General features: G+C 46.2%; 3 protein-coding genes across 4 annotated transcripts; 2 read left to right on the top strand and 1 right to left on the bottom strand.

Annotated features, from left to right (window-relative positions):
• Positions 1-6,449: 6,449 nt before the first annotated feature.
• On the top strand, positions 6,450-15,786 carry Snrnp27 (small nuclear ribonucleoprotein U4/U6.U5 subunit 27). 2 transcript variants are annotated; one of them, XR_004771072.1, is made up of 7 exons: positions 6,450-6,747; positions 8,297-8,417; positions 9,514-9,626; positions 10,029-10,108; positions 10,519-10,679; positions 14,569-14,633; positions 15,409-15,786. XR_004771072.1 is itself a non-coding variant. In XM_027428629.2 (6 exons), exons 1-6 carry the CDS (start codon positions 6,465-6,467, stop codon positions 15,461-15,463), a joined length of 717 nt encoding a protein of 238 aa, XP_027284430.1. In that variant the 5' UTR covers positions 6,450-6,464; the 3' UTR covers positions 15,464-15,786. The 2 variants fall into 2 exon arrangements, 1 of the variants encoding a protein (XP_027284430.1); XM_027428629.2 differs by lacking the exon at positions 10,519-10,679.
• Positions 15,787-22,700: 6,914 nt separating this feature from the next.
• Mxd1 (MAX dimerization protein 1) lies at positions 22,701-42,977 on the top strand. Its single transcript, XM_027428604.2, has 6 exons — positions 22,701-22,967; positions 23,270-23,369; positions 28,914-28,943; positions 38,647-38,761; positions 40,299-40,458; positions 40,856-42,977. The coding sequence occupies exons 1-6, from the start codon at positions 22,895-22,897 to the stop codon at positions 41,056-41,058; spliced, it is 681 nt and encodes a 226-aa protein (XP_027284405.1). The 5' UTR covers positions 22,701-22,894; the 3' UTR covers positions 41,059-42,977.
• A 20,628-nt stretch (positions 42,978-63,605) lies between these two features.
• Asprv1 (aspartic peptidase retroviral like 1) lies at positions 63,606-64,893 on the bottom strand. Its single transcript, XM_027428535.2, is given in 2 exon segments — positions 63,606-64,692; positions 64,695-64,893. Coding segments are annotated over 2 exon segments (1,065 nt in total). The 5' UTR covers positions 64,797-64,893; the 3' UTR covers positions 63,606-63,729.
• Between the last annotated feature and the right edge of the window lie 2,134 nt (positions 64,894-67,027).

Raw genomic sequence — 67,027 nt, 5'->3', positions numbered from 1 at the left:
GCAGGCTTAGCTGTGGGTCTTCGGGGAGCTAGCAGCTTCAGATTTGACTGCTTGATTTTTATTTATTTATTTTTGGTTTGTTTTTGTTTTGTTTTGTTTTGTTTTTCCAGACAGGGTTTCTCTGTGTAGCATTGACTATCCTGGAACTAACTCACTCAGTAGACCAGGCTGGCCTCTGAACTGGCTGAAAACCTGCCTCTGCTTCCTGAGTGCTGGGATCAAAGGTATGTGCCACCACTGCTAGGTATTGGCTGTTTTTAAACAAACAAATGAACGAACAAAAAACATAGAAAACAAAAAGGCTGAGTTCTCAATCAGGCAGCAGACAGGCTGAGCTCCCAAGGATCCTAAATGCCTGCTTCTACCTGCTTCTAGTTTTGAATTACTGATGTGCCCGCCTCCCCCCCCCCCCCCCGAATATGTTGATAGGGTCACAAATTATCTTTGTTTTTTCAAAATTTAACTACTTGGAATGTCTTCTCCCTCCTAGAATGGTAATGTGAAGATTTCTAAAGCAATGGTTGGGCTGGTGACAGCCTACACTTGTGAGCTGTTCACCTGGCTTAATTTTCCCTTCCACTATTTGTTTTCTTTCAGCAGTGTAAGAAATCCATATATATATGAAAATAGCCCAGCAGTGATTGTGCACGCCTTTAATCCCAGTGCTCGGGAGGCAGAGTCAGGCAAATCTCTGTGTGTTCAAGGCCAGCCTGGTCTACAGAGCGAGTGCCAGGACAGCCAGGACTACACAGAGAAATCTTGTCTTAAAACACAAAACAAACAGAGCATATACCTGTAATCCTAGCACACGGGAGGCTGAGGCAGGAGGATCACAAGATTGTAGACAGCCTGGGCTGCATTGCAAGACCCTGCTTTAAAACAAAAAACTATTATACTCCAATATATCCTTATTAATCTTGGGAAGTAAAGTGTGACTATATCAACAAGGATGACTACCTACTTCCTCTCGCTGGCCAGGTTCTCAGTTTATAAAGTGTGAGCAGTTTCAGGTGATGATTGGAGACCACCTTGTGTGGAGGCTTTGTACTTGCCAGCTCTTGCCATACATACAGCCTCTACCAAGTTCTGTTTGTAAGTTGTGTTTTCTATTGACTGTTAGGACTAGAAAACTAGCCACCTTTAATAATTTCTTTGGTTCTTTAATCAGTAAAGAAGAGAATATATTGTAGTTTCATTCTGAATCATTACAGAGGCACAGGGACACACACACACACACACACACACACACACACACACACACACACACACACACACACACCCTATCTTTTCTATGGATCTGACTGTTACCTTTGCAAGATGGGTAAACTTAAGTGAAAACTGCACTAGTCACCAACTTTTGGGGTTAGATTTTCTTTAGAGAGGCTCTCACTGTGTAGTCCACACTGGCCTCAAACTCAAGATCTTTCTGCCTCAGCTTCTCCAATGTCACTACCTCCCAAGTGTAGAGGTCACAGGCTCACCTTACCCTGCCCAGTGCTCACTGGAAATTTATTTCCTCATGCAGTGAGGTTGGTAAGTGTGATGTGTAAGCGGTGATTAAGCCCCAGCGCGGTTGTTTCTAGAATGGTGTCCTACCTTCTGCTTTGTTGCTCTCACCACATGATGCACTCTGCACCTCGATACTAGACTCCACTGCCTCCAGAGCGACAAGGAAGAAATTGCTTTTCATGGTAAATTACCAGTCTCTGGTATTATACTCAACAGACTAGGACAACCACCTAGATAAGTCCTTGCCTCCAATGCGTTGTTCTTTTTCAATCAGTCCCGGTATTATTACCCCAAAGTGTTCTCTGAAGAAACCCAAATCAACTTCTTAAATTTGTATCAATAAATCAAAATTCATACCAATACAAAGTATTCATTTCTATCATACTCCCCTTTTTTTCTTTAGAAGAAGATTGACTGTGACCATTAACTATTTGTTATCAGCACTCAAACTCTTGCTTCTTTAAATTGCTTTTGCTAGGCATTTTATCATAGCAGCAGCAGCAGCAACAACAACAATGAAAAATAACTAATACAGACATGAGCTGAGCAAGCATCAGTTCCTCCCAGATAGGGCACTGACAACAGACCAAAGATTCTCCCGGAGTCTAACTTAGTGAACCCCTGTGGTGGGATATTTGTACACTGTGTGAAGATGTTCTGCTGCCACTGGTGTAATAAAAAGCTGAAAGGCCAATAGAGAGGCAGAAGGTATAGGCAGGGTTTCCAGGAGAGAGAGGAAGAGGAGGAGGAGGCATCTAGGCACACAGGAGACACAGAGGAAACAGGAGGTGCAAGATGGAAGAAAGGTAATGCCACATGATAGAACATAGATTAATATAAATGGGTTAAGTTACCAGAGCTAGTTAGGAACTAGCCTAAGCTATAGGCTGAGATTGTATAATTAATGAGAAGTCTCCATGTCATTATTTGGGAGCTGGCTGACAGGACTGAAAAAGCTGGTTACAAACCACAGTGGGTTTACTGGGGTTAATTGCAGGAACATGAAAGCTCTGCAAACCTAGAGTTCCCAGCAAGCTCACAGCCATACCCAGGAGACTACGGAGGATTCCCTCCAATTCAAAGACAACCTGAGCTACATACTAAGTGCCAAGTCAGCTCAGTTTACAGAGTGCAGACAGACAGAATATACCCAGTTGAAAAATCACAACACATTGCAATTCAACATCATATCTGCTGATAAGATTGGATCTGCTGGGGGGGGGGCACTCCTTTAATCCGAGCACTCGGGAGGCAGAGGCAGGCGGATCTACAAGAGCTAGTTCCAGGACAGCCTCCAAAGCCACAGAAAAACCCTGTCTCAAAAAACAAACAAAAAGATTGGATCTGCTTTCCTGGTAGAGCCAAAACTGCAACCCAACAAGGAGAGGAAGGAGCCGGACCATACAAACAGCAAGCAGTGGTTCTTGGGGCAGCAGCCAGGACTCAGAGGCCTCACCAGACAGGCAGTGTTAGAGCCTCACCTTGGACTTCCCAAATTCTGTTATAAGCCACCTTACCACAGCTGGACAGACTAAGGGAATTCCAAAGATAGCCTGTGTTACCATCTAAAGGTACCATGCCTTTGCATTTCGTGTTTAAATCTAAGCTGTTGTGAGTTAGAGGGCAGTGGTCAAGGTTTGAGTCAAGAGTCACCAAATTTTGGTGACTTGTGAAATACTTTTTCTACATTTTATTAATATGGTTGTATTTTTCTTTACCCTGTTATTCGGATTTTTTTTTTTTTAAATTTGGGTTTGTTTGGGTTTTTTTGTTTTTTTTGTTTTTTTTTTTTAGATAGAAAAAGATAAATGCATGCAGCTCACTAGAATTCCTATCCTGCTCAGTTATTTTATAGGGTTCCCTGCTGTGCTAATGGGTTTGGTTTCCTGACCCTTTTGTAGTAAATTACCACAGACCATTGGCCTAAAACAACAGAAATGTGTTCTCTCCACAGTTGAAGAGGCCAGAAGTCTAGAACTTGATTTGGTGCCTGAGACCAGGGTGTCAGCAGAGCTTTGCGCCCTCTGCAGCTCTCCATGAAGAATCCACTCCCTGCCTCTTGCAGCTTCTGTCACTGTCATTCTGGTGTCAGTGCCCCTGGCACTAATGTCTCAGAACCTGCTCCCATATCATCCTTCCTCTGTCCTTCTGTAGATCTTCAAGAAGGCACTTAGGACCCTCCTGGGTCACTGAGGGCAGCCACCTGACCTGCACATCGGTTACACACAAGGCAACATCCACAGGCTCTGAAGATGAGGACCAGGCTTCTTTGCTGGTCTATTTACTGAGTAAGCTGTCCTTCTCAGAATTCTGTCCCCATGGGTTCTGATACACTGTGCTCCAGTAGTATTTTCATACTTGACGACTGTAATTTGGTGTCCTTGAAGACTGTTCGTCTTCTGTGTTAGTTCACACACCCCTTGGGGCTGTCCTTGATCTCAGGACAATCTCCTGGATTCCTGTAAATCATAAATCCCTCACCTCTGTCTTTATTTCTGACCTTTTCCTCAAATCTTGGGTTCCATCTGTATTTAGCCAAATTCCTACCCCAAATATCTATTTAGATCATAATCATACTTTTCTTTCTTTTTTGTGATGGTGTGTGTGTGTGTGTGTGTGTGTGTGTGTGTGTGTGTGTGTGTGTTTGAAACAGAATCTTCCATATCCCATGTATCTTTGGTTGACCTCAAATTTGGTGTGTAGACCAGGCTGGCTGGAACTCAGAGACCCACTTATTTCTGATTCCATATTGCTGGTATGGAAAGCATTTGCCACTACACCTGGCTTGTGTTCATCGTACTTAAATAGTATACTAACAAAATAGGGTTTGGGTTTTCCTACAAGCTAAAGTACAATCAGGTTCTCAGACTGGAGTAAGTGTACACAGAAAGAGCACTGAATTGATAGGGTGGCACTGAGGGGCAGGAAGAGTATCCCCTGTTACTCCTTGGCAAATGAGCCCTCAAATAATAAAGGAAGCACCCTTTCATTGCCTTCTCTGTGTCTTCCATATGGACACCATCATGTTATGAAGGTTGCAAACAGATCAGCCCTTATTTCTCAATAAGCATATGCTCAACTGGTGAGATGGCTAAGCAGGTAAAAGTGCTTGGCGCCACGCCTGTATGCACATATGTGTGTATATATGTGTGAGAGAACTTGTATCCACACTATAGTGCCTAGCACATAGCACAGCAGGCAATCCTAACTCTTAGAACTGGGATTCCAGGAATATCAGATTAGGCTGGATGGCCCTTTATCCTCATAACACACTGGACACCACCTTCTCCTACCACATGATGAAACGCTCATCATCGGCTTCCATAACTGAGATCGCAAGCCTCTTGAGGTAGAGACCACACCATTCATCTTCTCACTCTAATGCTGAGATAGTACATTGGCCAACATTTAGCAGGCATTCAAAAAAATTTATTAAACCAATTTCTGTCATACTTCCCAGCCATTTCTGAAAGCCAGAAGAGATTTCTTGAAGTGTTTTTGAAGAGTTCTAGCAGGCCCAAACACAGTAAACATGGTGCCAATCCTGACTAAAAGACAATTAGATTGCATTCCTAAAGCTAGCCCCAAGGACCAACAATCAAAACTCATTATTTGACTAACACGTCCAATCAGGATTTACCAACTGGCCCTAGCACAGACTACCTCCTTTTTCTCCTTAAAAGCTCAATCTGCAGAAACACCTGCAACTGTTTCTTAGCTGTTCCTGCCCCCACTTCCCTTCCCCCACCCACTCCCCAACCCATTCCCCCCCACTCCCCCCCACCCCCAGGTAATGAATCTCCTTTGCGCTGAGAATTTGGTGTCTGGGTGTGTCCTGTATGGACTCTGGATCACCTGGAACCACCGTGTTGCTTTTCTCTTACACCCCTAATGCACACACAGTCTTTGGCTTCCTCCAATTGCCCTCTCTTCATTGTGGACAGTGATTTCAAGTGTTTATCCAAGAATATCCCTAAATTTTCCTTCTCAAAGACCAAGATTCCCACTCCTTTGAACCCTCTCTTCCAGACCTTGACACATTTGTGCCATAATCTCAAGACTATGGGAATCAGGTGGCAATAGTAGTTTAGTTGGGAACAGGTATTAAATACATAAAAATTATTTTTTTTTTACATGACTAGTGGGCCAAATGTTTGCAAACTAAACCTAGCCTATCCCCAGCTTTTAACTCTGGCAAGACTAGCAAAAAAGCACTCGTTCTGTCAGCAGAGGCTCCATTTAGCACATTCGTGATTTACTGCAACACACTCCATCTTTTGAGAGCAAAGGAACCTTTTTCCTGTTTTTGTGCATCATAAAGCCTTTTGTTTTGAAGGTTATAGCAGTTTTTGGAGAATTCTTTGAGGGAACAGAACAGAACATAGAGCCTTTTTACTTTAAAAGGGCCGTGGCTAGTGCTAAAGAGATGGCAGAGTGCAGGGACATAAGAGCATTTGCTGCTCATGTTCTGGGCACCTACTGTCAGGAGGCTCTTAACGGCCAGTTCCAAGGGACACAAGCCCTCTTCTAGCCTCTGGGGACACCCACGTACATATAAAAATAAAACAATAAAACTCCCTGAAACTGCCATAGTAGTTTAGGACACAAATCTCAATGTTGTCATCTGAGAAAACATAAAACTGACTTGCGACCTTTGGTGTATTCGTTTCCTGTGAGGGTTACAAGTAAAAACCAGAAACGGATTGCTCATGCCGTCTAGAATTCGTTGTGGCGCACGCCTTTAAACCCAACACTCGGGAGGCAAAAGACAGGTGTATCTCTGAAGCCAGCCTGGTATATATACATAGCAAGTTCCAAGGCAACGAGGTGACAGTGGAACCTGTCTCAAAATACACAACAAAAAAGAATTGGTGTGGCCGATAGAGAAACGTATGGAGACACGCTGGGAGGGAACTTGAGCTGGGTGGAAGGATACTCAGCAAGGTGAGTTCTCCATGAGGACAAAGGTGGAAACTGCGACCAAAAAACAAAACAAAACAAAAAAGAACTTGAAGAAACGGAAACGACTGTCAGTTCCTCCTGGAGTTGCATCCGGGGCGGGACTTTGCGCCATCGACTTGCTGGGGCAGCCGGAACCCTCGCAACACAGCCCTGTAGGTTTCCAGGCGGCGCTCAGAAGCAACTTCCGGCTGCTCCGGAAGTTGTGGAGTTGTTTCCGGGGCGGTCGGAGGAGTGGATCTCTGATGGGTCGTAGCCGTAGCCGCTCCCCGCGGAGGGGTGAGTCCAGAATGGGTCTAGCGGCTCGGGGCGGTGACAGGCACTACTACCTGCGTCCTCAGCCCAGTGGGACCGAGAGAGTGCGGGACAGGGCCTGGCGGGTGTCTGCGGTGCTCAGCCCCGGCCCTCAAATTAGAGTTCCCCGGTCCTTCGCCTAGCCTCTGGGTGACCGTGCTTAAATCAACCCACCTTTCTTTTAGTTCAGTTCCCTTAGTCATCGTGGGTTACTTTTGTTTGTTTTGTTTGTTTGTTTGCTTTTCGAGACAGGATTTCTCTGTGGCTTTGGAGGCTGACCTGGAACCTTGTAGACCAGGCTGGTCTCGAACTCATTGAGATCCGCCTGCCTCTGCCTCCCGAGTGCTGGGATTAAAGGCGTGCACCACCAACGCCTGGCCATCCTGGGTAACCTTGACGAGTTGATATGAGAATTGGCGTCACCCTTCATAACATTCAGGATGAGATTGCCCTGGCTCACAAATGCTTACTAAATGTTAGTGCCCTGCCCAGGTCATTAGTCGGAAGTGTTTAGAATTTGATACCGCTGTAGCCTAATGTCTTCTGTACCCCAGCCCCGGGTACAGAAGTGTAGAAAACTCAGAGAGTTTCTGTACCCTTTGCCATGTTAAGGGATTAGAATTGGAATCTGTAGATGTTTAGAACAAAGCTCATCGTCAACTGGTGAATCTCGATTTTCTTACTAGACGATCGGGACCTCAAGCAAATTGAGCCCTTGAGTGCTGTAAATTTACAATAGACAGTGGATTTCCTTTTGGGGGAAAGTAACGATTTTGTAGCATTGTCCTTTACTTTGACCAATATGCTACTTAGTACAAGAAATGGCAGGTTGAACCCTCATACACACCATATTTTCAAAACACAAAACTTTGTATTAAAAATATTCATCAGATAATATAATTGAATATTAAGTTATTGTTACTTTAAACATCCCACCTTGCCTGACTTTAAAGTAAATTAGGTGAAATTATGTGTTGAAGTGTTAGTAGTTTGGATATATTGGGACAAAAACTGTTAATATGATTTTTGGTCTGTTTTTACTGTGTGTAACTCAGTGCCTCTTACATGCAAAGCAAGTGCTCTATTCCTGAGCAACACCCCTACCTTTTTTTTTTTTTTCCCATACAGGACCTTATGTAGCACAGGTTGGTCTTCAACCATGATCTTTCTGCCTCCACTTCCCCAGTCCTGGTGTGACAAGTGTGTTTTACTATGCCCAGGAATTACTTTTTGTTTGTTGGTTTTTTATGACAGAGTTTCTCTGTTGTATAGCTGTGGCTACTCTGGAACTGACATTGAACTCACAGAGATCTGCCTGCCAGTTCCTTCTGAATACTGGGCCATCGTGCCCAGCTGACGACGACTTCTTCTTCTTCTTCTTCTTCTTCTTCTTCTTCTTCTTCTTCTTCTTCTTCTTCTTCTTCTTCTTCTTCTTTATTTTTGATTGTGATATTAGAAGTAGCTTGCATTATTATTTCAATAGGACAACTCTAGGTGTTTAAAATAACTCCAGCTATTTTGGTGTTTATATTAGAGCGTAGGCGATCCCGGTCCACATCCCGGGATCGAGAAAGAAGGCGCCGAGAAAGGTCCAGGTCCCGGGAGAGGGATAGGAGAAGGAGCCGCTCAAGATCCCCACACCGAAGACGCTCCAGGTGAGTGTAGAGAACAAACCAGAAGCTTCGGTACAAAGCTGCAGAGAATAAAGAGCCTGGAAGATAGCCTTAACTTTGCTCTTATAACTTAGTTGGGGACTTCTGGTTTCATGAAATAACAGAGTTTAATCACACATTCTAAAGCTAACATTACTCTTGGCAAATGGTTTAATTATACTGCTTAAGAGAGTAGTCTTTAAAAGATGTTTATCTTGCTAGGCAGCCATGGCGCACACCTTTAATCCCAGCACTCAGGCGACAGAGGTAGGTGGATCTCTGTGAGTTTGAGATCAGCCTGGTTTACAAGAGATAGTTCTAGGACAGCCTCTAAAGCCACAGAGAAACCCTGTCTTGAAAAACCAAAAAAAAAAAAAAAAAATTATCTTACTTTTATTTCCTATGTATGGGTTTTTTGCCTTCTTGTGTGTTCAGTTCCCCTGAAGCAAGTTCCAGATAGTTGTGAGCTATAGGGTAGGTGCTGAAAGCCATCTATCTCCTCTGGAAGAGCAGCTAGGGTTCTTAACCACTGAGCCATCTCTCCAGCCCAAGAGAGTTGTCTTGAAGAGCAACGAAGAATAATGAATGGAAACTATGCAGCATGGTGCATGGTAAAGAGTAAGAAATTTGAATATGTAATCAAGAACAAGTGACCTTAGCGCGGTGGTAGAAATGGACTCTTCAAATAGTTGCTTAGAAACAATTTTTTTTTTCCATTGTGTTTGAAGGGGGTGTGTGGGTGGGCCTGTGGATATCAGAGGACAACTTGCAAGTCACTTTCCTCCATCCACTGCTTGGGTCCTTGGAGTCAGCATAGGTTGTCAAGCACTGTTAACTCCAGAACCATCTCACCAGTCCCATTATAGACTCTAGTCCCACTCAGAAACTTTGAAGGTAGATTATCTATCTCCCAAAACTTTTCTAACCTTGGTTGTTTTTCTTTCAACCCTCAGAGCCCAGACAGAGTCTCCCTGCATCTGCTCTGCAGAGTGGACTCAGGTTTCTGTGGTCCGGCTTCAGCTGTCAGGGGCTCATGGGTAACTTCAGACCCACAGAATCACCTGGTCTGTTTCTAAAACATTTACTTGATAAATACCAGGTCTCCGAGGCGACATAGATCCACATCTCCTTCCCCTTCTCGACTGAAAGAAAGAAGAGACGAGGAGAAGAAAGAAACTAAAGAAACAAAGAGCAAAGAACGTCAGATTACTGGTAATGATGCTGGATAAACAGACTTGTTTACATAGTTTCAGTCATGTGAAAAGTATAAATTTGGCTGGGCAGTGCTGATGCATACCTTTAATCCCAGCACTTGGGAAGCAGAGGCAGGTAGATCTCTTGACTTTGAGGCCAGCCTGGTCTACAGAGTGAGTTCCAGGACAGCCAGGGATACATAGTGAAATCCTGTCTCCAATAAAAAAAAAAAAAAAATGAACATGTAAATATTAACCTCTTATAGGGTTCATTTTGTGAATTTTTCTTGATAGATTTACCTTTTATTTGTTCAAAGTGAAATGTCTGCAAATCTGTTGCTACTCTTTCCCTTTGTACATATGTATATATCTGTGCATCCACATATATAATAAGACTTCAAAAACTCATTTATTTTTGCAGAGGAAGATTTGGAGGGTAAAACAGAGGAAGAAATAGAAATGATGAAATTAATGGGATTTGCCTCCTTTGACTCCACAAAAGTAAGTAAAAGATGGAACCAGTTGCATGTTCTAGGTTGTTTGTCCCTTACACCTGTCATCGCTTTCCAGAGTCTTTTGCTGTCACTAACACCTTCCACAGTCACACCCTATCTTGTTGTAGACAGTTTTTGAGAGGGTTGAACACACACAGGAAGTGCTAAAGTCCAGTACGTTCAGGGAATCTGCAGCCCAGAGGATGTCGATTTTTAAGGGCAGGCAGTGGTGAGGCAGAGAAGGAGCAAACTTGAAGTAGAGTGCTGTTCAAGTGAGTATGAGGCAGGTACAGTGCAGTGCAGTGACCAGTAACTGCTAGTGACTGTCTGGGGCAAAATCAGAGGGTGGTTGTGCCCTTAGCCATGTTGGGGGATTAGAACCTATAGATGTTTTACATTTTTACTCTTTTTCACCAGGGTTTCACTGTGTAGCACAGGCTGGCCTTAAACTTGAAATCCTCCAGATCCTCCTGCCTTAGTCACCTGAGTGCTGGGATTAAGAAGCAAGGATTTTAGTCCACAATCACAGGGAAGATATCACTTAGCCCAAGCTGGCCTCAATCTTGTTACCTAGCCAAGTAAGTAAGACCTTGAACTTCTGACTCTCTTTCCTCTACATCCCAAGTGATGAGATTTATAGACAGGCACCACAATGCCCAATTTGTGTGGGTTGATAGACATCTGAGCTGGTTCTGTTTCCTGGCTACTGTGAATAGTGTAGCCACAGACATAGATGCATTAGTATCTCAGTGATGGGAGGAACTTAGAATTTATTGCCCAGGAGTGGCATATTTTTAGTTGTTTGAGAAGCCTCCATACAGGATTCCGTATTACCTACCAGTTTACACTCCCACTAGTAGTGAGGAAAGGTTCCTTTTGCCCATATTCTTGGCAGTATTGGTTGTTGTTTGTTTTATTTATTTTTTAATCAATTTGTTTTGTTTTGTTTTGTTTTGTTTTGTTTGAATGTTTATAAGTGTCTTGACTATGGGTGTGTACTTGTACTACAAGCATACCTGGTTCCTGAAGATGCTAAAAGTACATGTCAGATCCCCTGGACTGTTGGTATCTGCCATGTTGGTGCTGGGAACTAAACGTGGATCCTCTGGAAGAGCAGTAAATGCTCTTAACTGCTAATTCAACTCCCAGTCCCTGTCATTTGGTTTTTGATAATAGTTATTCTGACTAGGGTAAGATGAAGTAGTTTTAATTTACATTTCTCTGATAATTAGAGATAAATGTTTATTGGCCATTTGTGTTTTTCCTCTTGGGAATTGTCTTCAGTTCATTAGTTCATTTATTGACTGACAAGGTTTTTTCCTTTCATGTTTGGTGTTAACTGTTGCAGTCCTGTGTATACTGTTGATGTGAGTACCCTGCTTCATGTGTAGCTGTATGGATTCGTGTTTCTCCGCTCTGTAGACTTTCTCCTCAGCCTGCTGATAGCTTCCTCTACCGCAGAGCTTTCTAACATGTATCCCCATCTGCCAGTGTCTTGAATTATTTTCTGTGCTGCTAGACTCCTTTTTGGACTTCTCTTCCTGTAACTGTATCTTGAAACATTTTCCTCTCTACGCACTTGTTCTTGCAGTGGTTGTGTAAACCCCATTTTGGAATTTAACACTATTAAGGTCTCAGCTTTTTGTCTTTGAATATCCCAAATCCTCTTATCTGTGTTAGTATTGTTGATTGAGACAGTCATGGCACTAGTGCTTCAACCTCCCTAGTGCTAGAAATCTGGGTGTGCAGTATCTTCTTTCTTTTATTCAGAGTATTTTATAATATGGATTATTAATCATTATTAATGTGCATCTAACAAATAACAGTACCTACAGAATGAATTAATTATAGTTTCTTGTTTTTAGAATAGTAGCAAAGAGCTTGGTTTTTGGTCTTTTTATTGCCTGGTTCATATTTGTAATTCCTGAGGATTTTAAAGGTCTCAAGACACTGGCTTACTGTAATTAGAAAAGGTTTGCTTGTAAAGGAGACATTAAGTAAGTACTCTTAGATGCTACAAAGTGCAGTGTAGCATAATATGAGAGCAGCTGGGGTCAGGGCTCTTCTCTGGTCTGCGTGATAGGTCATTTATGCACCACTGAGCCACAGACCAGCCATACATAGTTATTTTCTAATGACCCCACATAGTTGTTAATTTAGTTTATGTGCAATTGGCTTCTTATCTATCAGTTTAATTCTCTTGGCTCATTCACTTTCCTTTCTATTAAACATTCATAGTTTCCTTGTTTTTACTAATGGATAATTTTCTCATACATGTAATGTATGAGAATAAAGCTAGTAATATGCAGCTCTCTGAAAGCTTGCAAACAATGAGTAAGCCTCTGGAGATTGGACTCAGTGAGAAGGTCAGCATAGTGTTCATTTGCAAGGCTAATCTTTCCAGACCCTGTCTACTGCCTGTTCCTGGGAGCTCAAGTGATAACACCCTCAATAGTTGGATCCTCCCTGGAAATTTAAATAAAAATGGAAGTAGAAAATTAAGTCCAAATTGGGGCTTAGGAGATGGCTCAGTTGACAAAATGCAGACTCTGCAAGTATAAGGACTTGAGTTTGGATTCCCAGAACCTACGAGAGAAAAGCCAGTTTCAGTGGTGCACATCTGTAACCTCCCAAGTGGGATGAGAACAAACAAATGGATAGATAGATAGATGCCTGGATCTTTTTGGCCAGCCACAGTAGCTGAACTCATTAGTTCCTAAGAGAGGTCCTATCTCAAGTAAGGTGAAGGACTGGTGAGATGGCTCAGTGGTATGTGTGCTTGTGAACAACATGCACAATAAAAGTAAGTGTAAAAAATTTTAAAGGCCAGGTATAGTGGTGCACGCTTTTAATCCCAGCACTACAGAGGCAGAGGCAGGTGGATCTCTGTGAGTTAGAGGCCAGCCTGGTCTACAGAGTTCCAGGGCAGCCAAGACTGTTACACAGAGAAACTCTGTCTCAAAAAACCAAAACAAAAAAAAAATTTTTTTAAAAGGTTGAGAGCACTTCAAGAAGACACCTAACATAGGCCTCTGGCCTCTACGTGAATGCACAAACACATATTTCCATGTATACCCACATGAACATGCACACACACACACAATACCACACACAAAAAGGAGGAAAGAAAACTGATCGAAAATATTTGTCTTAGCTCCATTTCTAATGTGTGGACTCACCTGTACACACCTTCAGTGGTAGGATCCTTGGTTTTACACTGATGCACTGTGCAGTGATGTTCCACACCAGTAAGCCATATTCCTAATAGAAGAGGGTTGAAATTGTTCCAGCGTGTTTTGTTGCAGTGGTTAGTGACTTTCATCGAGCTGTCCTTTTTCTAGACTTCTGAAAGTACAGTAGCCTAGGCCCTGAGAGCTGCAGCCTCCAGCCAGATGAGGTGGCACATGCCTATAATCCTTAGCACTTGAATAGAGGAATCAAAAAGTTCAGGTCATCCTCATTTACATATTGAGACTGGCCTGGGCAGCCGGAGTCCATCTCTAAACTAACAGACAATAAAAAGCATCCTGTGGTTTCAGGAGAATGAGCACAGTATCGAAGGGTAACACACATGGTGCCTCAGGGAAGGCACAGATGGCATTGTTACTATTCAGGAATTAGAAAAGACAGTGGTGCTGTCAGCAGCTGGGTCATTTGAATTAGGCTTGACCAGTGGACAGCTCCCAGATAGCTAAAGGCTGGATGGGGGCAGGGAAGGCGATTCAGACACGAGGAATGGACCACAGTGAGAAGTGAAATGTACATTTGGAAAAGCCAATAGCACCAGCTCAGCTTGTACCTGCTCCAAGTTCCAGTTCCTGATGTAAATGTCAGAGAGTCAGTCTTCTGAGCAAGAGATGGAAATTGAACATGTAGAAAATTGTCCCAGCTTGATTTGAGAATATTACGAGCCAAGTATGTGAATATGAGAACTTTTATCTCATTTCAAAAGATTATTTTTTTTTCATTTTAATGTTTATGTGCATTGGATCCCCTAGAACTATAGTTATAGACAGTTGTGAGCTGCCATGTGGGTACTGGGAATTGAACCTGGGTCTTTTGGAAGAGCAGCCAGTGTTCTTAACCACTTCGCCATCTCTCTAGCCCCTCAAAAGATTCTTTGAAGGAAGTTAGAATCTGCTTCTGTTTTCCAGCATGCCTGGTACATCACGTGAAAACTGAATGCTTATTGTTTTTGTTTGTTTTGTGGTGCTGAGGATTGTGCATGCTAGGCAGGTGCACTACCACTAAGTATATCCCAGGCCCCACGTGTCTGGTGTTTTGATTCCTGTATTGATGCTTAGATGTGAGCAGAGTTGTAACACTTGAGAGTTCATGGGTTGTCCTCTAGGGCTCTCTGTTCTTCATTGGACCTTTCCCTTGAATGGTTCTTGTCTATCAAAATGTCCTGCAGGACTCCCCCTCTGTGATCCAGGTTTTTAATATGGCCTGTGTGTTTCTCTGCAGGGGAAGAAGGTGGATGGCTCTGTAAATGCCTATGCCATAAATGTGTCTCAGAAGAGGAAGTACAGGTATGCATGGCCCCTGTGCCGTGTTTGCACTTGACTTCAAATTAGTTTCATATTTGGAAGAGAATTTTGTTACAGGTTAATTGTGTATGTTTAGGAAATATTGAAATTTTCTATACTGTTTGCAGTATGTGTGCTTGCTTGCTCACTTGGGGTGGGGGGTGGGGGGGTGGTAAGGTGTGGTGTGTGTGTGTGTGTCCCCATTTTTTGAGATACAGTTAAAGAAAACCATGACCTAATACTTGGGCCTCCACCGCCCAAATGTTGGGATTGCAAGCTTGTGACACCAACACTGGGCCCTGTGAAATATACTGTCTTTGTTGTTTAGATTCCGATGTATTAAATTTCCTTCTCGTGTACATGTAAGCAAGTAGCTCTGCCGTTATTGCCTTGAGACGAGTTCTCTGAACCAGAAGCTCATAGTTCTGGCTAGTGGGTTGGTGAGCTCCCTCTGTTCTCCCACTGCTGGCGTTATAGACACACACAGCCATGCCTAGCTTTTTTCATTTCTCATGCTTGGAAGTCAAATGCTGTTATCCACTAAACTGTCCCTCAGCCCTGCTTTTGAGAACAGGGTCCCTATGTATCCCAGGCTGAGCTTGAACTTGCAATCCTTGTACCTCCACCCTTACAGTACTGATGACTATAGGCGCAAACCATCACACCCAGTTGAAACATTTTAAAAGGTGTTGTTAGTTTGAATTCTTCAAGTATGTTTTTATGTTTTTAAAATAACAGTCCCAAATTTTTAAAAAATATATTTCTCTTTTTATCATAGGCAGTACATGAATCGAAAAGGCGGATTCAACAGACCTCTGGATTTTATTGCATGAGACTTGAGGTGTTGGAGGATTTCCTCCCCCTTCATCTGGGTCAGAGAGTATTTTATATTTTGTATTTAATACACCTCAAAACAGGATCTTGGTTCTTCCTTCTTATAAAGTAAGAAAGTCTTATTTATGACACCCAGTGTACTTACTTTCATCAGGAGGTAGGTGACACTTTTTAAGGCGGTGTCCCTGCGGTGGGTGCAGCCCATTTGTCTTATTCCTTTGAACCTGTGTGTGCTTTCTTCTTGGATGCTTTTTAGTTCTTAAAAACTTAAAGTAACTTAGATGTGAGTTTCTCCAATAAAACAGTATTTCTACCCATTTTATACTTGCTTGACAAATATGTTTATTACTAGATTAAAGAGTCTCCCTAGACATTTTCTTTTTCCACACAAAATTTCTTTTGTTTTTGGGACAAGGTCTTGTTATATAATCCAGGCTAGCCTTGGAATTGGGATGGCCCCTCTGCATCCATATCTTTGTCGCTGGGATTATAGATATGTCACCATGCCAGCTTAGATTTAGCTATCTTGACTTTTGATGGTTTAAAAACCAGAAGAAGGAAAAAGGATAGTTTTGGATTTTTGTATATTCTTCATTTCTCCCCAAAATGTCATTTACTGTGTTCCCTCAGTAACAAAAAGCAACAAGTTTGCTATAAAAATACGTAGGAGAACCAGACAGCAAAAAACCAAAACTCCCCTGCAATCTACTCCAGAAACATCTGTTGTGTGTCATTTCATGCTCCTATGGAAATGTATTTCTTCACCCATGAAATAATATGTAAAATGTGCATATAGAGGCTGGGTGGTGGTGGCGAGCGCCTTTAATCCCAGCACTCAGGAGGCAGACGCAGGCAGATCTCAGTGAGTTCGAGACCTGGTCTGTAAGAGCTAGTTCCAGGACAGCCTCCAAAGTGACACAGAGAAACCCTGTCTCGAAAAACAAACAAAAAAGTACATATAGCCCTCTCCAACCCTTGCCCCATTTGCTGTGAATATTTTTACGCTCATATTGTTTAGCGATAACAGCATCCTGTGGCTTTTTAGTTGTACCATAATTGATCAGCTTTTTTTGATACCTTGAGAAAAATATCTAGTAGCAGGTTGCATGTCCACTTAGAGACAACTCGTAAGTGCATAAGCATGTGTTTATATGTGTCTGCTTCAAATGGAAATTGGCTTGTCTCTGCTTTTAGCAAAGTCTTCATTTGACAGCTCATGAAAAGTCCTCTGTTTTATTGCAGATGAACTGTGGTTATTCCAACCCCTATAATGTTAACATTCAGACTATTTCTAATCTTTTGCAGTTGAAACAGTTCTGCAATTCTGCTTGTGTCTCATGATTTTGTGTTTCTTTGGCTGTATCTTTAGTGTCTTTATTAATTTTTTGGTTAGCATATAGAGTAATGAGTCTTGGGCATTTTCATGGTATATTTCATTCTGCTTTTTTTTGTGGGATTCCTAGGCTTTTAATATATTCATAAAATCAAAAAAAGAGAAATGGGTTAATTTAAATTATAAGTGCTAGTTGGCCTAAGCTAGGGCCAAGCTTTTTTTTTTAATTTTTTTTATTTAGAGAATACTTTATTAGTTTTTGTAATCAAACCCACATAGATAAGACCTTACATATTTAATACAGTGTGTTACCTCTGTACAAATGGAAAAAATTAAGTTCAACATTTCTATACTAATATGGCTGTTAATTTCTGTACAATGCCAACTCAATACGGTAAACTGGGATACTTTTTTCCAAAGTTGACAGCACAGCTAAATTCATTCTGCTTTTTAAAATTCACTCTCCCCATGTCTGGCTCTTCCTGCTGGTTTCTTTCCTTCCCCAAGTAGACCTCCCTCTGCTATCATGTGATGCATATTCCAGTGCCTTCTTTTCTTTCTTCCACTTTCTCAAGAGCTCTTCCTCCCCTTTTGAGGTCCATTTTATACATTCATGACCTCAGACACATGTATGTAAACATGTACTTACATTTAAATCTAGATTTCACGTATAAGAAAAAACGTGGTATTTGTATTAGTCTATCTTATTTCACTATGCATCTTGATCTCCATTTCCATTTTGTTAGATTTCTAAATTTGGGAGGGAAGTATGGTCAGGGCCTTTTCCTGCTGTCTTCCAGGGGCACACTTTGTTGTAAGATCTTCTGTTTCCAAATATCTGTGTGTTGGCATGCCCAGGACTTTGTCCTTTGACCCTGTACCTGTACTCCATGTGGCTTTAAATGTCTGCCACATGGCCTTGGGTATGTATGTATGCCAGGTTGGACCTCCACTAAGCTGAAACCTTGCTTGTGCCTATAGCATCAGGCACCTTGCAGATGAAGCTGAACTGAGGCCTTGCTTCCCTGCTGCACTCTTCCCTGAGACTCCTCTATTTTAGTTAATAGTCATTTCATTCATTCCTTCATTCACACACGTTTTGGGGTCATCCTTGTGCCCTGTATATGATTGAATGGAAAATCCCTTTGAAATGTGTTTGGCCACTGCTTACCACCAACACCAATCCAGGCCCACACTCTTGCCTGGAGTACTGCAGTAGCTCCAGACAGGTCCCCTCTTTCTGCTCTTGCTGCCTCTTTACTCTCCACCCTACAGCAAAAATCCTGCAGGCTCCTCCTGGTTTTGGTAATTTTTTTTTTTTTTAAGATTTTATTTATAGCCGGGCAGTGGTGGCGCATGCCTTTAATCCCAGCACTCAGGAGGCAGAGGCAGGCGGATCTCTGTGAGAGTGAGACCAGCCTGGTCCACAAGAGCTAGTTCCAGGACAGCCTCCAAAGCCACAGAAAAACCCTGTCTCGAAAAACCAAAAAAAAAAAAAAAAAGATTTTATTTATTATGTATACAGCATTCTGCTTCCATGTATATCTGCAGGCCAGAAGAGGGCACCAGATCTCATAACGGATGGTTGTGAGCCACCATGTGGTTGCTGGGAATTGAACTCAGGACCTCTGGAAGAGCAGTCAGTGCTCTTAACCTCTGAGCCATCTCTCCAGCCCTTTGGTGATTATTAAAATAAAGTCCATTTTACTGCAGTCTCAGGCTCCTATGTGATCTGTACCCCCACCATAGCTCACTTCACTTGGCCACATCTGCTTTGCTCATTGCTCTTCTCTGAAGCCAGCCATGTGCCTGCCTAGTCTTCCCACTTTCTTTTTCTTCCTCTGGAGTGTTCCCTCTCCTAGATGTGTTCATGTCCCTTCTCTGTTGGAATAAGATTCATAGACCATGAAACATACTCTTTTAAAGTTAACAGTAGTTTCAGCATGTTCGGTTCGGCAGGCATCCAACTTCACATATAGTCTTTCATCGTCCCTCAAAGAAACCTTGAATTCCCTTAATACTCTGTCAGCTCTTAATGCTTCCACAACTCACCAGCGTGTGCCATGTCTAGATATGCGCCTGTTGTGGGTGTTTCGTATAAATGGAACCTCATATGGTTTTGTCTGGCTGCTTTTGATTGGCATCATCCACACCATGGCCTGTATTAGTGTCACCTTCCTTTTTACAGCTAATACTTCATTCTGAGGTCATACCATGTTTTTGTTTATAATTCAGCAACAGAAGATGGGCATTTAGGTTGCCTTTACTTTTTTGCATAGTATTCCATGGACACTAGTATACTTTTGTATGAACACATTGATATTTTATTTATTTTTTGAGACAGGGTCTTTCTCTATGTAGGCCTGGCAGTCCTAGAACTGGAACTCAGAGAGATCTGCCTGCCTCTGCCTCCCCAGTGTTGGAATTAAAGGCAGGTACCGCTGCACCCACTACAATAAACACATTTTTATTCTCAATTCCCTGGCCTGTCTATGTAGAAGTAAAATTACTGAGTCATATAGTGACTTGTTTAAGTATTTTCATTCCCTTGCAGAGTAGGAGGGTGCTACCCCTGCTCTCCAAGCTTGCCTCTACTTATCTTCACAGCACTTAGTACAAGCTAATTCCCTCTGCTTTCACCAACTGGCCCTTCCATTCTGAGAAATGGGCCTTGCCTTGTTTGCTGACATGGCCCCAGTCCCTTGGAGTGCCTGGTTCCTCTTGAATTGGAAAGTGGTGCTGTCAGCTTTCACACTGAGCAACCTCTGATGTTTGTTTAAACCATATAGTATTTGGTTTTGGAAAGTATTTAAGACATTAACTTAAGTAGGACTGATTCCCTTTTTTAAAGTTACTGGTTTTTAAATTGTATTTATGTATATATTCCTGCTTGTCTGTTTGTGCACCACATGCATGCAGAGACCAGAAGAGGTCATCAGATGAACTAGAATGGAGTTACAGGTGGTTGTGAGCCACCAGATGTTGGTGCTGGGAGCCCAACCCAGATCCTGTGCAAGAGCAGCAGGTGCTCTTAGCCACCGAGCCTGCTCTTCAGCCCTGCATTCCTTTCTCATAGAAGTCACTGTTGCCTGCCCCAGTCCTGAGTTCTGGAATTACAGATGTGCTATGTCATAACCTGCTTGCTTGCTCACTTTCTCTCTCTCTCTCTCTCCTCCTCCCTTCCTTCCTTCCTTTCTTTTTTTTTAAACAAATAACATGTAGAGATAATTTTACAACTGAATTAACATGGAACCCTGTAGAGCTTTCTGTGCCTTTGTAAATTTCACCCTCCTTTAGAGGACCCCCTCCCCTCCGCTGCCCTCCTCTGTGTGCTGTGCAATATGGATTACATATGGCTGTCTATACATGCGTGTGTGTGTGTGTGTGTGTGTGTGTGTGTGTGTGTTTCTGTTTTAGAAGCTTTGAAGATTCTCATGTCATGATGAGGGAAGCCATGACATTGAAGTGTTCAAAGAGACTGCAAAGAAGAGGTTGATACTAAAGCAGCAATGTCCTGTTTGGATATTTGCTACTTCAAAAAATGAAAATAATTTCTCAAAAGCTTAGAAGATAAAATTCATCTCATAGTGGTTTTGTAAACTTGGTTGTGAAGAAGGTTTTAATTCCCACAGCCTTAGGCCTTTCAGACATTTTGAGGGCTGTGGGCATCAAGTTCTGAGGTGCTTACCAGAGCAGCCTCTTGGTCAGATGTGACAGTATGAGATGAGCTCAGCATTGGCAGCAACCTTGCACCCAGCTGGGACCGTGGGAAGAAAAGCCCCTAGACAGTAGGGACTAAAAGACTAGACAAAGGTTGTCTGATAACCATGCCATATGTTTTTATATTTCTCCATTTTAATTACTCAGTTCTTAGTTTTATCTTGCATGTTACAAAGCGTCTTCCTTATGTTATCACATGTAGCTTTTTTTATTAAAATTCTTGCCATAAAGCTGGGACTCAAGCATTTTAAAACTCTCATATGTTTGGGAGGCAAGGCTTTGTCTACCTGTCAGTTCCTGCTTATATAGCCACAGAGGCTGTGGGTTTGGGGTTGTAGGGGAAGTACTTAAAGCTGGAGCACCCTTTGTTGTCCACTTACTGCTTCGCTGCCAGCAGATGGCACCAGATGGCCTGGTCTTCTGGATGTCAAGTCCTAGTTAGTGTCATTAATCCTTTTCTTCCATCACCAGGAAGGAAATTGCTGTATTCCTTAGTCTTACTCTCTGGTGTTTATGTAATTGGGTATTTTTGTTTGGAGTTGAATTTAGACTTGTCGGTGCTTAAATTACTTGCTTTATTTGCCCTTTCTGGCTTGGGTTTCAAACCCTGACCACCCTTTTAAAAAGAAATGTGTGGCTTTTCATTTGGAGTAATTGTAGGGGAAGAATTATGATCCTGAAATAGGACTGGGTTGAAACAAATTGTTGAGATCAAAGGAGAAAGACTGAAAAGATGTCAGATATTCTGTGAAACTTGGGAGGAACCAAAAAAGTGCAAAACCCAAGATGTTAAAATGGCCAAAACAGACTATTTTTAGGAATATTAAATTGGTTAATTTAATAGTTGCTTACATTACCTTCGTCTTTAAATTTTAACAAACAGCATACAATTTTAAAATGTTCCAAATTGTTCTTTACCACATTCTCATTTTTAAGTTCTGTGCCTTCATGGAAAACTGCGTTTAGTGTGTGTGTCTGCAGCATATAGTCCTTGATTGGATCCTTGCACATACCAGGCGATGTGGTGTGTTACCCACAGTTTGAATTGTGTTCTGTGACTGTCTGCAATCCTGTATCTGCCGTGGGTTTTTTGTTTGTTTGTTTGTTTTTTGTTTTTGTACAACTGCAAATCAGACGGTTGCGGGGCCACTTGTGAGTGAGATGGCAGGGGTTCAGGTCTTTCTGCAAGCTAAGGAAGAACAGGAAAAGTTATTTGTCTCTGAGCCTCTTTCTTCTTGTGCAAAATGTAGGCAAGCATGAAAACCCCTCGGGTTGTCCTGAGGGATGGAAACCGTGTAGGTAGGTTACCTGACCTGTATGTACAAAGAAAGCTAACTGCATACTGACAGCACTAATAGGTTTTATTTAAAAATCCCCTGCTCGTTTCATTTTTCAGACTTCTTACCCTGTTGTTTTATTCCTGTCGTTTAAGTTGGAGATGTCGACATTGCACTTTAGGTCTCGAATAAGCTCTCAAAAATCGTGATTGCTCAAGGACCTGTGTTTACAGAGTGAGCTTTCCAGTGGGTACCTGTGGAACACAGGCCGCGGTTTGTGGTCTTGGGAGAGGCCTGCTCAGGAGTGGTTTCCTCTGGGATGGAAGCGGGGGCCTCGGGTTCAGCCTTACTCTGCAGGCACCCGGCCACTCCGTGCAAGCGTAGTCTGGGGGAGCCGACCATTTCCCCCTAACCCTGGGGTGGGAGCTACGTGTGACCATCTGTCCCAGGTCGCCAGCGAGGCCTGAAGTTCTCCCCAGAGACAGTGGGCAACAGGTCTGCGGCCAGTGGGCGGAGCTCCGCCCGTGCCCTCCTGCCTCGTAGCCAATCAGCGGCTCCAAAGTGGGCCACCGCTTGGCAGAGTGGTGACGTCATCGTATCCGGGAGGTTTCTGAGGCCTTGGCCAATGAGGCGCGGGTGCAGCAGCAGTCTCTGTACTGGGGTTGCCCAATGACCGCAGAGCCCATGGGGGCCCGGCCGTCGGCATCAGCCAATGGGAGGCAGGCAGGAGCACGAGGCGGAGTTGCGAGTCCTGTGGCCAATGGGCTGTAGGGGGCGGAGTCCGGGCCTTGTCAAGCACGGCCAACCAGCGGGAGGAGCGGGCTTCTGGGGCGGGGTCGCGGTCACTTCCCCAATAGCGGCGGTCCGGGGGCGGGCTGTGCCGCGGGCGACCCAATGAGGGACACCGCTGCCGCGGGCCTGTCAAGGGACGGGGCCGGGGGCGGGCGGCGGCGAGTCGGGATAAACACTCGGCGGCCGCTGCTGGGATCCGGGCTCCGTGCCGTCCCAGCGCTGCCCCTTCTGGCTGGCCAGCGCGGCGGCTCCTCGGTGTTCCCGGCCCGCTACCCGCGGGCAAGGAGAGGCGGCCCGCCGGGTGCAGGATGGCGGCAGCCGTCAGGATGAACATCCAGCTGCTGCTGGAGGCGGCCGACTACCTGGAGCGGCGGGAGAGAGGTGCACGGCGGGCTGCGGGCCGGGCGGGCGGCCGCTGGGGTGGTTGGGGCGCGGGCCGGCCGCGAGCGCCAACCCCCGGGCCCGCGCCCCAAAAGCCGAGCGCGGGGGGCGGCGAGCAGCTGGAACCTTCCACACCTGCTCCGAACCGAGGGCGTCCACGCCAGGAAAGAGCAGGCATTGTTCTCAGAATTCCGCCTGCCTGCACCCGGCCGGTGCCCCGGACTCCGACAGACGGACGGACGCGGGGACAGGGTGTCAGATGCTCTGAGCCCATTCATTAACGGGACCCCTCGGTTTTCTAGAAGCTGAACATGGATATGCCTCCATGTTGCCGTACAGTAGTAAGGGCAGAGATGTCTTCAAACGGAGGAACAAGCCCAAGAAAAACAGCACCAGTAGCAGGTAACTGTTCCATGTACCCCTTCTCTGTAGCTAACACTAAGACTGCTGGTTAGTTGACTCTGGGATTCTAGTCCTACAGATACGTTGAGGGTCCGATAATGCACACTTGGTGCTAAAAGCCTTTTCTTTTTAAGTTGAGGAAACTGAAGAGAAAATGTTTTACATTTCATTATGGCCTTTTTAAAAATTAATTCTACTTTTCACTCTCTGAACAAAGCAAAACTCCATGCTCCATGGGAATAGCAGCAGGGTCACTACTTTTGCCTTCTTTACAAGTAACAGAGTTTGCACGTTTCCTTTCATTCAAAATGCACCATGTTATCAGTTGATTTTGCTGGTCATAGTGTAGATTTTATAAACGAGCTGTCTGGCCTGACACAGGTGGTAGAAATTTATATTTAACGTGTAAATTAAATACAGTAGTTTGTCTGATAACCCAGTTGTAACCTCTGTTTCTGATGGCTGAGCAGAGTGATTGAGCTTCTTCGAGAAGGTGCAAGTAACATTAGGATGTCAGCCTTTTCCTGTTAGCCTCACAGATTACCTTCTAGTCCTCAAAAGCTGTGGATTTCACGGCAGTGTTTAGCTAATGACTGGGAACTCACAGCCCCTGATCCACAATGACCTCTCACCTCTGTTACTGTATCTATATCCTCTTCCTTGCCCTTAAAATACTAGTTGGAGCTGGACATGATGGTGCACATCCTTGATCCCAGCACTCAGCAGGCAGAGGCAGGTGGATCTCTGTGAATTGGAAGCCAGCCTTATCTACACTGGGAATTCCAGACCAGCTACATGTGAGACTACATGGCTACACAGTGAGACTCTGTCTCAAAAAAACAAAGACAAAACCCAACTAGTTGGTAGGAGTTCGTGTTACTAGGGCCATTCAATTTAGGCCATGCCTGAAATCATTGACATTTTCGTCAGCAATTTAGAATCCTAATCCCTCCCCTTCATGAATAACTTCCCACAAGCACATAGAGTATCATATAGGGTAACCTCTGTGGCTTAGTACAGACCACTAAACCCTGGGAAGTTCTCACTCACACCTAAAACTCACCCACCTTGTCCTTGGTTCACCCTGTCCATAGACCTTAGTGTTGGAATCACAGACTGGGCCACGCTCCTGACTAAGGCACAGGAGGGGTGGACCTGACCTGGTAATTACCTGGTGGGTTTTCCTTGTCCTCTCATCTAGCATAGCCTGGCGGTGGTAGTCAGTAGCGCTGCACATGAGCACTGCAGCCTTTGAGGAGAATGCTCACACTGACATGAGTCGAACAGTGGCATCAGAAAGGGCTCTGCTGCATTTTGTAACAGTTTCACATAGGACTTCAAAGGCTTGCTGTGTTGCTTGTTGTTGTTGTTTCTGTGCTAGTGTATTCCACGTTTGCCTTTATTAATACCACTCCTAAATTAGGAGGAATTGTCCATCTTGCTAGTCTTAGACTTTAATGCCTTAACACTATTTTTCCTGCTTTATAGGAAGATTGCTGGGGGTATTGAGGAGTGGGTAGTAGAAAGGCATTGTGTAGTGACTTGGTCCCAGAAGGATGATTTTAAAAGTATAGTGAGAACTTGAAATGCTAAGTCAAACACTAGAGTCCTTCTCTTGCCATTAGCCTCCTGGAAAGTGGCCACAGTTCCCGAGGTTTGGAAAAGCTGAAAACCGTTGTGTTAAGAGGCTTGCTTTCTGTCCTTAGAGATAGACTTGTTGTAGCTGTCTATGTGCTTCACTAACAGTGACGGGGTGTCATGCAGTCAGTGTGGAAAGGCTCCCTCAGAGTCCAGGATTAAAGTCTGAGCAGGTAGTTTTATGTAGGCATGGTCTCTTCCATGGCTGTTGGCACATCTCTCACCTGGGGAGTGAGAGCACCATCAGAGAGTAGCTGGTCACCAGAATCAACCTTCTGCCCAGGGCCATATGACCATAAATCTGAAATGCGAGTGCCAGGGAGATACTGCTAATTCACAGAACTCTTTGCCAATAACATTCATGTTCAGGTTGAAATATTATGCTCTTTGTTTGTGGAGTCTGAGGAAATTTGGACAATAAAAAAATGAAAAAACAACCATTATTTCAAACCTCCTGGGAACTGAAAAATGCAATTTGTTTTAAAACTGCTTTTATCAAAAAATTAATAATAATAATAATAATAATAATAATAATAATAATAACAACATTCATAGTGATTGCTAGTTGCTTTGGAATCATCCAGAGAACCAGTGGATTAGAACGACAGGATCTTTCTTTCCTACTGGTTTTTAAAATCACTTAGTTATTATTTAGAATTGAAATTAAGAGCTTTGTTTTTCTTGTTTTTGTTTGCTGTTGTTTTTTAAAGAAAAACATCTCTCGTGGCATCAGTGGTAGAGTGCTTGTCTAGCATGTAAGGCCCTGGGTTCAGTCCCTAGCACTGAAAAAAAAAAAAAAGTAAAGGTAGTCCTGTTGCCCAGGCTAGCCCAGACTCCTGGGTCTGACGTTCTTCCTGCCTCAGCTTCTTAATTGGAACTGCACACACATGCCTCTGCCTGTGGTAAGGTTTTTAGAAGTGCATTTCGTTAACATGAGTAAAACAGGCTCTGCCACTGATGTGAAAGAGGAAGTCCAGGACTTGGTCACTGAACTGTTTTATAAGGAGTGGCTGTGGAGCCAACCTAACACGAGGAGCCTCTCTGACATACTGCATTGGCTGAGTTATCTTTTTATTAGGGGTGCTGTTAAAGGGAAGGATTGACCTTACGGCCGTTCCAGAGTCCTCAGGTCCCCAATGATTGCATGGAACATGGTTTGACACAGACAGTATCCGTGCATTCTCTGGTGCCTTAATTAAAGTCTAGGTGTTCACCCAAGCCAAGCACATTTTGGTTACACCTTTTAGATGGCTGTCCCCCTTTAAAGGGCACCATGTGTTCAACACTCTTAAGTAATCAAGTAAAACCTGTCATTTCTAAAACTTGAGTCAAAAATTGCAAAGAGTTACCCTTCCTGCAGAATTTGTAGATAAAGTTTGTCCTGGGGATTCAGAATGATTTTATGTAGATACAAATCGTCAGTCTGTCTGTCTGTAGCTCTTCAAAGAATATAGAATTTATTGCTAAGAGTACCCCAGGCGCTCTTTCTCCTCCCAACCTTCAGGGACAGGGTGGGGGCACTCCTTCTCTGTAGTTAAACAGGGAAGGCTTAACCAGCTCTAGTCATCCACTTTTATCCATTACCTCTCAGACTTTGAACTTAGAATTCCCAGTTAGAGGTAATACGCCACGTGTTTGAAGCCACGTGTTTGTGGTTCAGGCCAGATTTTTGTTAGCAGAGGGTCCCTGCCAGCCCCTGAGAGACATAAATCAGACTGATGGAGAACCCAGGGAACCAACAGAAAACTGATTTGGAGGTCCTAGAAACAAAACTTTAAATGCCATCATTATTTTCTCATTTGTTTCTCCTCATTAATAGAAATTAATCTTCCAGGGCCTTATTGAAGAAAAATTTGTTTTAATCACATTATTTATTTATTTGTGTGTATGTGTATAGGTGCATGTATGCCATGGTTGGCCTGTGCAGGTCAGAGGACAACTTTCAGAAGTTGGTTCTCTCCCACCACTAGGTGGGTCCTGGCTATCAAACCCAGGTCATCAGGTGTTGTGGCAAGCACCTTTATCTGAGCCTTCTCACCAATCCCTAGAAGAGAAATTTAAATGCTGGACTAGAGATTTCCTGTTTGAAGACAACGAAGACACACTATCCCTGATCTGTGCTGTGAGTGATCTTGGCTGTGGTGCCAATGATGCCATACATGGTTGAGCATTTGCCATGGCTGCCATGAGGCTTTACCTCCTGGGCTCACCACCAGAGCCAGGTCCAGATTCAGTCCATATCCAAAGCTGGACTTCCTCACATTTATGCCTTGTCCTAGAGAAGCTGCATGAGAAAGAATCATGTTGACTCTCATGACCGTGGAACCCTGTCCTGAAGTCCAAGGCAAGGCCTAGTCCTCAACGTCAGCTATAAACACTAATCATGGGTTTCTCATCCAGCATGCCTTTCATCCAAGCCTTGCCAGTCACTTTTATAGTTGCCTCCTCATTGATCCCCACTTGTTTAGTAGATTATCAGCAATTATTTTATTCCTGTTTAACAGAGGGGTTAACCAAGGACGAGATAGTAAAATTGCTACATCTACAGCAGCATGGAGGGCAAAGCTAGCCTTTTTTTTTTTTTTTTTCATTCCAACTCCTGCTTTTACTAGACATTGCCTTCATGTTGAATTTACAAACCCCTGCTTTATCTCACTGCTGTGGGGCTGCAGCCGCTTTCCAGAGGTTGTGTATGAGGCATTTAATTCAGGGAGCTGAATTGGGGATGAGTTATTTTGCCAGTTAAAATTGGGTTTTGTAACCAAACAGCATCGTGTTTTAGTATATGCTGCCCTTAGGAGGTAGGACGGGGGTATGGGGCCACCCCCATGACTTTACAGATAACATAAAGAAGGCTTTGTAGTCTTATGCAACTCCAGGACATACCACACTGTACAACGCATTTTGTAAGTGACCCTCTTCCTCCTTCTAAAGGACTGCATGCCTCTTAATAAGTCACTGGAGTTTCCTGAACTGAATTTATTTAGATTTAAATTTTTGTGCATATGAGTGCTTTGTATGCATGTGTGTCATGTGCATCATGTATGTAGCTAGTATCTACAGAGGTCAAAGAAGAGATCAGATCCCCTGGAGAACTGGAATTACAATTGTGAGCTGCCATGTCGGTGGTAGGAATTGAACCCGACTCCTCTGCAAGAACACTAAATGTTCTTAATCACTGAGCCATCTCTCTAGTCCCTTGGACTGTATTTTAGAGACTTTTAATTGTCTGACTCCCCAAGTAGACTCCTTTAGAAGAACCCAGGGTATCACCCTCATCTACCTTCTCTCTACTACTTTGTAGAAAAAAAGTTAAAATAGGGGTTAAGGAGATAGCTGTATAGGTAATGTGCTTGCTGCTACATGATGAGGCACCCGACATTCACAAACATCTCAGGCTTGGGAGCAGACATCTCTGACCCCAGCACAGTGGGGATGGGAACAGAGCCCTAGGTCTCTGTCCCAGTCTAGCCAAAGTGGAACTCCAGGTTCTTTGAGAGCCCTGTCTCATCAAGTAAGATGGAGAGCAGTACTAAAAAGACACTAACATTAACTGACTTACACCACACACACACACACACACACACACACACACACACACACACACACACACACACAAGTTCAGTTATGTTGGTCTTTAAGAGACTTACTTTTTTGTGTGTGTGTGAAAAAGGGTCTCATCATGTAAGTCTGGTTGTCCTAGAAACTCACAATACAGATCAGTCTAGTCTCGAACTCACAGAGATCCACCTGCCTCTGCCTCCCAAGTGCTGGGATTAAAGGCAGGAGCTACCATGCCCAGCTTGAAGTTGCTCTTTAACACAAAGATAATTGAAGGGGGGAAAGACAAGGATAATTGATATTTTGAAAGACAAAAGTAATCTTATTTTCTTGCTCCTCTTTCAGATCAACTCACAATGAGATGGAGAAGAACAGGTGAGTGGGGGATCTTGAGTCTGATGCATGTGTTACTCATCACGGTTTTGAATCCTCCCACCTCCATGCCCAATGGTGATCCCTGAGTTAGGAGCTCACTCGGGCCCTCTAACCTGTGGTGTGCCTGCATTACCTGGTGGATGAAGAGCTCACTGCCCTTCCCTTCCCCCTCCCCCACCCCGTGCACTCCTGGGAATGAACGCCTTCAGAGGACTCCCACGGGGAGTGAGAGATGCATGAGCTTGGGTATGCTTAATCCTATGCCTTAGTCACACGTACATGAATATGTGCAGTGTGTGTGCACATGCACACATGCCTGTAGTTAACTTGCGAATGGAGAGTCTCAATTCAGGCAGCTGTGCATATGGGAAATGGGGAAGATGATGACTGGAGGTCTGGGCACTGTTTCTTGCTGGAGGGGGCCTGTCCCTCTCTGTGCCTTACCTTGCCCCCAGCCCAGCCTGACTCCTGACGGCTGCTTGCTCCTAACGGAACCTCTAGTCTCAGACTAGTGATGTTGCTTAGTAGTTCTCAGCTGTTGCACTGGCAAAACTTTTAACTATTTTTTAAAAATATGTCAAATGCCTTATATACGCACTCACACACGTGTTTTCTGGGGCAGAGGGCAGCTGTTTATTTCTACTTATTCTGTAAAATAAAATTTTAATGGGAAAAAATTTTAACATCACAAAAAAAGTAAAACAAATGCATTTTCTGTGTGTCCACCCAGCCTCCAGGTCCCTACACTTAAAACCTCCCTTCTCCATGAGGTACTTAAAGCAAATTTCCCTTTTTTGTTTAGTTGGTTTTGTTTGTTTTGTTTTTCAAGACAGGGTTTCTCTGTATAGCCCTGGCTGTCCTGGAACTTGTTCTGTAGACCAGGCTAGCCAAGAACTCAGAGATCCATTTGCCTCTGCCTCCCGGGTGCAGGGATTAAAAACCACCCCACCCAGCATTAAAGACTTATTTAAAAAAAAAAAAAAAGGTAAACATAACCACAGGCCTCTACTATACTGAGAAACAATACTAATTCTTTGAAGAGCTTTATACAAACAGGCAATGCCAGCCCTCATGTAGTGAATCAGATTTAATTGCTTTGGGCTGGGGCTCTGCACCAGACTTATTCAAAAGTCCCCCAGGTAACTCGCACGTGGAACAACCAAGCATCCATCCACTTGAAATGCAGGCTACCCACCCAAGTGGAAAGGCCTCTCATGACTGTGTGAACAGGGAGATCTGCTCTGATGATGGCCCTATTTCCGGCAAACCCTTTTAGGGGACCCACACTCTGAAAGTCAGGCCAGAATTGTGTTTAAGTTTCACCCAGGAAAAGACAGACCAGACCCTTACGAGACAGGCAGGAGCTGGGAAGGAAACCAAACCATCAGCTCTGTTCCCTTGCAGGGTTTCGAGTGTGACGGTGTGTGGGCCTCCCCACTGATCATGGCTCCCTGGCTGTGCTCTAAGTCTGAGTGCTTTGAGGGTTCCCTCATCGGGGGCTATAAACTCAGGATTGTCTTCGGGTAGAAGGTGGTAGCTGTGGCCTCCCTTTCCTTAGAGATTCTCTAATGTCTGCATCTGTAGAATCTAGGTAAAACAGGCTGTCTCTGCCTCCAGTTACCCTCCTTTGAGACCTTTTGTGTAGACATTTATTTGTATTATCCAGTTTCTGCCCTTTGGGCCAGGGCTAAATAGCGGAGTGCATGCCTGGCATGCACAGCCTTGGGTTCCATCCCAGAACTGCAAAGGAAAAACAGATTGCAGCCCAGGCCTTCCCGGATTCTATGCCTTTTTCCTCTGTGAGAGCATTATACAACGTCAGTGTGTGTGTGTGTGTGTGTGGGGGGGGGTCTGTGTGTGTGGGGTCTGTGTCTGTGTGTGTCTGTGTCTGTGTCTGTGTCTGTGTCTGTGGGTCTGTGTCTGTGGGTCTGTGTCTGTGGGTCTGTGTCTGTGTCTGTGGGTCTGTGTCTGTGGGTCTGTGTCTGTGGGTCTGTGTCTGTGTCTGTGGGTCTGTGTCTGTGTCTGTGTCTGTGGGTCTGTGTCTGTGGGTCTGTGTCTGTGTCTGTGTCTGTGTCTGTGTCTGTGTCTGTGTCTGTGTCTGTGATTTGAAGTCAGCACTGGCTGCATAGACCTCAGATTGCTTCCCTGTGCCCTTCAGCTTGTGCTTGTCGTTTCCACTCTCCTGCTTCCTGTTCCTTTTGGAATTGAGTCTTCCAGTGTCATAATAAGTCTTTGCCTGCTTTAGAGTATGTGGTCTGGAAGGGAAGGAAATAAGACTTCCATCACTTAATTTAGCCAAACCTTGTTTACTGCAACCCAGGGGAAGAGGTTACAGTTTTCTTACCCTTTTCCCTCTCCCTTGTTAGTGTGCATGGCTTAAGAAATTCTTCTTCTTTTTTTTTTTTTTTTTTTTTTTGGCTTAAATTCTTGAGTTTGGGTCTACAGCTACTTTTATGGCCACCTGGCTTTCATAGCTGACTCTTAAGAAAACCTCCCTCTTGGCTCCTAGTATGCTTGAGCCTCTTTCCCCACCCCCTTTTTTTGAGAGGGGTCACACACATCCCAGGGTGGCTTTGTATTTACTGTGTAGCCAAGGATGACCTTGAACTTCTGATTCTCCCGCTGGAGTGCTGGGATTACAGGAGTACGGTGCCACACCCAATTTATGCTGTGCTGGGCTAGAGCCCAGCAATCACCTCCTAACAGGGTTACACTCCCCAATCCACGTAGGTAGGTGTAGGGGTGTGTGTGTGTGTGTGTGTGTGTGTGTGTGTGTGTGTGTGTATAAAGATGGTGCAGTGGTCAAGATCACTGGCTCTCTTGCAGAGTACTGGGATTCCATTCCCAGCACATACAGGCTGCTCACAGCTGTCTGTAACTCCAGTTTCAGGGGATCTGACATCCTTGGTTACCAAACACACATCAGTACTTGTACATACACACACATTATTATATATATATATATTATATATATATATAATATATATATATATATATCACATAAAAAGATGGTGAGGGCTCTTGATCCCCCACACACTTTGGTATTGTAGAGTTGGATACACGTGGGTTTCCGTGGCCCCTTAGACATTCAGAACAAGCCTTACCCCAGGTTGGGGCTCAACAGTTAAATACCTGGCATCCATAAGAAGAAAGAAAGATGTGTTGAATGGTGACAGTGTTTGTTGAGTGCCTACAGTTTCACAGGATAAAGGGTGTGCATGAAAGACACATCTGTCATGTAACCGTCTAGTTTATCATTTACTATCAGGAAACCAGTGTTCACTGATGGCTCTTGCCCTGTATATACTTAACTCCTGCTTCCCTCCAAGGTTTTTTGCTGTTGTTTGGTTTTATAGACTTATTTATTTTAGTTTATGTGTTTGGGTATTTTACCCATGAGTATGTATGTGCATCATGTGTATGCCTGGTGCCCACAGCATTCACAAAAGGCTGTTAGATCCCCTGGAACTGCGTTATGGACGCTTGTGCTGAGCTACTGTGTGAGTGCTGGGAACCAAATCCGGGTCCTTTTAGAAGAGCAGCCAGTGCTCTTAACCATTGAGCCTTCTCTCCAGCCTCCATGGCCATGGTTTTTATGACAAATTTCTTCCCTTTTTTGAGACAGGGCTTCACTACTGTAGCCCAGGCAGGCCTCATCCAGGATGGTCTCAGATTTGCTGTGGTTGACCAGGCAGGCCTCAGGTTTGCAATGAATAACCATGTGCCCAAGATGACCTTGAAGTTGGGGGGTCTTCCTTCCTCAGCCTTCATGTATTGGAATTGTGGTAGCCTGTTACAGAGCCCAGTTCCAATTTTTTTTTAATCAGTCCTCCAATCCCTCATCTCCCAAATTGTTAGGATTTCAAAAGTTGAAACTGCATAATTCCAATATAATTAGCCTTTAAGAGTATATGCTAAGCCAGGTGGTGGTGGCTCAGGCCTTTAATCCCCACACAGGAGGCAGAGACAGGTGGATCTCTAAGTTTGAGACCAGTTCTAGGACAGCCAGGGTTTCACAGAGAAACCATCTCAAAAACAAAATAAAACAAAAACAAAAGAGTATATGCTGCTAAATCTTTCCATCCAGGACTCGATGTGTTTCTTAATTTACTCAGACCTCTTTTCTGTGTCTAAGCAAAGCTTTGTAGCATTTCCCCATAAATCTTACACATTTCTTGAAAAAAAAAGTAGGGGGTTGTGTAATTTTGGGTGCTGTAGGTTCCTGTGGCTAACAGGTTGGTGATCTTCAGAACACAGGAATCCTTCCCTTCTCTCATTGCATGCCGTGTGTGGGTTCTGCTGTCTCTTGTCTGGGAACTGCCCTGGTGTAAGTGTCTTTCAGGAAGCCCTGTGGTGATGGGGCTGCTAACACACCAGCCGTAGTGACGGGATCAGGAGTCAGTGCCACAGCAGGGGCTGCCCAGAAGAAAGCTCTGGCTTCTCCTTCAATAGCAGACACCCATGTTTTCTGGGATGATACAGGTGGTGGGCTTTACCAGGGTTAGGGTCATCTAACCCTGTGACTAAAGATTTATGTGTGTGCTCTGTGAGGATTAGCATCCTTGATCTGTGCTATGATCTTTATTTGCCCAATAGAATTTTAGTGATGCCTAGCCTGGCATGAGAGACCATTCCAGTAGTTTTTCTGGAGACTGTTCTGATAATTGTAGGTCTCTAGAACTGTTTCCCTAGGTTTCTGACTTTTCAAATGGCCATATTCTTTATATCAAAAGGGTCAGACATGGTGTATGCTGGACTTGGGCATGGTGTACACTGGACCTGGGTGTGGTGTGCACTGGACCTGGGTGTGGTGTGCATCGTGCCTCTCTCACTGCTTCTGCACACCCTTGACCACATTCAGATTTTATTCTAAGATATCATAATCAGTTCTTGACTTGGCACATGGAGTGGAGACAGTCAGAGGTTATCCATCCACTACAGGGATCAGTGTCCAGATGCAGTCTGTGCTGACAGCATGCCACTAGAACCTTCTCTCCAGTGCTTTCCTCTGGTGCCATCTGCCTTTGGAGGCTGGAAGAAGAGGCCTGTGTTGTCTGCTTCTCCAACTTCCAGCCCCCTGTCTGGGGCTCTGACTTTATTGCCAGAATTAACAGTCACAGGGTGAGACAGAGCTAGCAGGTACTCACTGGAATATATTTTATATTAAAATCAAACCCTGGGAAGGAAATCGTAAGGCGGCACAGCTGCATAGTTCCCAGGTTAGTAAAGAGACAGTCCACGTCTTCTCCTGAGCTGCGGTCCTCTTGTTTCTGCACTTCACTGGGTGTGTTGCTGCCTTCGTATTTCTACAAAGATTTACCAGCAGGGTGATAAGAATTCTTCCAGGGCTTGAGCCACATGAGTGATGCACCACTACAGCAGTTGATGAAGACATCGCTGTAGAAGAAAAGGAGGAAAATACAGCTTCCCTTAATCATGACTTGTAATCTTCACCCAAGAGTTCCATTTAGTTCAGCAAGGCTTTGTTCTCAACACAATCAGTTGAGACCCCTACTCACTTTCAAGAAGGCTTTAATTCCGTAGTAAGAGTTGGTTCTTCTGACTCCATACAGTACAGCTTGTGCACATCTGGTGACCCTGAAGGGCTCTGTGCTATTGTCTGTGCACACACCGGGGTGGGAACCAAGCACCGAAGGCCCACCTCTCCTTTTTGGACAGGCACCTTCTAATGAAAAACCAGCACTAAGTAAGGGCAAGTGCATCGTACTCTGGGGAATTCCTGTCAGCACCGACAGGCACAATATGATCTCTGGGGTCCAGTGCTTGATGAGAAGCAGAAATCTTGACATCTTTTTGTCTTAGTAGTGAGCTGGTCACATAGAAAGTTCAGTGTGAGTTAGTGAGAGTGAATGTGACCCAGTTAGAGGAAAGCAGATTATCACAGACCACATGTGGGGCGTTCTGGGGGGCTTGTGGGTGAGGAAGAGGACAAAGGGAGCCTATTCAGACACTTTTTGAATGGCTCAGAGGCAGGGACTTGCACTTTTCCAGCATTGCCCCAGTGCCCAGGAAGCTCCTGAGAAACTCTTTAAGGAATAAAGGGTGAAGGAGCCAAGCAGAGGCTACCTTGAACCTGGTTAGGTGTCTGTCCCTTGACCAGCAAGTGCTCAACATGCTGTAGGGCTCATACTTAAAAGTTAGTCTCCACAAAAGAGATACTGACACTCAACCAGAAGCTTGACAGCTCCTAAATCAGGGCGCTCAGGGCGGACACTGGAGGCTGCCGCTCCTGTCTGCACTGTTAGTCTTCACACTGAGTCTGTTCCTCGGTATTCAAGGTACCAGCCTGGGAGACACCACTAGCTCTGGGGCATTTCTCTTTCACATGACTGTTTGGTTTTCCATCCTTCAAGACTGAGCAAAACTACCAGCACTGTGCAGCCTGTGTGTTTTACACTTAGATCTTCAGTCTGTTGGGGTTTGTTTTGCTGGTGACCTGCTCACTCCCAGGCTAGATTGTGCACACTCATTCCAGGGTCTGCAGCACTGTGCCCTTGTTGACTAAATTCAGTTCTTTTTTCTTGAGAGTCTGTTCTGCTGGCTTGCTGTGTGTCTGTAATGCCAATGCTGCTTTTAGTCATCACAGCTTTCCAACGGTTCAGTATCTATCTGTGCAGCGCATTCCTCCTCATTCTTTTTCCAAAATGCAGGCAGACTCACACACGTATTCTTCTGGGTGAAGTTTAGGCTAATTTTCCAGCATTAAATGAAAATGGTTGGGATTTTGTTTTTTGTGGACTTGGATTAAATTTGAGGAATGCTGCCATTTTTGCTTTGAGGGGTCATCGCCAGGAATGTGTGGATTTTTCCATTCACTCAGATTTTCCTGTCCTTCAGCAATATTTGATAGTTTTCTTCCCATTAATCCTCCCCAAATTATTTTAACTTCACTCCTAACTGTGGTACCTTTCCCATGCTATGGGAGGGGTTTTAAGCTCTCCAGGTGTCCCACATGGTTCTCCAGCAAGGTCTTGCTTTGCGATGATCTTTGGAATAGGTGTGGAGGGAGAAAACCAGAGCCTGCAGTCTGGAAAGTGAGGTACATGCCTCCCTCCTGACTGGACCTGCTGCTGGATGACACACAGGACCTCAGAGGGACCTCCTGTTACACTCATAGCTTATAAACACTTTGTTGATCCTTGCAGTAAGCGATGCCTGTATTTCCACTGCAGGGTTAGCTTGCTTACTAGCTATTCCAAGGACAGAAGATGTCCATTTTCTTTTGAGTGTTTTATCACTCGGCCCCTGCCTGGTGAGGCCCCTGAGCTTGCTGGTGGTTGGTTGGGAGGAACACTGCAGCACCCTGCTTGTCCATATTTGCTCAAGGCAGTTACCCTTGTGTAGAAGAGCTAGGCTTGGAAGAGTAACGCCAGCTGAGGCAGTATACAACATATCAGGCCCTATCCTCTCTAGAGAGCCTCTGTGGCCCTCTAGGGTAGGACTCTGTCACACATTCTGCAGCTGAGGAGCTAGAGGCCTCGGAGTTAGGTGGCCTGTTCAAAGTCACATGGGGAGTAAGTGGCAAAGCAACCTCTGCTCTGCACCACTACAGTAATGTTAGCTTGTGTAGCCGTTGACTGATGTAGAATGGTGAAAGTACTAAATATAGGGCCTGGGGTACTTGCCAACCGAGAGGGTTGTGGTTGACCTGTGTGGTGGACTGCTAGTTACAGCCACTCCTGACTGTAAGCACCGCCATTGCAGTGCAGTGCATTGCAGGTGAAAGCATGGCTTCTCATGCTTCTGTAGACCAAGCCTTTTGTCTACCCATGCCGATTATAGCACTCCTCCTAAAGAGCCAGAAGGAGGCTGTCCAAGGTCATTACTTAGGGTCAAGGCAGTGTGGCTCTGCTAACAACAGGCTTGGGGTGGGGATGGGGGTGGGGGTGGGGGCTGGAGAAGCAGTGTTTGGCACCACCTTCCCCTGCCAGGACAGGAACTAAGACCACTCTTGGTAATAGAAGACCATCTAATGGGGCAGTAAGATGACCCAGGGGGACAGTGACAGATATGTACACTGCCAGTCTGTGTCTGTGTGTAACCACATCACAGGAGGACAGTGTGACAGGCTTGTCCCCTACAGGCTTTGCAGGCTGGTAAGCAACTGTATATAATTAGTCTGAAGGCTTTAGAGGGAGAGGCAAATTAGTGCAAGCAAGACATGTCACTCTATTGTTACTAGTGCAAGCAAGTCACTAGTGTCTTGTTTTTCATAGTTTCTTTTTAGAGTTTTTAAAATTATGTTCCAGTCTGGGTGGTGGTGGTACACACCTTTAATTCCAGCACTCGGGAGGCAGAGGCAGGTGAATCTCTGAGTTCAGTGCCAGCCTGGTCTACAGAGTGAGTTCGTGTGCCTGTGTGTGTGGATATATGCCTGTGAGTGCAGGTGCCTATGGAAACTGGAGGCATCAGATCTTCCACTGGTTATGAGTTGCCCAGCGTGGGTGCTGAGAACCAAACCCATGTCCTCTGGAAGAGCAGCAGTGCCCTTAATCATTAAACTATCTCCAGCCCTCATGGTGTTTCTTTAGTATTAATTTTCTAGTGTGTGAATAAATGTTTCACCATGGTATTTTCATACATGTGCCAATGCCAATCTTACCTCTGCTCACACAGTACTTCTGATGGCACAATCTGTGTCAGAGTATATCCACCACCAGGATGGTACACACAGCTTCTGTGCCCCCACAGCTAGCATCCAGGCCTTTCCATCAGTCAGCTACATGTGCTCCTTGAGGCCCTCAGCACACCATGATCCAGCTGGGGCAAGGGACTCCGAATGAGGTCCAAGCCTCATTTCCCAGTGCTGCCCCAGGAGGCACTGCCCTGTTCCCCAGCAGCTGGAAACACTCTGTCTAGCTGGCTGTGTGTGGGAATGGGCATTACCCAGGCCCAAGCTCTGTGTAGATGTGATGAGTTGGACTCTGTCTTCAAGAAGCTTAAAGTCCACTGAAACAGCTGACGCAGTCATCGGTGTGCATAGTGTCAGTGAGTAAGCCTCAGCTAGGCTTCCCAAGGAGTCTGAGTGAAAGGTTGAGAGACAGACACCAAACCACATGGAGAAGCCCAGAACTGAGGATTCCCTGTGAGCTAGGATGGCTCAGGAAGGCACAAACACCTGAAAGTTGGCCATTTCTCATATTCATGGAATCTGTTCCATTTTAGAGTGAAGTCCAAACCAAGGTTTCAGTGGACTGTAAACATCCAAAGTTGTGGGCCCTGCTATGCTTCTGGTCATTCTGTGACACAGGATCTGTGTGTGGTTGTGGTTCTTCCACGTTAGCCTTTGTCCAGTACACTTGAGATGGAGGGATAGTGTGTCTCACATCTGTCAGCATTTCCTGTGATACACTTGTCCCATATGTGGAAAAAATTCTATGTGCAAACAGTGATTACTTAGGAGGAAAAACACAAGCTGAGGATTTTCCCCTGGGCATGTCGTCTTCTGATTCAGGAGAAGCTGATGAAAGTGCCTGATACAAGCAGCTTTTGTGCTCCACTCCCCAGAATTGCATCTGGAATCTGCCTAGAAGCACTGCTTTCCAAGGCTTCCCACTGGGTTTCAGTGCAGGTGCCTGACCTCACACAGTATTGCTGGCACCAGCCTTTGCTGGGTCTGGCAGTCATACACTTCAGAACCTATGTAGAAGTCTCAAGTGCTGCTATGGTTCTGTTTTCACAGGCGTGCTCATCTCCGCCTGTGTCTAGAGAAGTTGAAGGGGTTGGTGCCGCTGGGCCCTGAGTCAAGCCGACACACCACACTGAGTTTGCTGAAAAAAGCCAAATTGCTCATAAAGGTAGGTGACTTGCCCTGCTGGGAGGAACAAACAAGGGTGTATTTCTAGTATGGTCTCTGGGCTCCTCCCACCTCACCTGTCTCCCCATCATCTAAAACCCAGTTAGAAGGTCCAGTCAGAAATTCATGGGCTGGAGAGATGGCTCAGGGGTTAAGAGCACTGACTGCTCTTCCAGAGGTCCTGAGTTCAATTCCCAGCAACCACATGGTGGCTCACAACCATCTGTAATGTGATCTGGTGCCCTCTTCTGGCATGCACTGTATACATGATAAATAAATAAATCTTTTAAAAAAAAAAAGAATTAAAAGAAATAGATTAAAAAAAAAAGAAAAGAAATTCAGGCCCTGGCGCCTCAAGCCACTGGTATCCCCACCATGACCGAGACCACAGTGTTTGACAGCCTGACCTGTGCCCATTTGCACCTACCACTATCAACTGAAAGAGACCCCACAGTCTCCTACATGCTCTGTACCCCCCCACACACACACCTGCTGCACCCTAAGAAGCAAACCTGCTGTAGTTCATCTGCACTCATTATTCTAAATGCCTCAGGGACTCTGGTTGAGCTGTCACCAGGTCTCTCCTGCCTCTGCAGCAGCCCACTGCAGTCCTGTCTGTTCCTTGTCTTGTCATGTTCTGGGACCAGGGCCATCGTACTTGCCCTTCCCTTTGCTGACCCTTTCTTGTCACAGGGCCCCTGACTCACTGACTGGCATGGTGCACATTTGTCAGTGTCCTGTGTGGTGGCTGGATGTCTCCAGAATTATCCTGTAGCTCCACGAGGGAACCTAGGAACCTCATGACAAGTCTGTCTGTGCTGACTCTCTGTGCACTACTGAGCCACAGCCAGTATCACCATTTAGCCATAGCTTGCTTAGACAAATACCAGTTTATTAACCGTTAGCAGCCTGCATACAAGACAGCTCTGAGAGAGAGCTTCAGTTGGAAGCAAAACAGCTACAATTACACACTCTTCATTAATTAACTGCAAATGTGAGGAGCTTGGGACAGATTTGTAAGAATAAGTCATCTGTGGAATTGCGCTTCCAGAAGCTTCTGTTGGACAATTCGGAGTCAGGACTTTAAAAGGGCTCTCATTTCCGCTAGCATCAGAAGTTAATTGGGGTTTGCCATGACATGAGAATTTGCTTTGTCATTGGGACTATGCTGGGATAAACGTCTTTTTAAATAGAAGTGTTTCATAGCTCACATGCTGTGTGGCTTTCCAGTTCTGAGAGGTGTTCAGAGGGTTGCTGTAGATATGGAGACCAAGTCAGGGTCTGTAGTATTTTGGGTTACCAAGGTTAAGGGCTGTAAGATTCAAACTGTCGAACTGTCCCTGTGTCTGTGTGACAGGCCAGCCCCACAGTACATGCAGAAGTTAAACAAAGCCCACAGTAACTGGCCAGCCAACTCCAAGTCTAGAAGAACAGCTTGACGAGAGACATGCCACCTGTCTCCTGGTAGAGCAGGTATAGGTTCTTTACTGATGTACAACACACGCCATGGACTTCAACAACCACTCTTTGACTTGCAGAAACTTGAAGATTGTGACAGAAAAGCTGTCAACCAAATAGACCAGCTTCAGCGGGAACAGCGGTACCTGAAGCGGCAGCTGGAGAAGCTGGGTGCTGAGAGGCCTCGGATGGACAGCGTGGGCTCTGTGGTGTCCTCAGAGCACTCTGACTCAGACAGGGGTGAGTTACACCTGCTAACGGGGCTTCAGGCAACAGAGCTAATCACAGAGCAGATAAGACAGGGCTCATAGGGGCTGTCAAGGTGGTTCAGTGGGTAAAGGTACCTGTCACTAAGCCTGAGTTTGATCCCTGGGACTAATGGTAGAAGGAGAGAACCAACTCCTGAAAGTTGTTCTCTAACCTCTGCTTGTGCACACACATGCACACACTAAATAAAAATGCAATAAAAATTATAAAAAAAAAAAAGACAGGGCTCAGGCCTTCAGGAGCCGAGCAACAGGACCCGTGTAGCCCCCTCTGCAAGAGGTAGATAGCCATGCCCAAGAAGGAATGTGGGAAACTCAGGTGTACCAAGAGCTCTACAGCAGATCTCACCCATGTGTCTCATCCCCTGCAGAAGAGCTGGATGTGGACGTGGACGGGGATGTAGACGTTGAGAGCACAGACTACCTCACAGGCGAGCTGGGCTGGAGCAGCAGTGTGAGTGACTCTGATGAGCGAGGCAGCATGCAGAGCCTGGGCAGTGACGAGGGCTACTCCAGTGCCAGCGTCAAGAGAGCCAAGCTCCAGGACGGGCACAAGACAGGTCTTGGGCTATAGGAGAGAGCCCAAGGGTCCTCTCCACCACACCTGGTTAGGTAGTGTACCAGACCTGCCCAGACGCCCTTGCACGCAAACCTCACGTACCACCTTGACCAAAATCAGCTCTGTCCATTCTGCAGAAAGCACATAGGCTGCGGTTCTGAGTGCGGTCAATAGCTTCTCTGTCCATCCATGTCGACGCTGAGAGACCGTACATTCCAGTCAACCGGAAGCACCCAAGAATCCTAGCCCTAAGCAAGTGTCACCTCTCAGCAGCCCCCTGTGCGCCGTCCTCCTGCAGCTGGCAAGGTCTTTCTTAGTTTTCCGGCTCATGATGGTACTTGCCCAAGAGAGAAGTTCAAGCTTTGTCTGGCACATAAGAAACCGAAGCAAACAAACTTCTCAAAGGGAACTCAATTTCAGAAACCCCAAAGGAAGCTTTGAAAGCAAAACTGAAGAGCACTGAGAAGCCAGGAATACCTCCAGCAAGCCCTGCTGCGGCCCAGCCGCAATGCCACAGTGTCCCCGCTTAAGAGCGGGGACTTGGCAGCTCAGGAGAGCAGCGTGCCCCCTGCGTGCTGTTCTGGGGGCCTGGCTGTGTGCTGTGTCTCAAGGCACCCCCACGCCCCGAGTTTGTTGATGCTACTTGTCTCTGGAACATTGTCCTACCTCAGAGATAGATGAGAGCCCATTGCCCACATAACAAAAGTGATTATGCTTCTTTGTCCCCACGGTCCCACTCCAACCTGTTTTCCTGTTGGACTCCCAGCAATAACTGAGTTTTGGCACTGGCTGAGCTAGTAGCCACTGTCTCTGAGAGAAAGAGGCCACATTTATTCTCTGTGGCAAGTAAACAGGAGGGTTCCCCTGCCACCAAAACCCTCCTGTTGAGTTATTTTTGAACACATCTGGAAGCTTCCTTCTGGAGACTTCTGGGTTGATGGCTTAAAAGGATGATTTTTTTTCCCTTGTGGCATTTTTATTTAAGCTAAACCAGAGCACATGTGTATGTACATAAGACACACAAAACCTATAAATACTATTTATTCATTTTATATAAACTAATGTAATGGAATATAAATTCTTATGACTGCTTTTATAGATGTTCTAGAAACTTTGTATGTAGCTGTCTACAAAATTAGTTTATTCCCCTGACTATTTTTGCATTTGTATTTTGAGGTCTGGGTGTTTTCAGCCTCTGATGAATCTTTTTCATTGAATCTGAACCATTTGTAAAATCTGCCCTGCTCAGAGCCGAGCCTGTGTCATGGAGTAGTGGAACATTCCTGAGATCCTCAGGTGCCACCTAAAGGCTCCGTGGCCAACTTGGCAGCAGGTGGCTACAGTCACGTAGCTCTCCTCAGATGCAAACAGACCCTGGCAGAGAGAGCAGTCCTGACCACACAAGGCCACTCCCTGGTCTGTGGAAGTCATGGGCTCCTTAATGATCCCGAAGCCCTGTTTTTGCCTCCCGCCCCCTTGTTGGAGTGTTACCCCAATACCAGCTGAAAATTAGCCCAAAAACACAGCTTGGATCCATTTGCATTTGTAAAGCCCCTTCCCCAATCTGAGCAGAGGTTCAAGGAGCTGGCCAGGTCTGTCCTTTGTCAAGAAGATACAGCTGTGCCTTGAGGGTCCCCTTCAGTCCCCACCAGACAGACCCTGAGGGCATCGTGTCTGCTCACTGCATCCAAGACTTCAGAAAGTCAAGACTACGGGAGAAGTTGTGGGCTGCACAGGGTGGGTGGGGAAGAAAACTGTGCACTTGTTTCTTTCCCTTAGAAGGCGTCTGAGAGATGCCTTTACTTTCTGTGTTTAATTGTTTCACCTTTGAGTTAAACTGCTTTTTTTTCTTTTCTTTATTTTTTTATTTTTTATCTTTTGGTTGAAATATGAAGTGTACTGTCCCAACATAAAGCAGTAATTATTTGACCTTTGCCCTGTTCGTCTGTCTGGTCCTTGCATCTATGTGTGGCAGATCTCTGTATTTTTAAAGCACTTGTGACAGGCTAACTGCCAAGGTCAGGCCTGGCTTCGGAAGTTTGAGACAGACAGAGCCAGTATAATAGGCAGGCTTTTTTCTGACCAAAACTGTAGCTTTGGGGGGACCTGCAAGTTCAGCCTAGGGCAGCTAATTCCCACCCCAGTCTCTCCTTCACTGATCACCAGCATGTCAGCCAAGAGCTAGTCTTGAGGGTGGCTTTTGTTTTCTTAAAGCCTTTCTATTAAGGTTGATTGGGGGCGAGGGGCAAATGGTGTGAATCTCAGCCATTAAGACTTTGACATTGTACATGAACAGAAATGTGTCAATGAAAGCACTTGCATATTTTTATGTGAAAGTTCCTTTTGAAACTAAAATCCAAGCTGCACTCACTGACACTGTCAGGATGCAAGTGGGAAAACGGGCTTGCCACCAACTTAATTTCATGCTACAAAGAAGCATTTGCATTGGCCTGGAAAGCACAGGACTGGTTTGGGGTACACATCCAGCATCCAGCATGTTTTGATTTGAGTTTTCTTTCGCTGACCAGGTATCTCAAATTGAAGGCCAGCTGCCTCTGTCCTTGAGACCTGCTGCTGCCTTAGCAAGGCCAACAGGGTCTCAGCAGGACCTAGATTCTCCCTCTTGACCCATGGCTGGAATAACTCTAGCAGGGACAGTGAGTTGGGCAGGCCCAACCTTGTAGTGGCTGCTGGAGTACTCTTATTGGTTGGCTTTAAAGTAGTTGTTTTTCATCTACCCCCTGCTGTGTTCACCAGAAGCTGAGGTTTCCCTGTGTTTCCTGTGGCCTTTCTCCCCATCTTTGTTGTGGCCACGGGCATTTGGGGTCTAAGAACACAGGAGATGGCATATGATACTCAAAACCTTCTAGCAATATCTTGGGGACTTGACGATGAGTTTTGTGGACTTTTCCCCTCTTGCCTTCTTCCCTGTCCCTTCAAGAGAGAACTTATTTTTTGAAGAACATATATAGACACATTAAGGTTTTATACCATGCTGCACTGGCAGGGATACCACTTTTATTGTGCTCTGTAATTTATCACTGAAATTGGGTATTCTGTTTCTTTACTGGGGTGGCTACATTGTTCTGTCTCCCTACTTTACCATCCCTGTGTGTTTTCTGTGATTTCTCTGTCTCTGGCATTTCAGTAGCTACTATAGTGCTTTTTGGGAGAAGACAACCCTGCACCCTTTGCTGGGTGCTGGCTTCTCTCGTTCTGTGTGCCCAGAGCACTGGAGCATGCAGCATGGGTGTTTTCAAAGATCCTGGGTTGAGGTGGTATGAAATGTGATTCATCAATACTATTCATAATTTTCTTTTACTGTGGTCTTCTAAAAGAAGAAACAATTGATTGGCACCATTACATTTGGATCATGGATGGCCAAGGGAACTGAGCGTGTATGGTGTCTCAGGATCACACAGAGAATTAGGAAGGCGCTCTGTCCTGAGATCTATCTGGATCTCTTACCCTGAGTTCTTACTCTATCTGGGAGGACAGTGGGCCAAGCAGGCTGTCGCATTTTAGCTTTGATCTAAATGCCATGCTTGCCTCCACCACGGTCCCTAGAATTGGTGCTCCTGCTGTGTTGCTGAGGGGCTAGCTTGGGGAACCAACTTTCTAAAGGTGAACAGCCTCCACAGGAGAGCCGCAGGTGAAGAATGGGAAACGTTTCCAGATGTTTCTTTATGTAAATATGGTGCCAATGTAAACCTGTGTTGAGACTGGGGAGAATGGTGCTCTTTGGGGGGCGGGGGGGCTTAGCACTTGTGTTTTTAGAAACCATCATGATTTAGAGACTCCTTGCTGTGTGTAAACTTAATGTGTCTGTCCATTAACAAATAAATTATTTCATTATTAAAGAAGCATTGGTCTTCCGGTGTCCCACTTCTCAGGCTCCATGAGAAGAGGTGAGCTGATCAAATTTCCTGTTTCTTTTAATTTTTCGATAAGTTCACGGTGGGATTCTTTGGTGATGACTTTGGAAGTATGGCTGTTCAGTTGGGCTTTCTTCTTCTTTCAGTTTTTCTGTCTTTTTGCCCCTCTCTCCTTCCCCCTTCCCCTTTCCTCCCTCCCTCTTCTCCCTTTCCTCTCTGTTCTCTCTCTGGTGTTTTGAGATGGAGTCTTATCTATATCCCAAGCTTGAATTTACTAAGTAGTCAAGAATAGTGCTGGAAAGATGGTTCAGTGGTTAAGAGCACTAGGTGCTCTTCCAGAGGACCCAGGTTCGATTCCCAGCACCCACAAGGTGGCTCACAACCATCTATAACTCCAGTTGCAGGGCATCCAACATCCTCTTCTGGCCACAGTGGACACCGGGCATGTATGTGGTACACAAACATACATGCAGAGAAAACTTCCCATACACATTAAAATAATTAATTAGAAAAAGAAGAAAAAAAAAAAAGAATGACCCTGCATTCCTGATTCCCCTGCCTCAGCCTCCCAAATGCCGGAGTGACAGGCATGTGTCACCACACCCAGTTCCGTGAGTCTCTTGTTGATAAGAATTAATCATACTTCACTTCCTTGGCACTGTCAGAGCACCCGTGTCCCCTCCCTCCTGGCATTCCTTGCTGTGCTCTTTGTTAGCATCTGGTGAGCCAGGCACTGTTCTGCGGCCATGACAGCCATTAAATAGGAAAGCACCTGGGACATGAGAGCCAGCTTGGCGAGAGCGGGTGCCTGCTGAGACAAGAGCTTGACTGGGAAAAGGCCTAGGCTGGACACAGTGGAGGATCATGGGGAAAAACTCCAGTTTGGCTATCCACGGAAGAAAAACATCATCCAGTTTACAATGCCATCAAAAAAAAAAAAAAAAAAGAGGTTGGCCTAGGCCCTATCCCAAAGAATATGACAGACTTTTGAGCCCCTATGGAAGGCCTCACTCTCCCTGGAGAGCAGAAAGAGGATGGGATAGGTAGGGCGTTAGGGGGGGGGCGGGGGGCGACACCTGGGATTGATAATTTTCTTTCTAATAAAAAAAAAAGTACATTTATTACCAGATGTGGCAGTGCATACCTTTGATCCCAGCACTTGTGAGGCAGGAGGATTTCCGAGAGTTCTAGGCCAGCCTGATCTACATAGTGAGTTCCAGGGCAGCCAGAACGATACAGACAAACCCTGTTTCAAACAAAACAAATTCCTTTATTTGTTCTGTGTGTATTTGTGTGCTCATACGTGTCACAGTGTGCATGTGGAGGTCAGAGGGCCTTGCAGGATTTGGCTCTCTCCTCCTACCATGTGGGTCCTGGGATTCAAACTTAGGTCAGCAGGCAACTTTACCTGCTGTCTCACTGCCCCTGCAGTGTGCCACACTAAGGGTAATACCTTTTGGTAATTTACATCCTTTGAATAAACAGCACAGACCTCTGGGCCAGGTTCCATCCCACCTCAAGACACAGCAGAGAGCAAGTCACTTGGAGTCCTCAGGCAACGCTCCTCCAGGGAGCCTGGCCTGGAGCTCCACTCTTCCTGCTGTGTCCTCATCACCTAGCTGCACTTGTTCAGGATCAAGATTAAAGAAACCAAGGTCTTGGGGCTGGAGAGATGGCTCAGTGGTTAAGAATACTGACTGTTCTTCCAGAGGACTCAGGTTCAATTCCCAGCACCCACATGACAACTCACAACTGTCTGTAACTCCAGTGTGAGCTATCTGACATCTTCACACCCATGCACACAAAATAATATAAATATATTCTTTTCTCCCTCCCTTCTCTTGTAATCCTAGAGATGGAACTCGGTCCTCACATACTAGGCAGGCACTCCATCTCCAAGGTACACCTCCAGTCCTTAATTTTTTTTTTTTATTTTGAAACAAGCCTCACTCTGGCTCAGGTTGGCCAAAGCCCTCTTAGCTGCTGGGATTGACATCACACCCAGCTTGCCCTTTAACTTCTTATTCCTAAAAACCACCCAAAAATCTAGAAATGTTTTTAGGGTTCCCTAGAAGCCTGTAGATCATGAAGGAAGGGACTTTCCTAGTATATGTCCCTTGGGAAAATGCCTAGGATGTGAGCCCTCACAAGTAGGACAGCCTTGGCCTGTCGCTCTAGGACCATCTCTGATCAGGTTCCAGAACGAAACCAGCACCCACTCTGTGGCCAGCAGTACCGGTAACAGTGGGTTTCCTCAGCATCAGGCTTACTGAAACCCAGGAGGGGAAGCTCAGAGCTGGGGATAACTGTGGAGCAAGGATCACCCCACAACAGCCCACATCACACCAAGGCATGCTGCTTCCAGCTTCCCAACTTCCTTTGTTCACCAAAGCCTTGCACTAATGTGTGCCATTCTGCGAGGGTGCTCGCACCAGTCATGCACTCTCTCAGCCCATCCAGGTGGGGGCTGCCACTCCCATTTTGCAGATAAGAAGACCAAGTGGGGACAGAGATCTGCCCCATGTGCACAGCAGGGCAATGAGTGGACACTCAGTACTCTACCCCACTGCCCTCTCGGGGTCTACTGTCACCAAGTCCCCCACAGAGTACCTATCCTCGGCAGGCCTTTAATAAGGAAAGCTGTTCAGGTTCCTGTGAACAAATCCCCAGAAGCTGGTGTTGCCCTCCATCGAAAGCTTGATCTGCCCTGTCGAGATCCCACAAGGGCTGCTGGCACCAGGACCCCAGGGTGGGGGAACACATTTATTCAAACCAGCTTTGCTCTCAGCTGCCACAGGTCTTAGCGTCCCCATCTGCAAACACTACTTTGGTCTATGATTTGACATCACTTTAACCTCCATGAGGAGGCCTCTGGAAGGCTGTCCCTTATCTCCGTGGCTCCAGTAGCTGAGAACCCACCAAGTGCTCTCCCAGAGTGAACAGGTGTCAACCCACACTATCCACCCAGGATTCTGCTGTACCAGGGGGCATCACTGGGGAAACTGAGGCAGACTTAGCACCAAGTGGTCCCTGGACTATCCAGTCCAAAGTGTCTGAAAGGCCAGAGCCAAGGCCTTGCCAGAGTTGTGGGTCAAGATGGATTTGATAGGTGTGTGGCCTCCCTCCCTCGAGCAGAGGGGAGGGTGACAACCCAGACTGTGAGCTGTCAAGGACATATCTGCTTCCAGAAACTCCAAGAAAGGACAAGAGGAAGGCATGGTGCTATCCCAGGCTGGACAACACAAGGAGGTCACCCCAGCCATGCACTGGGGCCACGGGGGACAGGAAGCCAGTGTGCTGACTGGAAATACCCTGGGGGTAAAAGCAGAACAGTGGGAAAACTGTCACCTCACCTCCATGATTGTCCCATCTGGGTGGTGCACTGGAGTGAGCCAGTCTGACCACAAGAACAGTATAACCGGACAGGTCAAGCCAGGGAGACTCAGGGCCCACACCCCTTAGACACAGGAGTCAGGCCCGCATGACAGTCAAGTGGCCCCAAGACCACCTCTGCCTTCATCCTTGGGGACCTGGGGTGAGAGTCTTGAGTGCTGGCCCCATCTGTACTGTGGGGGTAGTTAAGGGCTCTTCAGACATCGGGGTTATACAAGAGGAAGTAGGCCAGGGCCTCAGCCTGGTGCTCATCAGACGGACAGCACCATGCAGGTGAGCCATAAGACCACAGCCAAGAAGAGTCTGAGTGTGGCCACACATGCCACTTCAGGTTTGGGGTGCTTTATTTTCATTTGAGGTGCTGGAGAATTTTAGCCTGGAGCCTCATACATGCTAAGCAAACACTCTACCTCAAAACCACCCCGGCCCACTTGAATTTTCAGAGATGCAATGCCAAGCCTCCGTGAGAAATAGATTGGAGGGGGAAATTACATGGTGTGTGTGGACGGGGCTTCAAATATGCCGTTCTGACTCTGCTGTTTAGATGGCAAACAGTGGGCAGGAAGAGGTTAAAGGGGAGTGAAAGAGAGGGTGACTCCGGGACAGAAACGTGGACACTGGCTGTGGGGAGGCAGGAGTGTCAGGTGGGACCTCACCTCTGAGACATTAAGAAAGGCAAAGGGAGTCTCTCTCCACTAGAAGCCAGCCAGTGTAGCACACTGGTGGTAAGGGAAGGGGGTAGAGAAAGACTTTCTGAAAGGCCCACTCTGCGTGGGCCCTTGTTAGAAGAGGGTGATGACTGCACCAGAGAGGCCCTGTCTCAGGAAATGCCTACTCAGGTAGGCTGAGTCTCCAGATGGACTCCCCACCTCAGGTGTAAACATGTGCAATTAGAGATGCCTCAGGAATGCAGGCTGTAGCCCCGTCAAGTGCAAACTGGGACAGAGTGGAACAGCACAGGTTTTTGGAAGACGCAACCATGGAAACATGAGCTGGACAGGACCTGAGTAAGGAGAGAAAGGTGCTTTCTCATTCCCTCATTCAGGTCCCTCAGTGTTGGGACAGACTCAGTGTGGAAATGCTGTGGCCTCCCCTGAAGAAGAGGCTGTGTTTACCTCAGAGAACTGATTCGGGAAACAGATCTTTCTCCTTTTGCTTTGGCTGCCAGGAAACTGAGGGCCAGATTCATACATTGCTTTAGGAATTGCCCTATGATGTGACTATCAGCATCCTAATTTCCCCCTGCTCTTTTCTCTGATCTCTATTTTTAATCTTTAAAATTTCCCATTTTAATATATTTATGTTTAAATTATTTTTATTTATTTACTTTTTGGAGACAGAGTCTCACTATATAGTCCTGGAACTCAGTATGTAGACCAGGCTGATCTCAAACTCACAGAGGTCTGCCTGTCTCTGTTTCCTGAGTGCTGGAATTAAAGGTGTGTATCTCCACGCCTGGCACAGTATATGTGATTTTTGAAGCTGTCTTAGATAAACCCTTGTGGAAAGCAGGGATCAGGCTGTCCTACAGGACCACTGTGGAAGAGAGCTGTGGTCTCTTCTCTCCATAAGCGGAGGGTGGGAGACTGACATGGCTCAGTCAGGGTCATGTGTATCTGGTGGGCATGTGAGTATGGGGTTTTGTTGTTTTGTTTCAGTTGTGGAAGGAAGCTTTCAGGAGAGATGACACTCTCTGGTCCAGCAGTAGGTCTGGGGACTTGTGGTGGTGGTGGTGGGGGTTTCCCAAGAGTCCAGGGGTGTAGCCAGGTTGACCAGGGGCAGAATCACTTGTCAGAAGCAAGAAGGGACAACTGAGGAGCTGCATAACCCCCCACACTTCATAAACCCCCCACCCCTGTACTGGGCTCACACCTGTAACTGGAACACTATTGAGTGCTAACTTGGCTCTGCTGTTACACACATTAGAAAGTCTCTTACAAGGCAGGCGTGGTGCCATGCACCTGTAATCCCAACATTTATAGGAGGCGGAGGCTGGAGGGTCAGGAGTTGAAGGCCAGGTTCAGCTACACATACATGAGTTTAAAGTAAGCCCAGGCTGCACCTCTCAAAAACCAGGGAGGGGAGGAAATGTCAACATTTATTAACATCACCTGTGAAGCAGGTGCCTTCAGTAAGGTGGCCAGGGCCACAGTGGGGTCCTGCGTCAGTCCTGCCCTGGTCAGTATCACCTTGGGAATGCGATATAGTTTCCCATATCGGTGACCCCAGGGTGGCCATGGTGCACCTCCAAAACCCCAAAGCACAGGGGTCAAAAGTTTTCTTAGTGTGTGTGTGCACACCTGTCCTTGTGGAAGCCAGAAGTTCACATCAACTGTCTTCTATCGCTGTCTACCTAATCGTGAGGGATTGGGTGGGGTGGCAGTGGGGGTGTACATGTTTGCAGGTCTGTGCACAGCTGTGCTTGTGTGTACATGTTTGCTTGGAGGTCAGAGGTGCATTTCTGGTGTCTTCCTGGTGGTTTCTCACTGAACCTGGGGTTCACTCACCCATTGGCTAGACTTGGCTGGCAGCAACCCTGAGAATTCTGCCTCCACTTCACTAGTGCGGGGATTGTTAACACTGCCTGGCTCTTACATGGGTCCTGGGGGGTCTGAAATAGGTCCAAATGCTTGTGTGTGAGCATTTTATCAGCTGATCCATCTTCCGGCCCCCCACAAAGTTCTTGACAGGACACAGTGAGGGGTCTTGGACAAGACCAGAGGATGCTCCTGTTCATACAGGAGGCCAGAGAGAGAAAGAAAGGGAGAGAAAGAGAGAGAGACTGGCAATGTGTGCTGCTAGTTCAGAGCCCATCTCCAGAAGGAGAGGAGAGTGGAGCGAGAGTTCTAGGAAAGGGAAGTGAGGGGGCCTGCCGTGCTCCTGCCCCTAGGCCACCTGTCACTGCTTGAGGCCAACTGGTCTTGCTCAGAGCTTCTCGCTGCCCTTCTTGCCCTGCCTGAACTTGTCTATGCTCTGTGATTCTTTAGACCTCAGATCTCACTGTGCACATATCTAACCCTCCCGAGGATGTTATCCACTGGGCAGAGCATCCAGTACCTTCAGGGACAGATCCCCACCAGGCTTCACCCTGACCCCTTTGTCCCATGTCCCTCCTCCATCCTGAAATTCCCAGTGTGTCTCACCACAGGACCTTTGTACAGCCGCGTCCTCTACTCCTTTATTTTATCTGGGTGCCAGTACAAATGTCAACTCACGGTCTTCCTGATCTGGCCATCACTTTCTAGCCACTGTCCCCATGCTCTGAGTCACTCTGCTTTCTCTTATCTTTACATGGCAGCTTGTCTTTTTCTGAAGTGGATATTCCACAGGGCTCTGATCACAGAAGGAATGCCTCCTGAGGCTCTGTTTGTACCAGCCCCCAGAACAAAGCATGGTACACAGGTGGCGCTGACAATCCTTGCCCATGGAAAAAGACTTTAGGCTCAGCCCCAAAACAGGCCAGTCTCCATGGTCACAGACAATGAGAGTGAGACTTTTACTAAAAATTAAGGACTTGCTTGATATGGTGATATGCCCTGTGATCCCAGAACTCAGGAGGCAGGAGGGTGGACCATAAGTTTGAGGGCAGCTCAGGTTTAGAAACAAACAAATTAAAAACTTATTTTTACTGATATTTATTGTGCTGCCATGTGCATCCATAAAGGCAGAAGCGGCATTGCTGAAATGCCCCCAACCAAGAATCAAGACACTGCTGGTCCCGAGGCCGCAGTGCCTTCCCACAATGTCTCCCAGCAGAGCTGAAGGACATGCCGATCTGCCAGGGAGTGGCCACACTTTCTTGCCTTGCTGTTTTGCCTTCTGAGTATGCAGCTCTATGCGGTGTGGTTTAATTTTGCATAATTCATTTGGAAAATTGTGTCAGTGGAGTCATTGTGTACATTTTGTGTCTAGCGTCTTTCACTTAGCACATGAGATCTGTCTGTGTTGTGGGCAGTAGGGATGTGTTCCTTCTCAGAGGTCTGCGAAGTAGTGGGGACCACCTAAGTATCCCAAACCAGAGGGCTGGTTGAAAAATGGGTTTAAAAAAAAAAAAAAAAACTTTTATGAAGAGGGAAAAGACAGAGCAAAGAGGGAAGCGGGGAGGAGGAGAAAAGGAGGAGGGTGGTAGGCTGCCTGGGTGTGTTGTGATCCCATCACCAAAGTAGAAGAATCAGGAGTTAAGGTTAGCCTGATCTCTACAGCAGGTTCCAGAGCAGCCTGGGTTGCATAGTGAGACCCTGTCTAAAAGGAAAGAAAGAAGACAGTCAGATGGGGGAACAGACAGACATATAGTGTCTATACAGAGGAGAAAGGAAAAATTTGCCACGTTTGCCCTACAGAGGGTGTAAGGATACAAGGCCCTTCATAGACTTATTTATTTATTTGTTTGTTTGTTTATTTATTTATTTAGTGTTTTGGGATGGGGTCTCACTCTGAAGGATAAGCTAGCCACAGATTCACAGCTATCCTCCTGTCTCAATCTCCCAGGGCTAGAGATCTTTTTTTCTTTTCCCTTTTTCATTTTCTTTTTCCCTTCCTTTCCTTTTCTTTTTTTTTTATTTTTAGCTAACCAAGTTTTCTTCTAGTTTTCCTATGATGAACACCTAGTGCTTCTGTCACTGAAAACAAACAAAACCCACTAAAAGGAGTTTAAACCTCGGAAGAATTAACACAGAATAATAAGTAGTAATTAAAGGAAAGGATTTGGGATTTGGAGGGAATACTGGAGTTTTTTTTTTTTTCTCTTCTTTGGGTTTATTTTAAAGCTAATTATGTCTCCTCTACTTGTTTGGTAAACTTTAATTTTTTTTCTATTTTCCTAAATTGATTAAAAACAAATGTTTCCATCCAGAATTAACATGTTTCTGAGATTAACTCACCAAGGACTGTCTGTTGCCTGTTTGTCTTTCAATTTCATCTTTGCCCACTTTGTACTGCCTTGCTCTACTTAGAACAAAACCAAGCAATCCAAATCCATCCCTCTCTGTCCACACTGCCCCTGCTGACCAACTTGAAGGCTGTGGATCCTTCACATTTGAGCAACAACAAGCAAAAAACCCCTGCTGTTTAAATTTCCCCAGTCGTGGAGGGGGGTTAGGGTATAGGTTTGGGGGGGTAAAACCTTCTCTGGAGATGTTTTGTGAGAGTGGAAAGTTCTCCCGTCAGCAAGTCCTCCGCTATATTGGAGAATTCCCTAAGGAGCCACCAGTGCCAGGACCTCTCACTTCCACAGCAAATGATCCCTGAGTGCTCCTTCAATAGCTGCCTGCCCACTGCCTGCCACCTCTTCAGCCTGAACCTGGGCTTTCCCCATCAGACAGCCTCCCCCCCATAGCCTCCTCACCAGACAGACAGCCTCCCCCACCAGACAGCCTCCCCCACCAGACAGACAGCCTCCCCCATCAGACAGACAGCCTCCCCCATCAGACAGCCTCCCCCACCAGACAGACACCAGACAGACAGCCTCCCCACCAGACACAGCCTCCCCTACCAGACAGCCTCCCCCAGACAGAGACATCAGACAGCCTCCCCACCAGACAGACAGCCTCCCCACCAGACAGACAGCCTCCCCCACCAGACAGACAGCCTCCCCCATCAGACAGACAGCCTCCCCATCAACAGACAGCCTCCCCCATCCTCCCCCATCAGACAGCCTCCCCTACCAGACAGACAGCCTTCCCCACCAGACAGCCCCCCATCAGACAGACAGCCTCCCCCCCAGACAGACAGCCTCCCCCACCAGATGGCTTCCTTCAAATAGCTTCTTTCATCATCCTGTCTCTCCCAGCAGACTATCTGCTCAAGCACATTGCCTCCCCCTTCAGACTATCATCCTCATCAGATGGCTTGCCTGAGCAGCTGGCCCCGCCATCAGGCCTTGTCTGTCTCCTAGCCTGAGCTGCTGGGGTAGACAATGGTGTGGGAGAGCAACAAAGAGGGGCTGGAGAGATGGCTCAGAGGTTAAGAGCACTGACTGCTCTTTCAGAGGTCCTGAGTTCAATTCCCAGCAACCACATGGTGACTCACAACCATCCGTTATGAGATCTGGTGCCCTCTTCTGGTGTGCAGATATACATGGAAGTGGAATGTTATAAATATATATTATAATATATATATATATATATTAAAATAAAATCTTAAAAAAAAAAAAAGAGGAGCTAACTTGCTTTTGTCAGTGTCTGCTGATTCTTTAACAGGGAAGCAGCCGGGTCTGGATGAGGTCTTATCTATAGTGCCAAAAGCCAGTGTTGGTTCTAAGATAAGGATTCTTTCCTTGCCTTCTTGAATAATCTCGAGGGCAGGACCTTTGGGTCAGGTTACACCACTGACATCAACACTTATGGTTTGAACTTTATTTTTATTTATGCCAAAAAAATAAAATAAACAGCCGGGCGGTGGTGGCACATGCCTTTAATCCCAGCACTCGGGAGGCAGAGGCAGGTGGACCTCTGTGAGTTCGTAGCCAGCCTGGTCTACACAGCAAGTTCCAGGACAGGCTCCAAAAGCTACACAGAGAAACCCTGCCTTGAAAAACCAAAAATAAATAAATAAATATTTTTTAAAATTAAAAAATAAAATAAATCTCACAAAATTTACAGCACAGGTCTTGGTCGAGTGGCATCTATGTCCCCAGACACCTGAACTTTCTCAAAGGGCACTGGAGTCCCTCTGCACTGGCCTCTGACTTTCACGTCACCTGTTAGCTGGCAGCAGCCTAGTTGGCCTTTGTAGAAATCCACTCTAAGGAACCTCAGGTAGTCAATGTGATGTTTGCTAGTCCCCAACTCCCACACAGGTGTGGGAAGCACATGGAGCCCCATGGAAGTCTGCTGTTTCCCCTGTGACCCAACTCCCTGAGGGTGGTGAAATGAATGACAATCACAGTGGTCCCCTCAAAATCTGGTCGGGAAGGTCTGTGACTTGTGGACTTCGACCACCCCTGTCAACTACCTCTGCATCTTCTCGGTGATGGCAGAGGACGGGCCGGGCCAGGCCAGGTCACTCTCTGGAGCACATAGGCTGGCCACTCCCTTAGCACCCATCGGGATAAGCACTTGTGGCCTTTGGTCTGGCTCCAGTTGTCTCGGTGTCCTCAGATAAGGGACCTCTGTCAGCTGGCCCTGAAGCAAACCCTGTACACGTGAGGCCAGCTCCTGTCTTGTGACAGCATTCGGATTTTGTCACCCCACCTCTGATTTGCTGCCAAGGGCCACCCATGCCCTGAGGCACCGAGGATATGAAATTAGTTGCTTCTTGGTTGTTTTTCTTAGACACGGGGTGAGCAGAATTCAGAAACTCCTTTTGGTATTTCAGGGTTGAGCAAATAAATAACCTGGAGCCGGCTTCTCATTCTGAGCAAAAGGATTTGCAAAAATGAAAAGGAAAGAGATAGACAGATGGATAACTGGGGCTTACAACACTGGGTCATAACTGGGGTGCCAGTGGAAACCCATATTCCTAATATATACAGAAATATTCTGTGGGAGGGGCTGAAAAGGTGACTCAGTGGTTAAGACCGATTGCTGCTCTTGCAGAGGACCCGAGTTCAGTGCCCAGCCCTTATGACAGGTGGCTTTTAGCCAGCAGCAGCTCCAGCTCTAGAGCATCTGATACCCTCTTCTGCCTCCCTGAGAACCTACACATATGTGCACATGCCCACATGAAGACACACATACACATAGTTAATAGTCATAATTTTTAATCAAGAAATATGCCATGTGTGATGTGTTTTTCTTTACCTCCAAACACTGAGAGGACCTAGGATTAATGTGTAAGGCAAAGAGAAACTGACCCTAGATCCTGGCTTCTGACTTCTGAATACCAGTTTCTAAGGAAGGCTCTATTCTCCCTCTCTCTCTCTCTCTCTCTCTCTCTCTCTCTCTCTCTGTCTGTCTGTCTCTGTCTGTCTCTCACATACACAGCAGGGCCTCTTATATTTAAGGCTGACCCTGAATTCACTGAGTAGTAGAAGATGACCTTGAACTTGTGACCTCCTTCCTGCCTGCTGGAATCATAGCCTCCTCTACCACCTCCACGGTTGGGTAGTGCTGGAGACGGAACCCAGGGTTTTGTGTGAGCTACACAAGTACTTCACCAATTGAGCTACGTCCCCTGTACCTCACTTTTCATTATTATTTATGTATATATTTGTAGTTTTTGAGGCTCCAAGACAATTTTTATTGAAGTTTAAAAGAAAAACACTGCAAAGCAGGCAAATTGGGACTCAGCCACTGACTGCAGGAGGGAGATGGAGAGAGAAAGGCAGAGCCTTCTGAGTTAAGCTGGCCCAGAGGTCAGCCGCATGGCCAACAAGCAGCCACGAGGCAGGGAGGGGAGCTTTACAAAAAGAATGAAGCCCTTTTGTTTGGGAAAGCATGCTTAGTCTCTGGCCAGCATCTAAAAGAAAATGACAGAAGAGAAGGGAGAAAAGCATTATACACACACAAGCCAGGACTCAGCGAGGGGGGCAAGTCTACACAGACCCTCATGGGAACGCTGTGACAACTGCCTACTTTTCTATTTTCAAGACAAAGTCTTGCTAGGTAGTTGGCCTCAAACTCAGTGAGATCCTCCTGCCCCTGCCTCATGCCATCTAGGATTACAGGTGTGCACTACCACCCAGGAGGGCTCCTATTACAACAGAAAAAATGTCCCAAGAAGATAGAGGCCAGTTGTTTGAAACAATCCAACGTCAAAATTAACCGTAATACCACTAACTCCATATTAGGCGGGTACTGATGGGTGGTGACAATGGAAACCAGTGAGTGAACAGGGACAGGTGAATGGGGAGCCCAGAGCCAGCTGGTGAAGCTGGGAAATGCCCACTGGGAGGCCCTTCCAGAAGAGTGGCTCAGCTTACAGGGTCATCAGTGACTTCAGTATCCACGGCATTTACAGAGCCTGAGGTGGTCTTCCTACTACACTGACTCATTACACAGAGGAAAGTACTCACCCAAGGGTGGAGAAACCTGGCTGGCAGTACCCTGAGCAAGCCTGCATCACCAGCCCTGGAACAAGTGAGCACCCTGAAGCTCTGGCATGATGCCTGAGGCCACACCATCCCTCCAGAGTGTTCTCCCGACAAATTCGTAATAATGAGAAAACAGGAGATTCAGCCAAGGTGAAGGCCATTCTACAAAATAACCAGGCAGGTGTCTCAGATATCTCAAAGTCATGAAGATGGGTTGAGTGTGTGGTAAGATCATCAATGCAAAACCAGTTATTAACTCAAAGGGAATGAGAGACGGTTTATTTTGGAGCTAAATATGAGCGACTATGGCCGGGAATGAAGCTTTAGGTTACCATGAATTCCACATTCCAGTGAGGAAGCAGTTTCATGAAGATTTCATAGTAACAGAACAAAGAAAGTCATAGATCAAGACATTTTTCATATACACTGGCAGAGACATTAAGTAGGCGGTTATGGCAAAGCCAAGAAATCTCAGCTATAAGTTTCCAATGCTGTGATGAAACTCTTCACCCATTGATTGGTGGGAAACTAGGGTTAAGGTAATTCATTCCAAAAGGCTTTTATCTATTACTCAGAGGATGTTAGGTCTAACAGAGGGCACTATGGGCTGACTATTTAGTAGACAGAACATAGCCCAAGATGAACTGTAATTAAGTTCTAATCCTACGACATTCCAACCTCCCCAAGTCACTGAAATTTTAAACAGTCAATTAATTAATTGGCCTTTGTGGACATGGCTTCGTCTCAGGAATTCTCATTCACAAGATGAAAGGTGAGATGAGGGGCTGGGGGGTTGTACTCAGTTGGTAGAATGTTTGCCTAGATGCAAAAGCCCTCAGTGGGGTCCCAAGGACCCCATAAACCACACCTGTAATCCCAACATTGGGTGTGGGGCATGCGGAGGCAGGGGACCAGAAGTCTAAGGTCCTCTTTCTGGACAGCTAGTCTAGCCAAATGACTGTCTCAGTGAGATACTCTGTCAAAAATAAGGGTGCGCTGATGAGATGGCTCAGTGGGTAAAGGTGCTTGCCACCAAGCCTGATGACCTGAGTTCAATTCTCAGAATCCACATGGTGGAAGCAGAGAATTAACTCTACAGACTGTCCTCCGACCTTCACACATGTACCCACAAACATCACACGTACACAAAATAAACAAATAAAATGTAATAAACTTTTAAAAATAAGGTGGAGAAAGATACTCACCAGTGAGCTCTGGCCTCCACACATATGTGCACCCCACCCCACACGTACACACAAACACACGTGTGATTCATTGATTTGGGTAACTGTTATGTTTATATGAGAGGACATCTTTTTCAAATAAACAGCAGTTAGTATTTCCTATCTGCAGTTTTCAGATGGACCCTCTACATGGTGGAGAATAATAAAGTTACTATTAATAAAGTAATAAAGTTACTATTAACATTTGAGTAACCACATGAAATTCTTTGTTTTATTGCAACTTTTCTGTAAGCCTGAAATGACTTCAAAAGTTTGTCACTGCAAAAAACATGTGCTGGATAAAGCATGAAGCTTGCTCCAGCATCCCCTGGGGGCTTGGGGCTGATGGGTAGGTGATTGGAGCTGTGATCAGAGAAGGTGGAGCTCTGCCCAGTGAGGAGCTGGTTCCTCAATGAAGGGTGTCCCAGGCTGGGGCACTGGTTTTGTCAGGCAGGATGTTCCCTTAAGGACCTTCTCTAGTGCAGCTCCAGCCTGGGTCTGGGTGGGGCCTCTGGTAGCCAAGCTGCCAGGTGAGCCTGATGTGCCTCTCTCCTGTGAGCTACACATGGGCAAGACTCATCACCAGTGTGATTTATTTTGTTTTGCTTTGTTTCATTTTGTTATTTAAATTAGAAACAAGATTGTTTTACATGTCAATCCCAGTTCCCTCTCCCTCCCCTCTTCCCCTGCCCTCCACTAACTCCCTACCTATCCCATTACCCTTTCTGTTCCCCAAGGAGGATGAGGTCTTCCATGGGGAATCTTCAGAGTCTATTCTATCCTTTGGGATAGGGCCTAGTCCCTCCCCGGTGTGTCAAGGCTGAGAGAGTATCCCTCTATGTGGAATGGGCTCCCAAAGTCCATTCCTATGCTAGGGATAAGTACTGATCTACTACCAGAGACCCCATAGATTTCCGAGGGCTCCTCACTGACACCCACATTTGTGGGGTCTGGATCAGTCCTATGCTGCTTTCCCAGCTATCTGTCTAGAGTCCATGAGCTCCCCCTTGTTCAGGTCAGCTGTTACTGTGAGTTTCACCACCCTGGTCTTGACCCCTTTGCTCATCACTCCTCCCTCTCTGCAACTGGATTCCTGTTCAGCTCAGGGTTTAGCTGTGGGTGTCTGCCTCTACTTCCATCAGCTGATGGATGAAGGCTCTAGGATGGCATACAAGTTAGTCATCAAGCTCATTATCAGGGGAGGGCATTTAAGATAGCCTCTCCACTGTTGCTTAGATTGTTAGCTGGTGTCATCCTTGTAGGTCTCTGGAAATCTCCCTAGTGCCTAATTTCTCTTTAAACCTATAATGGCTCTCTCTATTATGGTATCTCTTATCTTGCTCTCCTCTGTTCTTCCCCCCTCCACTCAACCTTCCTGCTCCCTCATGTCCTCCTCTCCTCTCTTCTTCTCCCCTTCTCATTCTCCTAGATCCCTCTCCCCTCCCCCCATGCTCCCAATTTGCTCAGGAGATCTTGTCCCTTTCCCCTTCTCCAGGGGACCATGTATGTCTCTCTTAGGGTCCTTCTTGTTTCCTAGCTTCTCTGGCGGTGTGAATTATAGGCTGGTAATCCTTTTCTCTATGTCTAAAATCCATATATGAGTGAGTACATATCATGTTTGTCTTTCTGTGTCTGGGTTACCTCACTCAGGATGGTTTCTTCTAATTCCATCCATTTGCCTAATTTCAAGATTCCATTGTTTTCTTACCACTGAGTAGTACTCCATTGTGTAAATGTACCACATTTTCTCTATCCATTCTTCAGTTGAGGGGCATCTAGGTTGCTTCCAGTTTCTGGCTATTACAAATAATGTTGCTATGAACATCGTTGAACAGATGTCCTTGTTGTATGAATGTGCTTCTTTTGGGTATATGCCTAAGAGTGGAATTACTGGATCTTGTGGTAGACTGAGTCCCATTTTCCTGAGGAATTGCCATACCAATTTCCAAAGTGACTATATGAGTTTGCACTCCCACCAGCCGTGGAAAAGTGTTCCCTTTCTCCACATCCTCTCCAGCATAAACTGTCATTGGTGTTTTTGATTTTAGCCATTCTGACAGGAGTAAGATGGTATCTCAGAGTTGTTTTGATTTGTATTCCCCTGCTGATCTCCAAAATTTACAAAGAACTCAAGAAGCTAATTTCCAAAACACTAAATAATCCAATTTAAAAGTGGGGTACAGAACTAGATAGAGAACTCTTAATAAGGGAGTCTAAAATGGCTGATAGACACTTAAGGAAGTGCTACTGGGATAATAAAATAAAATTTAAAAAACCCAAAGCCAGCCGGGAGGTGGTAGCACATTCCTTTAATCCCAGCACTTGTGAGGTAGAGGAAGGCGGATCTCTGTGAGTTCAAGACCAGCCTGGTCTACAAGAGATAGTTCCAGGACAGCCTCCAAAGCCACAGAGAAACCCTGCCTCGAGAAAAAAAAAGAAAGAAAGAAAGAAAAAAGAAAAGAAAGTGCTCAACATCCTTAGCCATCAGGGAAATGCAAACCAGTGTGATTTGGTCCAGGCAGCTGCATTTTGAAAGAACAGGGGAGGTGACTGTCATCACTCCTCCCAAGAGCCAGATGAGTCCAGACACCACCTGTAAATGAAGTGTAATGCCTAGCTCCTGTGGTGGGTGCATCAAACAGGGATATGGCCAAACCAATGGCTTTTCTCCTTGGCTCTTATTTGGGCAGCTGGGTCCTGGTCCCTGGAGAGCAGCCCTGGGATTGTCCACCAAAACAAATTTGTTTCATTAGAGTTTTCTGAGGTACTGTCTCATGTAATCCAGATTGATCCCCAACTTTTGTAGCAAGAATGACCCTGAACTACTGATTCTCCGGTCCCCAGTTTCTGGGTGCTATGATTAGAGGTGTGGAAGACCACACTCAGCTTATGTGACACTGAGGGTTGGACCTAGGGCCCCCTCCTGCATGCTAGGCAAGCTTCCACAGCAGAGCCCCAGGCCCAGCCTCCTCTATCAATCACATATAATCATTCTCACGCCCGCCCACGCCCACGAAGCACCTGCCCTAATCCACTTAAGCCTCGAGCAGCCTACGGTTCCTTTGTTGGTGACCGCTGTTATGAAGGCCCTTCCTCTCAGGGGGGTCCCCATTCCTCTTGGAGGGGCACATTGTTGAAAGTTGCCAGCCCAGGTCCTCCTTACTCAAAGCCAAGGTACAGTGACACGCGTTGCAGGGACAGGAATTTACCCAGCAAGGGCTCAGCCCCTTTCTGGGTAGGAGAAGGGCAGAGACATTCTGGGTAGTGTCCCAGAATTCTGGCCTGGCCAGCCAATTCCTCGGTCCCCTTCTTACCTCCACCCACTCTCTTCACCCGCCCTCCTTCAGCCTAGAATGTGGCTAGAATTTTAAGGACCTAGAGAAAAATAGGTCACAGGGAGGTGCCATGGCTTGTTCCCTAGAGAGAGGGATTGGCCCAGGATAACTGCAGCATTCCTGAGGCCACCAAAGAAATAAGGGGGTGGAGTCTGGGACCTCAGTGAGACCACCCTCTGTTGACCAGGCCTCCTATCCTCACCTATCCTTCACCCATGCTCAGAGGCTAATTCCAGTTAATTCTGGGCTTGACAGACCAGAGCCAGGCTTTAGTGAACCCTAGGAATTAGGTTCCGAGTCAGGACCCAGAGGAGTCACAGCTGGCACCAGGGAAGACAGGCCAGCTAGGATGCTGTTGCTGTTATGAGCCACCAGAAAGTCCTCAGGCTTCCCAGACAGGGGTCAGCCAGGCTTTCTGCCTCCTGCTCAGAGAGCCTTGCAGGTGAATCCAACAGCTACTTCTTTGGCCTAGAAAAGAGGTTCCAGCAGGAAAACACCAGCCAGGTGTGTGGTACAGGCCTGTTAGGCCAGACATTCAGTGGACTCACCCAAGAAGATCACAAGTTTAATGCCCTTTAGATCTGAGTTCAAGGCCAGCCTAGGCAACTTAATGAGACACTGTATTGAAATATAATTATTTAAAAAGGACAGGGAAATATAGCTCAGTAGTAGAACACTTGCCTAGCATTGTGAGGCCCTGGGTTCAATTCCCAGTATCCCCAAGTAAGAAAGAGGCTCCCAAAAACTGTGTCCCCAGTACCTTGCAGCAGGCACATCTGAATTTCTGGTCTTTGCCAGCCTTCCTGGACCCCACAGGTCAGCTCCTCTCTGGAGCTTTCAATCAACTTCCCAAAACAGATGAGTTTTCCAATTCTCAGAGGAGGCAGGAGGTTGACAGAAAACCCAAGCTGGACAAGAGATGAGACTCATCCCCAACCTTAGGAATGTCCTCACCTCCAGCCCACATCCTCCCAGGAACTAGCTACCCCATCATGGCCAAGGTTCCCCCAGCTTCCAGAGTCCTAGACCTTCCCAAGGCTGCCCACACATGCCCATGCCTGCCTCTTGGCCTCATTTTCTACCTCTAAGTCTGGTTCCCTGGCACGGGTAAAAACCTACTTGCTTGGGAGAAACACCTTGATACCCAAACTAAACACCTCACAAAATAGCCTCGGGTTACTTTTAAGCATAATAGACAATTTGTATGCAAAAAAATATTGTAGATTAAAATGGAGGAATCAGAAGTAGTCAGAATGGATGAGAGAAATTAGAAGTTGAATTACACGCGGTTGAGTCCACCTTAGGAAACCAAGATCTGTTTTTACTCTCCCCTCGAGGCCAAGCACTCAGGGAATGCTTGTGTTTTCCTGGCTCCCCTCCATCTCTGTCACAACTATTGAGCACATGACATGTTTTGTTTTGTTTTTTCCATTAACAGATCTTTATTGCTCTTTTAAAGTAATTGAATTATTGACACAGGCTCCATGAGATTCAAGGCAAGTGACAGGAGGAACACCATTGTACAGTTGGGAGGACTCATGGGGAGGAATCCCAGAGCAGCTGTCACTCTCCTCCAAATCATGGGAGCCTTAGCCAGGACCAGGCTCAGCTGAGCAGGCTTGGGGATCTGAAGGTGACTGAGTCACACCTCAGGGGGATATATTATTCCTAATGCCAGCCTTGAAGGTCTTTGTAGACCCTGCTCTAGACCACCAAGCTGCCCTCCCTCCACCACCAGGGGCAAGGTAAAGCTCCTGCAGAAGGAAGGAAGTTGAGAACAAGTATAAAGACTGGCCAGGCCCAATGGCACCCTCTGAGGACATCTGCTCCCCACAACACAAGCACCCCCCACCACCACCACCAATGCTGGGGGAAAGGAAAGGGATTTCTTAATGGGAGCCCTCCAAGGGCTCCTCCTCAATGAGCTCCAAGTCGAACTCTTCTTCCAAGGGCCCCCCAACAGGCAGCATTCGGAATTTCTTCCCCTTCAGAGTACAGGTGCGGTGCTGGAAGTCCAGAACAGCGTTGTGGTCCTGCAGGACATCAGTGCCAATAATGGCCTCTTCTGCACTTGCGTTGGCCACCAGAAACTGTGCACTCAGCTTCAGCTTGCCCAGGGTCACTTCTGTGTCCCACACACCCAAGATCTTCATCTCTGCTCCATTGGCCACTTTGACCACATTTTCAAAGGGCCGAAGGGTATCCAGGTCACCATCAGTGACCTCCTCCCATAAACTTGGGTGGACCACAGATACCTGAGCACCAGAGTCCACCAGGAACCTCACAGGCACGGGGCCAATCTTCCCTTTAAGGTAGTAGCCCTTACCCATGCTGTTGGCAAACAAAATCTCTCTGGGTTTCTGACTGTGGGCTGTCCCAGAGCCCCCAAAGGCCCTCAGAAGAGCTTCCTTCACAGTACTATAGTCACCCTGGGCCTGGGAATTGAGTCCATTGTAGACATCCAGGGCATCTCCTCTGAGTGACTCTTTGAGGAACCTCAGTTTGGTGGCATGGTCCCAGTGGTTAAGGTCGTCAATGACTTCAAATCGGTGCAGCCAAAGGCTGGGGGCTACATTAGCCCCATTGAAAGGTTCTGGGATGAAGGCATGCTCCCGGTGGCCTTCCTGGCTTCTGGCTCTGCTGGTGGCCATCCCTCTGGTCGTCTCTGGAAGTTCAGCAGCAGCACAAGCCAAGTAAAGAAAGGCACAGAGCAGTGTGGGCGCAATCACGCTGGAGAGCAAGGCCTCTGTCGACAGAGCTGTGTACTTGCCCAGCCTGGGCAAGTTGAAGGGAGCAGGTACAGGGTGTCTGGCTGGCTGCTGGACACAGAGGCAGGCTGTCTGTGTTCTGCTTGTTCTGCACAGGGCCTTTTTGATGCCCAGCCTGGGCCCCCAGGGCTCCTCATTCTCCTTTGTTCTAGAAGCTCCACCCCCTGGTCCCGCCCTCCTGCCAGCATCTTGCCTGACTAGCAGGATGAGTGCCTCACCCTGGTATCCATCCACATGACACCAGCTAGCCCACCTAGGGAGAAAGGCAGTCTCAGTCAGCTGACGGGTCTGTGGGACCCTCCCCAGCCTGTGGCTCAGAATAACCCAGATGAGGACACAGATGTGATGGCATTCCGGTGTTTGTCATTCGCCAGAGAAGGGGAGAGAGGAAGCAGGTCTCCATCTACTTCAGAAGAGGGGACTCCTTTAGCCTCACCTCTTTACTGCTTGGGGTGGTCAAGAGAAGGCACTTGCACTTATTTATTGATCTCTCTGTATGCACCGATCTTACTGTATGTATTGATCTCACTGTGTGTACCCATCTCACTGTATGTATTGGTCTCTCATTGTATGAGCCACTGAGGTGACTCATACATTCTAAATTAAGTATGGATCCTGTAAGATTCCCTGGAGAGAGAAACAGAGGGGATTCCAGAGTCCAGAAACCTCAAGTCTATCATGGGTCTCTATCTCCTGCCTTTCCACCTATCCATCCATATCTCTATCCACCTGTCAGTCTCCATCATCTACACATCACATATCTATCATCTATCATGTATTTACCTGTCTGTCTGTCTCCAACAGCTATCAATCATACACCTACCTATTTATATCTACTATTTACCTATCTGTATCTTCACCTGTCTCTAAGATCCATCAATCATATATCTATCTACCTACATGTATCTCTATCATCTATCATCTCTTTATTTTGCCTTTTTTGAGACAGGGTCTTCCTGTGTAGTCTTGGCTAACCTTGAACTCAGAGCTGTTCTGCCTCAGCCTCCTGAGTACTGGGATCACAGAAGTATATCCTCACAAGCATGGACAGAAATTGTTTCTGAGTTGGGACAGTCCCCCATACATAATAATTTTTTTATAAATGTATTCTACTGTGGTCATTTTCTTTACCAGCCACTCCTAATCAGAGTCAGCCCACTGTGGGGCAAGCCTCAGCCTATGTGTTCATGAAGACCCAGAAGTAGGTGGGCACAAATATTGAACTTCAGTCCAGTAGCAGACTCCAGGTCTGAGTGAGCCCCTTGCCCAGCCCCTGGAGTACAGTATCTTCCCTCCCTAGCCTTCTTTCTTGCCTTCTAGGAGCCTCTTCCCCCCAGTGCTCCAACCCTTCTCTCAAATACACCTCATCTGAAAAGCTATCGAGAATCTCGCTAATGTGTTCTCAGTGGGAAACACCTGCAGTGTGGGGCATGCCCCTGGAGAGGGCCTGGGAGGCTCTGGCCAGAAGAGATTATCATGGTGACACATTACCCTCTCCACTGATGGGCTCGTGACAATCTTGTTTGTTCCCCCAACAACCACAGAACAAATCTGTGGGTTCAAGGGCTCAAGTTGGCCTGCGTATGAGTTAGGGACTGTGAAGGGTCCCAGTTTTATGGCCGTTCAGATGTCATCTTCTCCAAGGAGCCCTCTACACTATTCTGGCATGAGGACATACTTCTGGCTGAACATGTGTTCTGTACTCTCTTAGGCTTGTTCACAAGTCCTCCTGCAATGAACCAAAGCTGAAGCACATGATATTGACATTCGTGATTGCCTCTGCTTCTCTAGAAACTTCTCCTGGGATAAGGGTTAGCCTGTGCAGGTCCCCAGTCCTAGTTATATGCAGTCACAGAATGGGAGAGATTAAAGAAGGAGGTCAGTGGGCACCTGTGGTTGTTGTGCCTGGCTGAGATCATGCCCCTGTCTCGCTTCTCAGACTATCCATCACTCAGCACCTAGCTGAGGCCTCTGCCCTGCCTCTGTATTGCCCCAGTGTCCCCAACACTCTGCAAGCCCCTCAGCCTATTCCACCTGATGGCTCTGTGAGCCATCAGAGATGTATTTGGTCAACACAGCTCATCACAGCTGCCTGACTGAGGTGGGGCCAAGGTGGCATACCAGAATCCCAAGGAAGTGGAATGGATTGCTGGAAACCTATCAGGAGAAGGTGGGTCTCCAAGACAATTGTGCAATGAACAACACATGTCCAGAGACAGGACCAGAAAGCCCCTTCTGCAAAGAGACACTTCTGGATGGACTTGGAGCCCTGGGGATGCCTGTGGTCCCATGGGCCAGAGGTCTGACCCTGTGGCTTCCTAGTGCCCCAGGATTCATCACCCCGCATACCAGGTCCCCAGGAAGTGGGGATGAGTGAGGATGCAGCTGAGGGGGGCATGTGTACAGGTGGAAAGCTGCG

Source organism: Cricetulus griseus, chromosome 8 (genome assembly GCF_003668045.3).
Source record: "Cricetulus griseus strain 17A/GY chromosome 8, alternate assembly CriGri-PICRH-1.0, whole genome shotgun sequence".
Classification (NCBI taxonomy): Eukaryota; Metazoa; Chordata; class Mammalia; order Rodentia; family Cricetidae; genus Cricetulus; species Cricetulus griseus.
The sequence above is the reverse complement of the archived record's forward strand: the minus strand, read 5'-3'. Positions and strand labels throughout refer to the sequence as shown.

Coding starts and splice junctions, on each gene's coding strand:
- Mxd1 (XM_027428604.2), top strand. CDS start 22,895: ATGGCGGCAGCCGTCAGGATGAACATCCAGCTGCTGCTGGAGGCGGCC. Junction 38,762..40,298: donor AAGCCAAATTGCTCATAAAG/GTAGGTGACTTG, acceptor TTTGACTTGCAG/AAACTTGAAGATTGTGACAG. Junction 40,459..40,855: donor GCACTCTGACTCAGACAGGG/GTGAGTTACACC, acceptor CATCCCCTGCAG/AAGAGCTGGATGTGGACGTG.
- Snrnp27 (XM_027428629.2), top strand. CDS start 6,465: ATGAGGACAAAGGTGGAAACTGCGACCAAAAAACAAAACAAAACAAAA. Junction 6,748..8,296: donor TAGCCGCTCCCCGCGGAGGG/GTGAGTCCAGAA, acceptor TGTTTATATTAG/AGCGTAGGCGATCCCGGTCC. Junction 9,627..10,028: donor CAAAGAACGTCAGATTACTG/GTAATGATGCTG, acceptor TTATTTTTGCAG/AGGAAGATTTGGAGGGTAAA.